Source organism: Pecten maximus, chromosome 13, assembly GCF_902652985.1.
Source record: "Pecten maximus chromosome 13, xPecMax1.1, whole genome shotgun sequence".
Lineage (NCBI taxonomy): Eukaryota > Metazoa > Mollusca > Bivalvia > Pectinida > Pectinidae > Pecten > Pecten maximus.
In genome coordinates this window covers 25,618,923-25,683,614 of record NC_047027.1, presented here as the reverse complement: position 1 = coordinate 25,683,614, position 64,692 = coordinate 25,618,923, and the positions used below count along the sequence as shown (strand labels likewise).

Here is a 64,692-nt window from a genome sequence, read left to right as displayed (position 1 = left end):
ATCATACAAGTTTCCATGGTCCCTAGATATCATGCAGGTTTCCGTGGTCCCTAGATATCATACACGTTTCCATGGTCCCTAGATATCATGCAGGTTTCCGTGGTCCCTAGATATCATGTAGGTTTCCGTGGTCCCTAGATATCATACAGGTTTCCATGGTCCCTAGATATCATGTAGGTTTCCGTGGTCCCTAGATATCATGCAGGTTTCCGTGGTCCCTAGATATCATGCAGGTTTTCGTGGTCCCTAGATATCATACAAGTTTCCATGGTCCCTAGATATCATAAAAGTTTCCATGGTCCCTAGATATCATGCAGGTTTCCGTGGTCCCTAGATATCATGCAGGTTTTCGTGGTCCCTAGATATCATACAAGTTTCCATGGTCCCTAGATATCATAAAAGTTTCCATGGTCCCTAGATCATGCAGGTTTCCATGGTCCCTAGATATCATGCAGGTTTCTGTGGTCCTAGATATGCCTATTCAATTCTGAGTTTAATTTTGACTGTTGAAGTTTATTGTTGTTATTTCTTGAGAAGTACTTGTCAAGACTAGGTTACATGGTACCCGGGGGCTAAAACTGAACGCAATGACCGACACACATCATACTTAATAAACATTTAATTTCAAAACAAAATATATTCTATGAATTAATGATATATAAATATTGAATGTGTTGATACTTTATGTCACTAATTTAATACAGCAATAGAATTAATTTCTCTCTTTATACTACAATGTGGTTACACATGCACACACAATGGTGTAAAAGTGAACAGGAATTCAATGTGAATCTGTTTAAACAAGACCTTCCCTGTTGTTTAGTACAGAACAAGAGTTTGGGTACTGCCTTCCCTGTTGTTTAGTACAGAACAAGAGTTTGGGTACTGCCTTCCCTGTTGTTTAGTACAGAACAAGAGTTTGGGTACTGCCTTCCCTGTTGTTTAGTACAGAACAAGAGTTTGGGTACTGCCTTCCCTGTTGTTTAGTACAGAACAAGAGTTTGGGTACCGCCTTCCCTGTTGTTTAGTACAGAACAATAGTTTGGGTACTGCCTTCCCTGTTGTTTAGTACAGCACAAGAGTTTGGGTACTGCCTTCCCTGTTGTTTAGTACAGAACAAGAGTTTGGGTACTGGCTTCCCTGTTGTTTAGTACAGAACAAGAGTTTGGGTACTGCCCTCCCCATTGTTTAGTACAGAACAAGAGTTTGGGTACTGCCTTCCCTGTTGTTTAGTACAGAACAAGAGTTTGGGTACTGCCTTCCCTGTTGTTTAGTACAGAACAAGAGTTTGGGTACTGCCTTCCCTGTTGTTTAGTACAGAACAAGAGTTTGGGTACTGCCTTCCCTGTTGTTTAGTACAGAACAAGAGTTTGGGTACTGCCTTCCCTGTTGTTTAGTACAGAACAAGAGTTTGGGTACTGCCTTCCCTGTTGTTTAGTACAGAACAAGAGTTTGGGTACTGGCTTCCCCGTTGTTTAGTACAGAACAAGAGTTTGGGTACTGCCTTCCCTGTTGTTTAGTACAGAACAAGAGTTTGGGTACTGCCTTCCCTGTTGTTTAGTACAGAACAAGAGTTTGGGTACTGCCCTTCCCTGTTGTTTAGTACAGAACAAGAGTTTGGGTACTGCCTTCCCTGTTGTTTAGTACAGAACAAGAGTTTGGGTACTGCCTTCCCTGTTGTTTAGTACAGAACAAGAGTTTGGGTACTGCCCTCCCCGTTGTTTAGTACAGAACAAGAGTTTGGGTACTGCCTTCCCCGTTGTTTAGTACAGAACAAGAGTTTGGGTACTGCCTTCCCTGTTGTTTAGTACAGAACAAGAGTTTGGGTACCGCCTTCCCCTGTTGTTTAGTACAGAACAAGAGTTTGGGTACTGCCCTCCCCTGTTGTTTAGTACAGAACAAGAGTTTGGGTACTGCCTTCCCTGTTGTTTAGTACAGAACAAGAGTTTGGGTACTGCCTTCCCTGTTGTTTAGTACAGAACAAGAGTTTGGGTACTGCCTTCCCGTTGTTTAGTACAGAACAAGAGTTTGGGTACTGCCTTCCCTGTTGTTTAGTACAGAACAAGAGTTTGGGTACTGCCTTCCCTGTTGTTTAGTACAGAACAAGAGTTTGGGTACTGCCTTCCCTGTTGTTTAGTACAGAACAAGAGTTTGGGTACTGCCTTCCCTGTTGTTTAGTACAGAACAAGAGTTTGGGTACTGCCTTCCCTGTTGTTTAGTACAGAACAAGAGTTTGGGTACTGCCTTCCCTGTTGTTTAGTACACAACAAGAGTTTGGGTACTGCCTTCCCTGTTGTTTAGTACAGAACAAGAGTTTGGGTACTGCCTTCCCTGTTGTTTAGTACAGAACAAGAGTTTGGGTACTGCCTTCCCTGTTGTTTAGTACAGAACAAGAGTTTGGATACTGCCTTCCCTGTTGTTTAGTACAGAACAAGAGTTTGGGTACTGCCTTCCTTGTTGTTTAGTACAGAACAAGAGTTTGGGTACTGCCTTCCCTGTTGTTTAGTACAGAACAAGAGTTTGGGTACTGCCTTCCCTGTTGTTTAGTACAGAACAAGAGTTTGGGTACCGCCTTCCCTGTTGTTTAGTACAGAACAAGAGCTTTGGGTACTGGCTTCCCTGTTGTTTAGTACAGAACAAGAGTTTGGGTACTGCCTTCCCTGTTGTTTAGTACAGAACAAGAGTTTGGGTACCGCCTTCCCTGTTGTTTAGTACAGAACAAGAGTTTGGGTACTGCCTTCCCTGTTGTTTAGTACAGAACAAGAGTTTGGGTACTGCCCTCCCCGTTGTTTAGTACAGAACAAGAGTTTGGGTACTGCCCTCCCTGTTGTTTAGTACAGAACAAGAGTTTGGGTACTGCCTTCCCTGTTGTTTAGTACAGAACAAGAGTTTGGGTACTGCCTTCCCTGTTGTTTAGTACAGAACAAGAGTTTGGGTACTGCCTTCCCTGTTGTTTAGTACAGAACAAGAGTTTGGGTACCGCCTTCCCTGTTGTTTAGTACAGAACAAGAGTTTGGGTACCGCCTTCCCCGTTGTTTAGTACAGAACAAGAGTTTAGGTACTGCCTTCCCTGTTGTTTAGTACAGAACAAGAGTTTGGGTACTGGCTTCCCTGTTGTTTAGTACAGAACAAGAGTTTGGGTACTGCCTTCCCTGTTGTTTAGTACAGAACAAGAGTTTGGGTACTGCCTTCCCTGTTGTTTAGTACAGAACAAGAGTTTGGGTACTGCCCTCCCCGTTGTTTAGTACAGAACAAGAGTTTGGGTACTGCCCTCCCCGTTGTTTAGTACAGAACAAGAGTTTGGGTACTGCCTTCCCTGTTGTTTAGTACAAAACAAGAGTTTGGGTACTGCCTTCCCTGTTGTTTAGTACACAACAAAAGTTTGGGTACTGCCTTCCCTGTTGTTTAGTACACAAGAGTTTGGGTACTGCCTTCCCTGTTGTTTAGTACAGACAAGAGTTTGGGTACTGCCTTCCCTGTTGTTTAGTACAGAACAAGAGTTTGGGTAATGCCCTCCCGTTGTTTAGTACAGAACAAGAGTTTTGGGTACTGCCCTCCCCTGTTGTTTAGTACAGAACAAGAGTTTGGGGTACTGCCTCTCCCTGTTGTTTAGTACAGAACAAGAGTTTGGGTACTGCCTTCCCTGTTGTTTAGTACAGAACAAGAGTGTGGGTACTGCCTTCCCTGTTGTTTAGTACAGAACAAGAGTTTGGGTACTGCCTTCCCTGTTGTTTAGTACAGAACAAGAGTTTGGGTACTGCCCTCCCCTGTTGTTAGTACAGAACAAGAGTTTGGGTACTGCGCCTTCCCTGTTGTTTAGTACAGAACAAGAGTTTGGGTACTGGCTTCCCTGTTGTTTAGTACAGAACAAGAGTTTGGGTACTGCCTTCCCTGTTGTTTAGTACAGAACAAGAGTTTGGGTACTGCCTTCCCTGTTGTTTAGTACAGAACAAGAGTTTGGGTACTGCCTTCCCTGTTGTTTAGTACAGAACAAGAGTTTGGGTACTGCCCTCCCCGTTGTTTAGTACAGAACAAGAGTTTGGGTACTGCCCTCCCTGTTGTTTAGTACAGAACAAGAGTTTGGGTACTGCCTTCCCTGTTGTTTAGTACAGAACAAGAGTTTGGGTACTGCCTTCCCTGTTGTTTAGTACAGAACAAGAGTTTGGGTACCGCCTTCCCTGTTGTTTAGTACAGAACAAGAGCTTGGGTACTGGCTTCCCTGTTGTTTAGTACAGAACAAGAGTTTGGGTACTGCCTTCCCTGTTGTTTAGTACAGAACAAGAGTTTGGGTACCGCCTTCCCTGTTGTTTAGTACAGAACAAGAGTTTGGGTACTGCCTTCCCTGTTGTTTAGTACAGAACAAGAGTTTGGGTACTGCCCTCCCCGTTGTTTAGTACAGAACAAGAGTTTGGGTACTGCCCTCCCTGTTGTTTAGTACAGAACAAGAGTTTGGGTACTGCCTTCCCTGTTGTTTAGTACAGAACAAGAGTTTGGGTACTGCCTTCCCTGTTGTTTAGTACAGAACAAGAGTTTGGGTACTGCCTTCCCTGTTGTTTAGTACAGAACAAGAGTTTGGGTACTGCCTTCCCTGTTGTTTAGTACAGAACAAGAGTTTGGGTACTGCCTTCCCTGTTGTTTAGTACAGAACAAGAGTTTGGGTACTGCCTTCCCTTTTGTTTAGTACAGAACAAGAGTTTGGGTACTGCCTTCCCTGTTGTTTAGTACAGAACAAGAGTTTGGGTACCACCTTCCCTGTTGTTTAGTACAGAACAAGAGTTTGGGTACTGCCTTCCCTGTTGTTTAGTACAGAACAAGAGTTTGGGTACTGCCTTCCCTGTTGTTTAGTACAGAACAAGAGTTTGGGTACTGCCTTCCCTGTTGTTTAGTACAGAACAAGAGTTTGGGTACCGCCTTCCCTGTTGTTTAGTACAGAACAAGAGTTTGGGTACCGCCTTCCCTGTTGTTTAGTACAGAACAAGAGTTTGGGTACCGCCTTCCCTGTTGTTTAGTACAGAACAAGAGTTTGGGTACTGCCTTCCCTGTTGTTTAGTACAGAACAAGAGTTTGGGTACTGTTTTTCCGTACTCCCATGTAATCATACTTAAATTATTTGGTTGGAAGCAACAGTAGCTTATCAGGGTTAAACTTTCTTTCTTACTGTTGAACATATAGTAAATACTGGATAAGGGATGATTGTTTTGTGATGTAAGCTAATGGGGGAATAAACTATTTATTAAAACATATAGCAATACATTATATAAAGTTAAAATAGTAGAGCATTACTATATCAATTATGGTCCTGTCTCTCAAGACAGTCATGAAAATGTTTGGATGTATATATTCAAAATATATCACTTTAAAGAGAAGGTGGTATTTAAAAGTCAATGTTTCTGTCAGGTAGAAACCCATGTCAGTGGTAATGCACAAACAAAAATCAAGTCCACTCATCTGATTTTCACCCTGTACACTCTCCCAACCCCCATTTATTGCAGAGTAGAAACATCACCAATTTCTGATATTCAATAGTATGCATTGCCATGGTCTAGGTAGCAGGTAGCGGCTGTCTCCCTTGGGATACTATTTCGCCTTGCCTCTGCCAACTGGGCCTTTTCAGTAAGTCCCATTTGTCTTAGTATCGTGACCAGTTTTGAAAATGCTGATCTAGTGTTAACTATCTCACACAAGGTTTCGAACTCCGGTAAGAGGTCCTGGAATATCCACAGCTGGTTCAGACGGTTGTATACGATATACAGCTGGTTGAAAACCCTGACAGCGTTTTCGTCTGTGAAATCGTCCTCCTCCTCGCTAGTCAATGCTTGCATATTTTCATAGTACTGTTGCTGACCATGATTGTTTACCAGTGCAAGTCTCTGTTGTTTCTCACGGTATCGGTCCAGATTGAAGAGGAGAAACGGTAGACATTTCTGCGTGTGGTAGTTTTGGAAGAGATGAACCGCCATGTCTGAACAGAACCGACACAGTTTACGTGCCATAACGGCAGGAATGAGTGTACCGACAAAGTTTTGGGCCACATCCTTACCGACCAACTCTTCTAAAGCCACAGGCTGCATGGCCATGCTGAGATCAGCGCACAGTGTCGTGTGAAGCTGCTGGTCCACGTTGAGAAAGAACCACCACTGATGTTCTATAAAACATCCGTCTGTAGCTTGTGTGAGGAAAGCGGTGAAAGGGAGAGCGTCCTCACATGTACTAATGGCTAAACGCTCCTCATATGCCTCTTGTAGCTGTTCCAGCGCCTGTTTGTAGGCACCTGTCTGTATGTTGTATTTGGCAATATCGATGGAAATCGGCACTAGAGCTTCTAGTACGGACCTCCTTGCACTGTGGTGCTCGTGGAACACCTCAATATCACTATTGACAAGGCAAAGTATTCGATGAGCGTTGTAAATATGGTTTTTCTGACCAATCTTCAATAAATTAGTCATTGGGTCATTTCTCAGAGTCATGATCTTCTGCAGGATTCGTTTGTGCTGATCCTCATCGAAATGATCGATCAGGTTATTGGCCGGCAAGAAGTAATCCGGAACATTTCTATCCTGAATACAAACGAACAGGGCCTCAAGCAGGTAAAATATACAGGAACCCGGTCGAGACAGCCAGACGTCACCAGGCACCTGTTCACAAGCGTAAAAGAAGATGCTTTTGAGATGAGCTGATGTGATAAGTTCATCTTCCGTGAACTCTTGACTGCAGAGGGCTTTGAACACAAGAAAGATATAGCGTTGCTCTCGGCTTAATGCCTCCTGTGCAAGCATTTTCTCAGCGACACCAAAACATGCATGAAACTCTATATCTGGATTTTTACTCTTAGGGTGTGGGTTGCACTCAAAATGATATCCTCCAGAAATGATGTTGTCGATGATCTTCTGCGGTGGCCAATTCGCTTTTCGTTGTCTTGTCTTCCATTCTGCGGCAGCCACTGGCCAAAAGGGTGCCACTATTGCCATGGAGATTTCGTTGAAAAATGAAACGAGACTTGGATTCTGGCTGGCACTGTAGTCCTTTTGCTCTTTGCTCATGTTGAACGCTTTCTTAAAGTTCGAATGGTGACTAGGAAGATAGCAGGTTACTGTCCCGGGTCCAGATGCTGGCATACCCCATTGACTTGGATACCGAGTCAGGAGTCGGGCGTATCCAGGATGGGTATCCTTAGTCTCTATCAATGCGTTCGTCTCACCCACATCACTGTGATCTTTCGGGTAAGCAATACACATGTTTGGCATCACAAGCCCCGTTACATCCACCCATTCCGATCCTTTATCGTACTCAGTTCTCTCCCTTTCATTGAGATATGGAGCATATAGTCCCTGTGCAGCATCCCCAATCAGTACTACTGACGAAGAAGCGCTGATTCCATACTGCTTCCTGATGGCGCTCATCTGCCCTTCCTCCGTCATTATTTCTACATTGGTTACCATGGAGTCGGCACTCTGTAAAGTGGTAGTGATGGGAACAAACTTCTTCAGTATGTAGGATAGATGGACGACTGGTATCTCACTCCAAGGGTCAAAATAATTCTCCTCAAACATCTCTTGTTTCGCGGGATCTGTAAAAAATGCAAAGTTCATTGACAAGTGTTGTTTTTTACTTGGGAGGGAAAAAAAAGTAAATTTCTCAAAATTAATTGGTTTTAGATTATTTTGTTTAACATCCTATTAACAACCAGGATTATTTAAGGACGTGCCAGGTTTGGAGGTGGAGGAAAGCTGGAGTACCCAGAGAAAAACCACCAGCCTACGGTCAGTTCCTGGAAACTGCCCCACATGGGTTTCGAGCTCACAACCCAGAGGTGGAAGGCTAGTGATAAAGTGTCAGGACACCTTAACCACTCGGCCACCGCGGTCCCACAAAATTAAAATATATAATTAATAGAAATAAATCTTGGGGATATTGCAAATTTTGTTTAAAGAAGAACATTATTTTCAATCATCCATCAATTTAAGATTTCTTTATTATGCAATAAAAGAGCGACAAAAGTATTTGAGTAATAACATAGTTGGTAATCATTTAGCGATTTCCGCATCACAATAAGTGTGTGGCATTAACATTAACTTCAGGTTTAATAAAATGTATTATTCATTTTATCTATTTATATTTAAACTTTTTTACCTAATAAAATTAATTCTGTGACATTCTGTGTTTATTTTTTCTGTGATATTTGTTTGTTACGACAAAAATGGATCTATGATTGCTGTACGAAATAAGGGTCATCATAATTATAATATACATGTAAGTATAGACAGTATTTTAAATAAAAGTAAATTGCATGCAAAAAACAAGAGGCCCATGGGGCCTGTATCGCTCACCTGGTTGGATTTGACCAAATGTCAAAATAATGTTCATGTTCAATTTATTCATACACATACTCTCTAAGGGACTGAAAGACCCTATGGATTATTTTTACAACCTAATTGTGTTTGAAGAAACTAAGTTCCTTAGGGTGGGGAAAGACCCCTTGGGCCTCTTAGACTCCGCCCCTCAGGCCCCTGGGTGTTCAGAGTAAAATTTATACAAACTCTGTTCCCCTCCCCCCAAGGATGTTCCTGACCAAATATGGTTCTAATTCATTCATAACTTTATGACTTGTAGCAATTTAAAGACTAATCTCTATTCCCCTATTTGGACCCACCCCTCAGGCCCCTGGGGGTTCAGAGTAAAAATTTATACAAACTCTGTTCCCCCTTCTCCCAAGGATGTTCCTGTTCAAATTCATCCATAACTTTATGACTAGTAGCGATTTAAATGATTAACCCTATTTCCTCTATTTGGCCCCGCCCCTCAGGCCCCTGGGGATTCAGAGTAAAAATTTATACAAACTCTGTTCCCCTTCTCCCAATGATGTTCCTGATCAAATTTGGCTCAAATTCATTCATAACTTTATGACTAGTAGCGATTTAAAGGATTAACCCTATTTCCCCTATTTGGCCCCGCCCCTCAGGCCCCTGAGGGTTCAGAGTAAAAATTCATACAAACTCGGTTCCCCTTCCCCCAAGGATGTTCCTGACCAAATCTAATTAAAATCCATGAAAAATGTTATGACCAGTAGCGATTTAAAGACTAATCTCCATTTCCCATATTTGGCTCCGCCCCTCAGGCCCCTGGGGGTTCAGAGTAAAAATGTACACAAACTCTGTTCCCCTTCTCCCAAGGATGTTTCTGACCAAATTTGGTTCTAATTCATTCATAACTTTATGACTAGCAGTGATTTCATACAAACTCTGTTCACCTTCCCCCAAGGATGTTCCTGACCAAATCTAGTTAAAATCCATTAAAAATTTTTATGACTAGTAGCGATTTAAAGACTAATATCTATTTCCCCTATTTGGCTCCGCCCCTTAGGCCCCTGGGGGTTCAGAGTAAAAATGTATACAAACTCTGTTCCCCTTCTCCCAAGAATGTTACTGACCAAATTTGGTTCAAATTCATTTATAACTTTATGACTAGTAGCGATTTAAAGGATTAACCCTATTTCCCCTATTGGGCCCCACCCCTAAGGCCCCTGGGGGCCAGACCAACTGTTTATACAAAATTGGTTTCCCTTCACCCAAGGATGTTTCAGACCAAATATGGATCAAATCCCTTTATTCCTACGGAAGAAGAAGGATTTCAAAGAATTTGCTATATTTCCCCTATTGGGCCCCACCCCTAAGGCCCCTGGGAGGCCGACCCACCGTTTATACAAAATTGGTTCCCCTTCACCCAAGGATGCTTCAGACCAAACATGGATCAAATCCCTTTATTCCTGCAGAAGAAGAAGGATTTTAAAGAATATGCTATATTCCCCTATTGGGCCCCACCCCCCCAGGCCCCTGGGAGGCCAGACCCACCGTTGATACAAAATTGGTTCCCCTTCACCCAAGGATGCTTCAGACCAAACATGGATCAAATCCCTTTATTCCTGCAGAAGAAGAAGGATTTTAAAAAATATGCTATATTCCCCTATTGGGCCCCACCCCCCAGGTCCCTGGGAGGCTAGACCCACCGTTTATACAAAATTGGTTCCCCTTCACCCAAGGATGCTTCAGACCAAACATGGATCAAATCCTTTTATTCCTGCAGGAGAAGAAGGATTTTAAAGAATATGCAATATTCCCCTATTGGGCCCCACCCCCCAGGCCCCTGGAGGGGCCAGACCCACCGTTTATACAAAATTGGTTCCCCTTCACCCAAGGATGTTTCAGACCAAATATGGATCAAATCCCTTTATTCCTACAGAAGTAGAAGGATTTTAAAGAATTTGCTATATTTCCCCTATTGGGTCCCGCCCCTCAGGCCCCTGGGAGGCCAGACCCACCGTTTATACAAAATTGGTTCCCCTTCACCCAAGGATGCTTCAGACCAAACATGGATCAAATCCCTTTATTCCTGCAGAAGAAAAGGATTTTAAAGAATTTGCTATATTTCCCCTATTGGGCCCCACCCCTACGGCCCCTGGGGGGCCAGACCCATCCGTTTATACAAAATTGGTTCCCCTTCACCCAAGGATGTTTCAGACCAAATATGGATCAAATCCCTTTATTCCTACAGAAGAAGAAGGATTTCAAAGAATTTGCTATATTTCCCCTATTGGGCCCCACCCCTACGGCCCCTGGGGGGCCAGACCCACCGTTTATACAAAATTGGTTCCCCTTCACCCAAGGATGCTTCAGACCAAACATGGATCAAATCCCTTTATTCCTGCAGAAGAAGAAGGATTTTAAAGAATATACAATATTCCCCTATTAGGCCCCACCCCCCAGGCCCCTGGGGGGCCAGACCATCCGTTTATACAAAATTGGTTTCCCTTCAACCAAGGATGCTTCAAACCAAATATGAATCAAATCCCTTCATTTCTACAGAAGATGATGGATTTTAAAGAATTTGCTATATTTCTCCTATCGGGCCCCGCCCCTAAGGCCCCTGGGGGGCCAGACCCACTGTTTATACAAAGTTGGTTCCCCTTCACCCAAGGATGCTTCAGACCAAACATGGATCAAATCCCTTTATTCCTGCAGAAGAAGAAGGATTTTAAAGAATATACAATATTCCCCTATTGGGCCCCACCCCCCAGGCCCCTGGGGGGCCAGACCCACCGTTTATACAAAATTGGTTCCCCTTCACCCAAGGATGCTTCAGACCAAATATGAATCAAATCCCTTCATTTCTACAGAAGTAGAAGGATTTTAAAGAATTTGCTATATTTCTCCTATCGGGCCCCGCCCCTAAGGCCCCTGGGGGGCCAGACCCACTGTTTATACAAAATTGGTTCCCCTTCACCCAAGGAGGCTTCAGACCAAATATGAATCAAATCCCTTCATTTCTACAGAAGAAGAAGGATTTTAAAGAATTTGCTATATTTTCCCTATTGGGCCCCGCCCCTAAGGCCCCTGGGGGGCCAGACCCACCGTTTATACAAAATTGGTTCCCCTTCACCCAAGGATGCTTCAGACCAAATATGAATCAAATCCCTTCATTTCTACAGAAGAAGAAGGATTTTAAAGAATTTGCTATATTTCCCCTATTGGGCCCCGCCCCTAAGACCCCTGGGGGGCCAGACCCACCGTTTATACAAAATTGGTTCCCCTTCACCCAAGGATGCTTCAGACCAAATATGAATCAAATCCCTTCATTTCTACAGAAGAAGAAGGATTTTAAAGAATTTGCTATATTTCCCCTATTGGGCCCCGCCCCTAAGGCCCCTGGGGGGCCAGACCCACCGTTTATACAAAATTGGTTCCCCTTCACCCAAGGATGCTTCAGACCAAATATGAATCAAATCCCTTCATTTCTACAGAAGAAGAAGGATTTTAAAGAATTTGCTATATTTCCCCTATTGGGCCCCGCCCCTAAGACCCCTGGGGGGCCAGACCCACTGTTTATACAAAATTGGTTCCCCTTCACCCAAGGATGCTTCAGACCAAATATGAATCAAATCCCTTCATTTCTACAGAAGAAGAAGGATTTTAAAGAATTTGCTATATTTCCCCTATTGGGCCCCGCCCCTAAGGCCCCTGGGGGGCCAGACCCACCGTTTATACAAAATTGGTTCCCCTTCATCCAAGGATGCTTCAGACCAAATTTGGTCAAAATCCACTGAGTAGTTTAGGACTAGTAGCGATTTAAAGGAAAAGTTGACGGACGGACGACGGACGACGGACGGACGGCGGACGACGGACGCTGCGCCATGCCATAAGCTCACCGGCCCTTCGGGCCAGGTGAGCTAAAAAATGGTTTATAGAAGATTCATTTACATTACAAGTGCTATGAAAGTAGAAAACTCAATTTTTTTTTTCAAAGTGACTAAAAGCTTGAATGACCTTCAAAACTGGGTAGATTTTGTAAGGACGGAAAGACATCTAAAGACTTGAAATCCTCTTCATCACTGTCATCCTCTGCAACACATCAAACACAAGTACATGTACATGGTATATGGAAACAAAATTAATAGAACCCTAGCTAGCTACCATAAAAGTTTCTTCTAACATATATATATATATGTAATAGGAAAGGGAAAATTGCAAAGACCACCAGACCAGGACTCGAACCCGAACCTCCCAACTCTAGACGGAAATTGTAACCATTTGAGCTGCCTGGCCACAGCGTACAGCCCAGTCACCCTAGAGACCCTATGCCACCTTTGTGGGTGTTTAGTGGGGCGTGATATGTAACAAGAGAGGGGAAAATGTAAAGACCAGACAGGGACTCGAACTTGGGACCATCAAACTCTAGACGGACCCTGTAACCATTTGAACTACCTAGCCACCAGCGATCAGCCTAATCCAGTACATATACACAGCATCTTACCCCTTACATGACATACATTTGTATACATTTCTATCACACAATCAGCCTGTTATCCTGTGAATTCGTCTGTGTAATATTTTTGTTTATAACACTAGTGTAATTTCCCCTAGAGTGATTTTCATTGACTGCAGAAAAATATTGTGATGTCAAAATATGGACAAATGACATGATATAATGAATTGTGAATTCAAACGGAACAGCAAAATGGCTGTCATAGCTCCATAATTTGACTTTAAACCCTGTCAGAAATCATGCTTTCTGTCAATTCTGAGTTATGTGATAAAAAATAATCCTAAATTTGTTTTTATTTCATGTGAGATTTCATAAAACTCATTTTGAAGTTTTAATTTTTTGATCGCCAAGTAAAATTTGCAAAGATCCTGTATGTTGGGGCAGGCAAAAGAACAATAACAGTCACTTTATAGAAAGCAATATTTGACAGGAAATGGTTCTCTTTAGCATTTTTCTCAAAATCTATAGCTGTTCAGGGGGAATAACTCTGACAAACTACCCTGGTACTCAAATGAATAGGTCTATGTTCAGACAAAAATCTTTTCTTGGGAGATTATATTTCAAGAGTGTATCATGTCACATTAAGATGTTTTGACCTCTGATGAAGAAGATCTGCAAGTAATGAATGTTCAAACACAGATAATTTTAAACGGTACATACATATACATGTATATGTTTTAGATAAACATTTTTTTTATGAATAAAAATTAATTTTGATAAGCAATTTTGATAACTGTACATATACCGGGGAACTTTTTGCCACTTTTAACTTCTGCCATTTTCACAGATTTCACACTGACATCTGTACCTCTAATGTACTGATTTCACACTGAACAACATGGCAGACAGACAGATTTTACAGTGAAATCAATATTTCCGAGGAAAGTTTATACACTGAAGTTAGCATTGCTGACAGATTTCATACTGAATGAACATTGCTGATGGACAGATTTCACTTTGAAATCAATATTTCTGACAGACAGATTTCACCTTGAAATCAACATTGCTGACAGACAGATTTCACAGTGAAATGAATATTTCTGACAGATAGATTTCACACTGAAGTCAACATTGCTGACAGACATATTTCTGACAGATAGATTTCATACTAACTATTATGTAGCTGCTTTGCCAGGTCAGATGGCCTCAGACTGACGTAGTGGAACTCTCCTACATGTCCGAGGAACAGACAATCTGATTTGTCCGATTTGTCCAATGGGGTCAGTTTATACTCGATGACCGTCCAGTCTCGTTCGGCATCATGATGGATCACTTGTATATGTTTCTTTGTCACCTGAAAATTATTCAAACATATTCAAGTGTTATCGAAGCATTTAAATTTTTCTATAAAGAAAATTCAGATACATTAACACTTATGAAGGGCTTTTTCTGGGTTTTTTTTTGACCACTTTCCTGATTGAAACTACATGTATTTCATCTTTAAATCAAATTCCCATACCAGTAAGTTTACTCCTGAAAAATCTTTCCCAATTCACATATTTCCTTTCCAACATGATTCCAAAAGTCTCCATCCCAAACCAGTGAGAAAAAGCCTTGTAACAGGATTTCATGGTTGAAAATAAAATTGCTTGATTTCAATACAGTTTCAGATATTATAATGCTGACAATATTTTAAGAAGTCATTAGAAAGAGCTCTTAAAAGGTACAGAACGGTTGAAAATTTTCCACCTTGTGCAGAATACCCCTTTAAGCATTATCAGAATGGAATCAATATTTCATCCACCAAAACATGTCCATGTAATACCAATAAACAGTATACATGTATTAGGCATGATAAGATGTTCCTCAATTCTCATTGGCTAAGGCATGTCACATGCAGGTCATTAATTTAAGATACTGGTCACTCTGATGTTTCTAATTTTAGAAACACTGAGTCAATATTGTATTTATCATATCATTATCATTATGAAATCCACATCACAATGCCCAAATATAAATTTCCTATTATCAAAATTAATCAAAGTGGTTTCAAACACAACATAGCCAATTGGAAGTGTCACCAGTAAGTATGTTTATTGACCAAGGCTTCAACAGGACCTATTATCAAGATATAAATATAAAGTAATTCATGTAATTCAATCCTTTTGCAAACAAGTTTCATACTAATATAACATGCAGTCTGAAAGCACTGCTAAAGCAATACATGTCACCTACCAGCCTCCGTTACGAATAGTAACAGTGACCTTGACCTTGACCAATAACCCCTGAAACTCTAACTTGATCTGAAGCTATTCATACTGAAGTTATGTACCAAGTACATGTGGTGTATCACCAACATACAGGTACATTGAAGTCATTGGCTGAGAAAAGTGCAGGAAACTGAGTGGATGGACTGACAGATGGACAGACAGATGGCTGAGAAAAGTGCACGAAACTGAGTGGATGGACTGACAGATTGACAGACAGACGGACGGACAGATGGACGGACAGATGGACAGACAGATGGCTGAGAAAAGTGCAGGAAACTGAGTGGATGGACTGACAGATGGACAGACAGATGGCTGAGAAAAGTGCACGAAACTGAGTGGATGGACTGACAGATTGACAGACAGACGGACGGACAGATGGACAGACAGATGGCTGAGAAAAGTGCAGGAAACTGAGTGGATGGACTGACAGATGGACAGACAGATGGCTGAGAAAAGTGCAGGAAACTGAGTGGATGGACAGACAGACGGCCAGAAAGATGGACGGACAGATGGGCAGACAGATGGACAGACAGATGGACAGACAGACAGACGGGGATGAAACCTACATTGTATTATCCCCCCGGTTTCACCAACTAAAAACTAGGGACCTTTTGATTCGGTCAATATGGTGTTTTACTAACCTGGCAGAATCTAAAAGGTCCATGTTTGATAGTTATTATTATGTTACACTATTGATCTTTATCTTCGATACAATGATTTACCTGGGATACTGCTTGCAGCATCATGTGATCACCCCACTCGCCATCTTGACTCATTCTCGTGAGATACTCTTCCCAGGTTTCCGCATCTAAAAATAGTGCATACGGAGTTCCATCTTCACTTTCTGGATTTTCCCGAAGATAATTAAGGCACTCAAATCGTATAGATTTCGGACTAAATGTGAAGTCTTTTTTCAGTTCCAGCTGATCCACAATCGCAGCAAACATACAGTTTCCATCCGGTATCACATTTCGGATTTCAAAACCTGCGTTGCCTGCGGTGACAATCATTTCTCTGAGAAGTTTCATGAAATTTCCTTCACAATCTCTCCGGCCACACCCTGTAAAATAATTGTTTAACTTGAAAATGGAGACACAATATAGTGTTTATATAGTTTGGCAGAGAAACATCAAAATAACTTTGTGGTTGTGAGCAAACTGATATAATTTATTTGAACCTCATTTTAAAAGTATTCAAGTTTACATACTCTGAAATTTTTTTAAATGAAAGATGAAATCCTGAAAATGAAATACATCCCACTATAGAAAAGTTGAAAAGAAAGACATAGCTCCATATCTAAAATATTTCAAAACTTTCAAAAAGGTAAAAACTTAATGCTTACATGTAACTGCTTTAAAATATACACACCAGGTCCAATTTTTATGAATTAAAAAAATTACTGGCAGAATCAAAGGAAAATGTTCTTACAATCACTAACAATTTTGTCCTTCAAGTAGCGCTTTGCTGTGGAAAAATTTAAGGTAAGAAATTTTTATTTTGTTATGTTTCTGAAACAGACTTGGAAAGTTTTAGCTTCAATTGATCAATGTGTAGTTTAAAGTCAATAATTTAACAAAAAGATTTTGCTTTTTTATTAAGACTTACCTGAGCAAGCGTGGGCAAACCCTTGTCTATTTCGTTTTTTTACATGTTTTGGTGTTGCCATGGAGGAGTTGGATCTTCTCCCTGCCGTAGAACCAGAATCTGGCAATTCTGGATCTGTCGAGTTAGGAGTCAAAGGTACAACAGTGTCACCTTATAAAGAAATATAAAGAGGATTTAGGGCTATTCCAGAATTATCTTTGTGGGAGGGGTTGAAGAGAATTTTGGGCTATTCCAGAATTAATTGTTTGGGAGTGGTGGAAGAGGATTTAGGACTATTCAAGAATTATCTATGTTGGGAGGGTGGGAGAGAATTTAGGGCTATTCCAGAATTATCTTTTTGGGAGGAGTGGGAGGGTGGAAGGGTGGGAGAGAATTTCCAGAGAGGCAATTCCAGAATTAATTGTTTGGGAGTGGTGGAAGAGGATTTAGGACTATTCAAGAATTATCTTTGTGAGAGACTTGAGATGTGACTGAGAATTAACGGCTATTCCAGAATAATATGTGTGGAGGGGTGGGATGGATTAAGTAAAACAGATGGATAATTCTCCCTGAAATGCCATTTTAGCTGGAATGTGCTGGCTATAAGTATATTGGACCTAGGATACAGATAAAATAGAAATAGAAATAATACAGTCAAACCTGTCATATGTGACCTTCCATAGAATAAAAAGGTCAAATATGACAGACCTTGACCCAAAATCTCTGAAACTTGAACTTGGTCTGTAGCTACTCATACTGAAGTTACATACCAACTTTCACGAATAGACATTGGAGCATGGCTGAGAGCAGTGCAGAAAACTGAGTGGAAGGACTGACAGATGGAGAGGAAACCGATAGTCCCCAAGTTTCACCAGCAGGGAACAAATAATATTAGGAGGGGAAAAATATGGTCAAATATGGAGGGAGGCGCTTAATTTAGGAGGTCACTAATTAAAGTTTGACTGTATTAAAAATATAAGTCAAGACTTCTCTAGAATGATTCTTTGACAAAGCATATACCTTAACTGGTCACTAAAAACAGGGGATCAGTTTACACAGTATGTGACACACTGTCTAGGCACCACAGATTTAAATGACTAAAATTGTTGATAAAATTATGACACGTTTTTGTCTTACCTCGGAAACTGTCAGACCCAGCACTCTGAAAATTGTCGGATATTCCTGGTCGGGCCTTACTGCTTCCTACATTGTGTTTATCTGGACTAACCCCACGATGGGAAGAACAGTTATCACGGGAATGCAAAATGCTGGAGAATTCCCCACTACTGTAACCTTCTGGTAGTCCTGTAGGAAATCGGCTGGCTTGGGAAGCACCGGGGTTACTCCCTTGAACACTCTGATTAGAAAGTCTAAATGTCTGAAAGTTAGAATCATCCGGATCTTTATTTAAGTTGGATATGCTCTCCTGAGGGGTGTAAGTATCCACCGAAGACACAGGTGATTTAGCTGAAGAACGATCTACACTGTCGACTGGTACGATCAGGATGTTTCTATAGTGATACTGTTGGGTTACTCGTTCTCTACCAAACTCATCCTGCTGTTTGGTTATCTTGCCAGGTTTTTGCATTGTCAGAAAGGCCATCTTTATTCCTGGTTTGCGAGCATGATGCCTGGAGTTAGACTGTTGTGATTGTCCAAGTCCCAATAATCCACCAAATAATGTATCCATCAAAAGGCCACTTTGTTCACTGTATTCTAAAAAAAAAACAATGATTAACACCTTACATTCAGTAAGCCTATCTGGATACTAAAAGAAATAAATCCAGCATGCCTGTCCGGATACTAAAACAGTAAATCCAGCACGCCTGTCTGGATACTAAAACAATAAATATTAAAAATTATGTCTGGATACTAAAACAGTTTAAATCCAGAAAGCAGAATTGAAATAAAAGTATGTGTATACTGTTTCCGAATATTTTACAAAATACATTTTGAAATTCAATGAGCTAAGATAAGACTTCTCAAAAATTAGCCAATCCTTTCTTGTTTTGCATCATAAATATAAACTATACATGTACACAATTAGCACATTAACAACTTTACATAAGGAAACCTCACAAAAATAAATTTTAACACAAAATTATAAATATTTACACCAGTGTCATTTTGTTTAAATATCAACACTGCCTCCTTACCTTTCAATTTTAAGTTATCGTACTCCACTTCTTCCAGATCATCATCAAGGCCATCTTCATCATCCATGAAATTCATCATGCCATAAGGACTGTCGTCTGCTGCTGAGACTTCAGACAAGACTCTGGATGACTCTGATTGTGAGACAGTTGAGACTTCAGACAAGACTCTGGATGACTCTGATTGTGAGACAGTTGAGACTTCAGACAAGACTCTGGATGACCCTGATTGTGAGACAGAATCACCCAACTCTGATATTTCCTTATTAAGTGATTGGACATGTTGTTTTAATTTTCCTTCCAACATTTTGTCATCCTTAAAAGTTGTGCTCTCTGTTTTGTCAGAGCTGATAACTGACTCACCCTTTTGGGAATGTTTGATCTCAAATTTATTAGCAGCATTCTGAACATGTTTATCATCATTAGAATTCTTTTCTTCCCGAGATAAAGAAGTATCAGACTTGCCCAATGTTTCTTTCCTTTCTGAGCCAGTATCATCCTGATTTAGCACATTGTGGTTTGTTACAGAGACCTCAGTATGAGGGTCTACCTGCATTTGAGTCTCATACTCCAGTTTTTCCGAGCGTTGCCCTGTTATAGAGGTAAACTCTGATTTATCATTTTCACCTCTGTCTAGTGATTTTGTTACACCGTCACCTTGAACTTTGGTCATTGTCTCTCCCTTATCACCTTGACCTTTGGTCATTGTCTCTCCCTTATCACCTTGACCTTTGGTAACTTTCCACTCCTTATCATCTTGACCTTTGGCAATTGTCCCTTTATTATCACCTTGACCTTCAGTCGTTGTCTTGCCCTTATCACCTTGACCTTTGGTAACTGTCCTATCCTTATCACCTTGACCTTTGGTCATTGTCTCTCCCTTATCACCTTGACCTTTGGTCATTGTCTCTCCCTTATCACCTTGACCTTTGGTCATTTTCCCTATCTTGTCATTTTGACCTCTTTCTAGATTGGTCTTTAACTTTTCTTCATGTGTTTTTACAACAGTGTCCCTTTGACCATTGTCTTTTATTGTTTTCTGGTTGTGACCTTGACCTTTGGTGAATATTGTCCCCTGCTGATGACCTTGAGTCATGGCACTTTTCTCATCAATTTTAACTCTATTCGGACGTGTTTCTTGCTGATCTCCTTGGCCATTTTCTTGATTTGTTTTAGCAGAGTCAATAATTGTCATATCTACCCTCTTTATATGTGATGAACTAGAACCAGAACTGACAGGGTTATCTGCCCCTTTTGAAACTGTCACTTTATCCAACACTGGAGGCAGTCCTGCAGTTTCAGTTTCAGATGAATGTTCGATATCATCATGATTTTGATACGGAATGGAGGCTTTTCCATCAATTGGACTGGAATTTTCTCCACTGTCTGCAAAAACAGAAGTTGAAATACAAATTAAAGGTCAAATTTAATATTATCATACAGATTGTACTGTACTATATCATTAGTTCTATGGTTTGCTTTTGACCTGCTATGGAACTATGGGGCCAGTAAAATTCCTAGGGGGTGAGGCCGAAGGCCAAACCTCTATGAATTCTACTGTTCCACTATGGTTCCATAGTCATCAATAGCCAACGATATAACAGAGTTATCTCACCGAGGACTTTTTTATATCCGCTTTTGATACACTTGGGACCTTGTCCTGTTCCATAACTCTTCCCAACATCCAAGTAGAAGTACAAAAGAGCTTCAACTAATCTACTGAAAGTAATCCTGGTAATACTACGTAGCCCCAATATACTGCTCGGCTAGAGAGATTTTCTCTTTAGCTCGATCGGTTGACGGTAAGACTAGTAAGCCAGCGGTCCCGGGTTCGGGGTAGCGGAGGCAGTGATTTAGATTTAATTATTCTCACATACTTCACAGGGTTATCCAGCAGTTGCTAGGGAAAAGATAAATCATTCTCACACGGGGGTAAACACAGCTGACACTCGCTATACGATGCTGCTCACAATAACATAACGTCATCATTTTACGTTGAGTTACCAAGTCGTAAATGATGACATCATAAATTTTGACTCACATTCCAAGGAGCATTGAAGATGGCACGATGAAAAAATTTCATAAAAACTTATGTTTGGTTGCAAGTATGTGAGAAAAATATTCAAACATGGGTCTGTTCCGCGATCAAGGATATCTCAACCCTCGTGTAAGAGTTTGGCTGGCCAGTACTCGGCAAGCCTCGTGCTGACTGATCAAACTCTTACACTCGGGTTGAGATATCCCTGTCCACGGAACAGACCCATGATAGATTCTATTATTCTCCCATACTTCACAGGGTTATCCGGCGTTTGCTAGGGAAAAGATAATTCAATCTTACACAGGGTGTGTAAAGACAGCCGGCACGTGCCAGCCTCGTGCTGACTGGCCAAACTCTTACACTCGAGTTAAGATATCCCTGTCCACGGAACAGACCCATGATAGATTCTATTAATCATGCGCTCTGTTACATGAAGTTCTAAAACTCACACCTTTTACCTTTTTGACTAACAAATTTGCAGATTAACTGTTACAGTTTATAATCTTCTCTATGTGAATCTTCTTCCCTTTTTCGTCAATGTCTACTCTTGGGTCATCTGCTGAAATCATGCAATATTTGTCTACCAGATGGGTCACTGAGACAATTTCAAATAATACCCGACATCTCGTCATGTGGGAAGTCAACTATTTTCAACCAATGTAGGGGAGTCAACTCTTATAACTGTCTTTAAATGTGATAAGGGATATTAGGGAATATATGTTTTAGTTTTTATTTGTGTTAATTTTGAAATGACAGACATGGGCCACCATATTTAGGGGTGCGGAGCCTGAATTTTATCAGAAATATGGCATCTGTTAACAATCTTAAATGACGCACGTAAACAATTTATCATTTTAAATATTTCATATACATGGCAGCTTTCATACATGTACATGTATTTTTAAATAAAGATCATTTTCATAACAAAAAGTTTCAATATAAGGACATTTTCTCGAAATGTTATCAGTGAAACCCAATCCCTCTCGATTCTGTTGACAAACAAACCAACTTCAAGAGATGAAACAAATGCATATTTTGACATCTGAACAAATTAGTTTTTTTGTTATTTTGCCTGAAAAGTGAACCATTTCAATACCTGACCTTGTTACAATTAATGTACATTGTATTCTTGAGCAATCTACACTTGCTGATTGACACATCACAAAGGTAACAGTTGTCTCCCCTGGTTTACCTAACACTTACTCCTTAACACATCACAAAGGTAACAGTTGTCTCCCCTGTTTTACCCAACACTTACTCCTTAACACATCATAAAGGTAACAGTTTTCTAGCCCCCTGTTTTTTTATGTACTTGTATACTTACTGAGATTATGCAATAGGTCACACAGAGGGCAGTTAGCTCCCTTGGACTTTTTTGTATCGTTCCTCATAAATAGCAGTTTTTCCTGCATTTCTGAACAGCAAACACACAACACCTACAACAAAATCATATATTTTTTTACATCAACTGTATTTACTAATATTTACACATTTTGTAATCAAAATGCATTGTCTTCTATTTTGTAATCAAAATGCATTGTTTTTTGGAAGTATTTATTGAGTTTTTAACATGATTTAATATCAATTGATATTACAATATTTACAATTACATAATACTTCTGGTGGGTTTCATTAAAATGTCCTTTGAATCTAAATTTAGCTAAATTGTTTGTTGGCATTTTCCCAAATGATTGTCCAGTAGAATTTCAAATTGGTTTACATCTGTAGTATTTATAACATGTTGTGGCAAGTTGTTTCAGGCATCAACAACGCGGAATCTAAAAAAAGTTTGTCTAGATGTCGATGTTACATCTCTTTTTGAATAATTTTACTGAATGTTCTGTTTTTTGTTTTGTGAATTTATTCATGATTAAAATTGCATCAATAATTGATATAAATTATAACTAGGAAGAGATCATTTGTCATGTACTTTACAGCAAATCACACTTTTCAATATCAATTCAGTCCTCAGTTTCATCAATGCGCTTAAGTTAAGGAAATTCCTTAACTTAAAATTTTCCAGGAAAGCATTAGAGAATTTAATGCAAAAGTCTTATTTAAGAAACCTTCCTTGAATTCTGTAATGTTTTCCTATGAAAATTTCAAGTTCAGGAATTTCCTTAAAGGGCATTCGTTTGTTTGAATAAATCTAAGTTCGTCAAAATTAAACTTACGTACTTGTAAATGTGTATTTTTTCCTAATAGTAAAAGTTATAATCTTTACATTAATACGGTAGTTTTACTCTCAAGATAAACCAAAGTCCTTCAAATATAAAGTCCTATAAATTATTAATTCCACCCGAAGTATCACGAATTACCGCAAAGACATATACAGTATTTGTCTACAATAACCCTTTTCCTGTACATTTCGGTGTTTATTTCATTACATGTAGGCACAAACACTCATATAATCCTTGTTCGGACATAGATTTCATCCATACAAATTAAGCATGCTTCTGATGTCCGAACGAATGGAAGGAATGCCCTTTAAGTTAAGGAATTTTGATGAAACTAGGTCCATAGCCTACAGTGTATGGCATGCAGCTTCAAAGGGTATAGAGCAGTAATATATCATCAATAACAAATAGTTAACTCATTCAAATGTTTACAAATCCTACTCTTAAAACATGTAACTGTAAATATCTTTACCTTGTTACACACGCGACAGGACCGTCGATCTCCGAGGAGAGTTGCACCGCAAATCTCACATAATGACTTAGTTAAGTGAGCGTCCAGCTGTAGGTCAGAAGCCAGTGACCTCTGTGATGTCTGTGACCCCTGAAGGGTCGGAGAACAGGCCATCCTCAAACAAGCTTACTCCTATGATTAGAAAAGAGAAAAGGAAAACAAATAATCACACGTATAATTTTTCGCTAAAATTCACATTATTACAATTAAGTATTAATCAACAGGATAAAAAAAAAGAATGTGATAACTTGCCACCAAAAATTGACAAAATGTTTCTTATAAAATAACATATAGTTTCCATTACTGGAAGATAGCAGCAAGTACTACATACATATTGCAGCTGATCCCAGTAACTTGATTTATAGTCATATGTTGTTAACCAAAACCATTATAAAGAGAGAAAAAATGATAAGACCAGAGTCAGTGGGTCTTGAACCCAGGACCTACTAACTTTAAACGTATACCTGGTCACCGTTGTTCAGCCTAGTCTAGTTCCGCTACATTCCATCCTCCGTCAAAAAAATGTCAGACCCTGAAAGCACATAGTATGGGTCTTTAATTGTGTGTCAAATGAAACAGGAGATGAAAAATGCAACAACCAGACCTGAACTTGAACCCAGCACCTCTGAACTCTAGACAGACATTAACCATTTGAGTAACCTGGTGATCAGCATTCATTTTATTCCTGTTCCACTAAATTCTTCTCAAAGTTTTTTTATCTCTAAGACACAGGAAACCATATACTGCCTTGTGTGGGTATTTGGTTGAGCATCAAATGTAACTGAAGAGGGGGAGATGCAACAACCAGACCTATACGCATGTATACATTATTTTTCCTTTTCCCATTGAACCATAAATAGGCCAAAATACAAATATTGGAAAATAATTTTCATAACAAATGATTTCCATCTTACTAGAAACTTATCATAATATAAGCTTTACATAAAATGTCTCAGGTAAAAACTTTGTAATTTTAAAATTTCACAGTTTAAAACTCAAATTACTAAATAAAGCTAGCGCTGTGTAGATTCGATCTAGAATGAAAAGATAAAAAAAAAACTTCCATAACAGTATTTTTTGTGCGTTTGACAGATCTACATACCTTGATTGAGAATTTACATTGCATCTATAAGCGATATTTCCGGTTAATTTTGAAGAAAAATGATTAAATTTTAAAATCTAAATTTACTAATCTACACTTTAAAATGAAACCGAAAGTAGGATTATGATAGGGAAATTTTCAATGGCAACAGGGATTTTGTTTCGTCCATTATTTTCAAGAAAGATATGCAATAAAACGGTTCCTCATCAGTTACAATGCAAATCAAGCATTTTGTGTTCAAGTGTAAGAAAAAATTCTGATCATTACATGTAGGCTACAGATCACCGACTCCGTAGACCTACTTTCTGTATATTTCCCTCTCGTTGGACTATGTCCATCGGTTCTTGTTCTGGTCAAGTCGATTCCTGCCTACGATTGCTGACAGTCAATGAGATGTACAGACGACGAACACAAAACGTGATCCTACATGGTTGTTATCCGTGTTCGTGTCGTGAAAATCGGCGTAAATCAAGTAGGTCTACAATTCATGTTGAAGTTCCTTGTAGGAAAACCTATTCAAGGGACGTAACTCGAACTGTTTGTTTTTTCCATGGGGGTCGTCTCAAAACCAAATTTACTTGAGCCCATGCACATTACACAGGGACTTGACACACACGGACCATGTACGGACCCGAGGTTGGCAACTGATTCCAAATCCCTGTGCAAAAATTACATGGACAAATTAGAACATTATAGAACTCATCATCTGCCAAATCCTGGCTAAATACATCATATACTAGATCTTATAAAATATAACGATATCTCGATCCAATTTGGGAATGAACATGACGACACCTGTATATGTAATTGCGCGAAGCAAGCGGCAATATCACTAAAACCATTGCACGTATACAGGACCGTCATGTTCATTAAAGCGGTCTCCTGTTTGGAGTCTTTCGCTGAAAAACACAAACGCCAGTCTAAGTGACTTACATGAGAAATCCTTCCTGACTTAGAAACATAGTTGACTGAAAAAAAAAAAAAAAAATAGAACAAAACTTGACATGTGAACCCGAAAGTGGAATCTCATTATTTGAGAAGTTGAGGGGGCCCCTGAAGTTAAAGCCTAGAGTTTCAGAGAATATGGTACTGAACTATATGATTGATTCCGTTGGTTTAGACATGGAAAGGGTAGCATTGTTACTTCTGACAGCTGTTCATTGACGAACAATTACTTGGGATCCAACCCATATCTTCGTTCACAGCAGCATTTGGTGCGTACTTTCCCAGGCCCTAAAAAGTACCGGCATACCCTGTTCTTTACAGCACTAATACAACTATACTGACGAGTACCCCATAGTGCCATTCCATAGTTAACAGGCCACACAGCATCGTCATACAGTTTGGTACATGTTTTATAGGGTAGGCCACCGAATGTCTTACTCTTCGCTTTAAGTAGAAGTAAAGATATTGTCTCGGAGAAAATCATATTTATCAATGTTTCCTGTCAAGATGAATGGGAAACTTCTTCTCGTTTTGCAGAAACACAATCCAATGAACCGTGTCGTTGTTAGGATGTTGACAGAGCTCTAACATATGGTGGCTGATTTCTGCCATTTCGTTGTTTCGTTCTGGCGCCCCGACAGAACGATAATCTTCGTCTTTTCGCCCCCGATAATTAGCGTTATGGCGCCGCGCCATAACGAAAAGACGCCACAACTCAACGCGAAATAACGAAAACGTGAAGCCGCTAATCAGCGGGGCGAGTTAATTCGCCCCGCTAATCAGCGTCTTTTCGCCCCGCCATAACGCTGTTTATCGTTATGGCGCCCCGATAAACAGCGTCTTTTCGCCCCGACAAGACGATAATTATCGTCTTTTCGCCCCGCTGTTTATCGTTATGGCGCCCCGCTAAACATCGTCTTTTCGCCCCGCCATAACGCTGGTTATCGTTATGGCGCCCCGCTAATCATCGCCTTTTCGCCCCGCCATAACGCTGTTTATCGTTATGGCGCCCCGCTAAACATCGTCTTTTCGCCCCGCCATAACGCTGTTTATCGTTATGGCGCCCCGCTAATCATCGTCTTTTCGCCCCGCCATAACGCTGTTTATCGTTATGGCGCCCCGCTAAACATCGTCTTTTCGCCACGCCATAACGCTGTTTATCGTTATGGCGCCCCGCTAAACATCGTCTTTTCGCCTCGCCATAACGCTGTTTATCGTTATGGCGCCTTCCGGCTAGTCATGCGCTGAGCAATCTTTCATAGAAGATGGCGGAGCAAAGCAGTTACACCAGCCTTTTGAACGGAGACAATACCACTAGTATCCTTTTTATTTAGCTTTAATAACCTTTTAGGTGAGTTTTAAAATGGTTTGGTACACATTGTACCGCTTATGTTCACTTGTGCTGTTATCTATATGTTCGAATATACGGTTAAGTTGCTTTTTCAATTTTACATTTTGAAATCATAATTTATATTCAGTAAAAATGTGTAACATGTTGTTAAATACAATTTCTGATAATTTTCCTTAAACATTGTCAGAACAGGATCTAATTAGAGAATATCATTTTGCTGACTACACGTACTCCGAGATTATTCTTATTCTTTTCTACCGACATCACGTATCTATAAGGTTTGTATGTTTGTTTTTCAGACTATTTGGACAACGCTTTAAATATTTGTTTTTTTACCACATCATTGATTCCCTCTTTATGAGGATGTTATATCTTTAATGTATTTTGAATGAAAGTTGAGAAGACATGTTTGCGAGAAAAAGCATTGCATGTTATATATAGTGAGTTTACAAAGCCACGTTTATATTTATGTAATATTAATTATAAGCTGTTATTTCAGCTGTAGACAACTACATCGGTACTCAGATCACTAGGTCTTCGGCGTCAGCATGCGGTAACGGATGAAGTAGTTCAAGCTATACAGGTAAGTGTATCCTCCTTATTTGGTAAAATACATACATGGTGAAAAGTGTCATTTTATTCAGTTCATATACTCACTTCGGATAAGTTATTCCAGTATGATTTATAATGAAGCCCTGATAGGAATGTATAAAACGCAGATGCATTTATAATTGTTATCGCATTTGTCGCATATTCGTTAATAAAAAAAACAATAATTGCGGCCATTTGTGATGAGCAACCAATTTTCCGCCATTCGCATATGTCGTATGTATTGTTGATCGAGTTTCTATTTAAAAAAAATAAGCAAACAAGGCTTCACAGTATGGATATTTGCATCACTTAAAACTATGTACACACACATATATCCATGAAAAGGGTCAGCAATGATATAGAGGATATCTAACAGTGTCTTCAGTAATACCAAATATATTTCACGAGTGGGGCTAATATTTTGATATTTTTCACGAGTGCGCAGCACGGGTGAAAAATATCAAAATATTAGCCACACGAGTGAAATATATTTGATATTACTGAAGACACTGTTAGATATTCTGTTTATAACATGTTTTATCAACGAAAACGAAAAACCTACCCCGTATGCTAACTAGGCCTACAGCGAAAGTTTGCATACAAAAAAAAGTAGTTCTCCCTGTTCAGGTGCTGACATATATGTCGGGCTTTCTGATTGGTAAATTATTTTGGTATTTTCTAATCATTAATTTGATTGGTCAAATCAGCAAAAGTGATATTTTTCACTAAATATGATATTTTTCACTAGTGAAAAATATCACTTTTATAGAATGAATAATTTTTGATATTTCACTAGTAAAAATGTAATAAATATATGTAGGTGACATGTGTACCTGGTATACGTGTAGGTGACATGTGTACCCAGTATACGTGTAGGTGACATGTGTACCCGGTATACGTGTAGGTGACATGTGTACCCAGTATACGTGTAGGTGACATGTGTACCCGGTATACATGTATGTATGTGACATGTGTATCCGTTATACATATATGTAGGTGACATGTGTACCCGCACTACCCGGTATACGTGTAGGTGACATGTGTACCCGGTATACGTGTAGGTGACATGTGTACCCGGTATACGTGTAGGTGACATGTGTACCCGTTATACATATATGTAGGTGACATGTGTACCCGGTATACGTGTATGTAGGTGACATGTGTACCCGGTATACGTGTATGTAGGTCCCGGTATACGTGTATGTAGGTGACATGTGTACCCGGTATACGTGTATGTGACATGTGTATCCGGTATACGTGTATGTGTGTGACATGTGTATCCGGTATACGTGTATGTAGGTGACATGTGTATCCGGTATACGTGTACTCGTCATTTAAAAAATTATAGTTAATACTCATACGCGATATCCCTGTTTCATTTCGATTGACGTCGTCTATAAATTGTAATTAAGTGACTAAAACTTTATTTACCAGTATCGATCCCAATATGAAGTGTTTGTGCCTTTTGGTTATAGGGAAAGTTATATAAATGCTTCAGCATATTCGAAGCATGTGCACTTGAATTAAGACCAAGGTCAATGCACAGATATACATTTGGTAGTTATTATACAATACCGCAATTGATGTTAAATATCAAGTATGTTTGTGAAATATTAAAGAAGCTGAAACATCCCTAACTTTGGCGTGAAAATTTACATTTTTAACACTACACAGTGACCTTGAAATATATGAAAAACATAAAGGCACTGAAACGGATCAAATGGATCAAAATGCCATTATCCAAGTGCTATATCGTCGCCATCTTGACCTTGAAATTCTGCATTATACCTTAGTTGAATCATGCTGAGAGAGAGATTGCAAATGAAATAACATGTTAAATATATCAGACATTTCATGTACAATAGAGATGTTTAATTCGATGAAATACGTGATTAACATTGAACACTACTTAACTAAATGTTGAGTTGGCTTGCTTTTTTCACTTCAGGAGCAATGTGTTGACTCTTCAGCGCGAACTGGACCCGGACGGTGTTCGTAGCAGACAGATGTACCGAAGGGCCGAATTACCTTATACATGTCGATGGCTATGACAAACTGAAACGATTTGGTTTTGCCATTCACCGTGCAATATGCGGGTATTTTTTTCACATCAAAGCTTATTTTTCATTTCTATCTGAAGTACAGTATGTAAATAGGTATGGAATATGTGCGATATTATTTTGAGGTCGAGGTCAATATACATTGTACGTAGCGGTAGATTAAGTTTCTTGATTAAAACAATATTGGGAAAAAGTCTAGTTTTCTTTCATATCAGCTTCACATATGTAAGTATTAATGAAATTATTGGTACAAACTTCCAATTTCGTTTCTTTTTTCGAAATAGTCGTGTCTGTTTACAACGACATTCGAGCGACATCACACGTGTTTTGACGGTATGCACAAAGTGATTTTAATGTCACCATGCTATTTAACAATTAAATGATTGGTAGATTGTATTTATAGTCAAGGTGAATGCAATCCGGGTGACAAGGAAATATAATGTTACATTAACACACGTAAAGTTTTTCTTTTTCTAAATCCGTAGTTAATGCTCAGCCATTCCCCTAGTATATGTTCATTAAAAACAACGGCAAACATAAAATCCATTAACCTCCTGTGATTGATTTGCATTCAAACTGACACAGCCATATTTCAAAGAATCGCCGTGGTGATGGTAGACAAAACGCCAAAATGAAAATTACGCGATGGTTCTAATGACAAATCCTTGCTACGTTTGATTTACCCCCAACGCATCGCAAAGAATTCTGTGACGTAAATAATACAGTGTACCTTGTACATATTTGCTTTATGATATCAATTATAATATAATGACATGACAGAACAGGTCATTTATGAGATAAAATAATGTTTTGTGAGACTCATGAAGGACACCAAAGACCAAAAGAATCTTCATGGTTGAGAATTGAGAATTGAATACAGTCAAGCCATATGGTAAAATAAACTGCAACACACAACTTGTTTCTTATTGCAAACATATAGGAGGCGCCAGACGAAACCAATTTTTAAAAATCAAATAAGTCATGAACATGTATAACTTAATGAACTGTACATATTTATTTGTCGCTTTGATTGTTGTAGGCACAGTTGATTACAAGATACTGGTGGGTAATGAAGACATCGAAGGAGTGAAAGAACTCTGTACTTTTGTTCAAGTTAATTCTGAAGTAGTCACTGTATTATAACAGGATATGGGTGAGAAGAGGCTTAGAAAGCCATCCACATATAGGGAAGCTCTGGAACTGCGGAGAACTAGTTCACTACTGGTACTAAAATAATCTACAGATAGCCTACACAATGGCATAGTAGAGCAAAATTTGAGTGTGCTTTTTTCTGTCTCACTATCAGGTCTACGTACAGAAAGCGTATAAAGGATAATATTTACAGTAATCAAAATATTTGAAGAGAAATACTAATAGGTTTTGAAGGCAAAAGTGAATTTCAGTTCGAAATTCTTATAGTTAGCCTGAACTCATATGTATACCAACATTTCTTGTATTTTACATGCAACTACACTTCTTTAAGAAAAATATCGTAATGTATACATTTGTATATCCAATGTAACTTTGGTAATTAAAGCAACATGCATTACCTTGCTGGGAAAAATCTAGTTCCACTTGATGTATTTTGTTTACGAAATATATTCCCGAATTAACAGATGTATTGATAATTATTGATTTTTATTTTTGGAAATATTTATAAAACACTGATATCCCATCCGTATTTCACATGCAAAAAAAAAAGTAATAAAAATTTTGCAAAGTAATTATAACCTACCTGGCATCATGCAAATGATTGAAAAAATGTCATTATTACCACAAACATAAATGCTCAGAAACCATAAAATATCAACTTTGAAAATATTTGGGTGATAAAATTCTTCGGGCAATTTTAAGGAAAGTCCGAGTTATTATTGCGATAAAAACCAGTTAAGCCTGGTGTCATCATATCTAACAACTAGTAGGATTGTTAAAGCATTATTCGTTTGTGGTATGTCCATTTATATATTGAACATTTCGTTCGCACTATTTGTGCGAAAGGTGAGTTTATTCTGTAATGAGGTACCATATTCAAAGTAAAATGGAGTGAGCTGTTAGAATTTGATGAATTAAATTCGGTTCTTTGCAGTTTTACATTGATGCGAAAAACATGAACCATGGTTGTGTACGACAAACATTCAGCTTCAACAGCCGTTCTTATTTCTTCACAATTGGTTTAGTCAATAAAAGGACATGTTGCTCATAGTAGCCTTCACTCATAGTCTGCCCTTAATTCATTGTTATTGTTATTTCTCGTCACGTACTTTAGGGTATGGAGTACGGCGTTTACATTTAAAAGTGTACAAAGAAAAAATAGTTTCAGTCTGTTACGAAATGATAGCTGAATTTATACTATATTGATTGATCGAAAGCTATTATAGTTTGCACATATGTTGGAAAATAGGGAGTTTGAAAGGAAGATTCCTTATAATATTATCAAATAACCTTTTTTGTACAATTGTACAGTTTCAATTATTCACTTTAGCTATGTTAAGTTTCAAAAAAATGTAATCGAGTACAGTACTACATGAATAACATTATCGTCAAAAAAGGGTGTTAACGACTGAACGTAATGTAAATTGTCAAATTTAAAGTATGTTTTTCCGATAATCGTAACCATTGACAAGCTCAAAAGAATTTGTTAATAATTTCTGAACCATTTTTATTATCTTTTTTTCTGTGATTGTTCTATCTTGTAACAAATGTTCTTATATATATGAATTATATTGGTGATTATTGCACATGAAATACGTACCATTTTCCAGTGACATTTAAGAAATGAATACTCACTCGTTGGGTTGTTACTATCATAAATCATTACTTATCATTAATGCAATGAAAACAAGTACTGCAACATTTAAAGCAATGAACATTTGGAGTTTAAAGCAATAGATTGGTCAAAGATTGTATAGGGGAGGGACCATACAATAAAATTTGACTAATATATAATAATCTGAAATCTGATAACAAAGGGAAAATATGGTAATTTTAAAAGAATTTAAAAGGATATTACAATTTAGGATTGAAATAGCTTGCAAACAATTCACTTTTCAAACATGTCTCATATGTTTTGCAAAATTGTCAAATGGCTGACAATTCATTTGCAATTTAAGATAACGCATGCTACATCCGTGTTATTATCTATAGGACTAAGGAACACTATAAATGGGACGGACAGGCGAATGGAGAAGTCCTAGTCTTCCCTCATATTTCACAATTTGGTAAATCATAAAACTATAAAGTATAAGCGATTTTTAAGCCGTAAAATCAAACAGGTACTGGCATATCATTTTAAATGACAATCATGTATTTGCTCTTTCTTATAATGCCGATGGAACACAAACATTTTAAACACAAGAACATAATCATGCAAATCATATTCCGTGCGTAGGTTGCAAGGTTGACAATTATTGTTAACAAGAATTGTTTACGGAAGGACGGACGAGCCACGGGTCACGGACGAATGGCGAGTTGAATAGCCAACCAAACCGAACCATCACATTTTAAAATCAAAATTACTATTTGTTTTGTAAGCTTAATAATATCATGATTTTTTCAGAAAAGTCACTGCACAAATATCATCTTTTGATCTCAAAGTCTACGCAAGATGGAAACCGCAACACCACTGAATAGCTTTCACCATGTCATTGCAAAAGACATCTGGATTCGAGTACCCCCACCAAATGCACAACACTAGACCACATGTGTATGCGATGGGGAACTGTTGAGTACTTCCGAAGCTTATTTCTAGCTTTTTAGAGAATCATAAGGCGGTACAGTGGAGGCACCAGTCCAAAAGGCCAGTACGTCCTCCAACCTAACGCCAGTGGTCCCTCATATATAATAAACACGATGAATACATTCAACACCTGGTGACTATGCATACGAAATAATGCAAGTTAACACTTCTTTGAAAGCTCAATATTGACAAAATATTTTATAATGCAGTATGATATTGTATTAATCCCGACAGTAATTTTTCAGATATGATATAGTTATGAAGACACGCATTTTTCAATAGTACATAATGCCAAGTAAGCAACCCGACAACTAGACAATATGAGGATTTTACCACGACAATATAATACTCTATGCCCGCTATTAAGCGTGTTCATAATGTCGTGTTGTCTAGTTGTCCGGTTTCTATAAGTTTGTAAAGTTATTGATGGAGTATATTATTTATGGATTTCTAAACCCTGTAGCACGTTCTTAAATATAATACCTTCACAGTCAGCAAGGAATGCTTCAAGACAGTACATTGCCTGGTTATCAAGGCTCCGTTTGTTTGAGCCCTCAAAACTAAACTGAACCTTGTACATTTTGCTTGAGGTTTCTAAATGATAGTGGTTTGTTCCCAAGTTTACAGAAAAGAGTCTTGAAATCATCCGGTGCGAGCATGACTGCATCAAGCAACCTCCCGACTCTGATGAGTCCCTTTCGGAATTGGTCAATCTCTGTATACGTACATTATTATTTATTTATAACTGAAACAAGAATTTGAATCGGCTTAAAATCGATGCTGTCATGCCATATACATGGTATAAAAATGACGACGACGTTTGTGCGTTGATTTTGATTGACTAATACAGAAAACAAAAAGTGTTTTCGTTATGATGGGTATATCTTATTTTTATGATACATTTTTGATAAATGTTACCTTTGACGAAAGTTTCCAAGAGTGATATTTGCAGTGGCTTAAAGTACATGAAATTTGAAAAGAAATGTTCTAATATGTGGACTTTCAGTCAAATGACTGGGTGAAACATATTATTAGATAATATCAGATGACTCAACTAACTTGCTTAGTTAAAAATGTAATCCTGTATAACAAAAAATGTACGCTGTGTAAAAAAATGTTCGTTGTAGTCGTGGTTGCTGTGGAACAATGGATATAAGAATAAATACATTTGGTGTAAGCAATATTAATAGTTTCAATGTTAACCATGCATTTCTGTACTAATTTCAAAATAAGCTCCAAACCATGGAAGAAAGTACCAAAGAAGAGTTCATGTTATACAATACTAATTTTTGGTATCTACAATAATGATTATATCTTAATATTGTTTCATTCTTCAATAAAGCTTGTATAAGCCTTTCCCTGTCCGCTATATTTCTGTATGGCAAGGTGGAAAGCCCGCGGTGACAGCACCAGTCCGATATATCACTAAGAGCTTGTCGGTAGTGTTCTTCTGTCCCTGCTTGTTCTATCTAGGACGGGGAAATAGGCAAATGACACAATCTTATTTGCATTTTATTCATTTTGCATTAAATTACGGGTCATCATTTATGGAAAATATTTTCTCCTATCCGAGCATTGCTTCAAATCCATTCGATACTTTATGACTAGCAACGATTTAAAGGAATGGTATTTCATGACTAGTAGCAATAAATAATAATTAAAAAAAAACAATCTGTAAAGTTAAATGATCCTGCTCATGGACAGGACACGCGACATGCACATACAGTGTATTTTTTGTAGACTAGCTTGGGTGAAACAACCCAATGGTTTCACTTGGTTTGGTTTTATTTTGCTTTACGTCCTGTTAACAGCCAGGGTTATTTAATTATGTTTCCTGATTTTGAAGTGTAGGAAAGTCGGAGTACCCGCCAAAAATCTCCAGCCTGCGACATGTACCTTATAACAGTCCCACATGGTTCTCGAATTAATGACCAAGAGTTGGAGGGATAGTTGGTCGAGACACCTTAACTACTTGGCCACCATGGCTCCTAAATAAATGGTTCTATTCTCCTGATATTTTTTTCATGGGTCTCCTTGCAAATCTATATTTAAATTGTTAATATATTGTCCTTGTTTCATCGATTTTAAGTTTGGATTATGTTTTCCTTGTGCTGTCGGTATTACTTATTTGAAATTGAATGGGGGCGTTTCTGATAAACATTGGGTTATGCGTTCCTCTTTGATATGCATATATATCAATTTGAATAAAGAATAGAAGACAAATTAATTACTGAGTACCTGTGTTTTCTTGTTGAGATTTGATGTGACTCACTTCTATTTATCACCCATTTGTATTTTATCTACACCATTTATAAACTAATAAGTCTACACAAAACATACACAATGAAATGTATGCCATAACAACAAACAATTTAATGTATGATGTATGCTATAAAAACACAAAACTCTGATACGTACCTTTCCCTTCATATCTCGTAACATGTTTAATACACCACAGCAAGCATGGGCATATCATGCATACCGGAAGGCGAAAAGACGATGTTTAGCGGGGCGCCATAACGGTAAACAGCGTTATGGCGGGGCGAAAAGACGCTGTTTAGCGGGGCGCCATAACGATAAACAGCGTTATGGCGAGGCGAAAAGACGATGATTAGCGGGGAGCCATAACGATAAACAGCGTTATGGCGGGGCGAAAAGACGATGTTTAGCGGGGCGCCATAACGGTAAACAGCGTTATGGCGGGGCGAAAAGACGATGAATAGCGGGGAGCCATAACGATAAACAGCGTTATGGCGGGGCGAAAAGACGATGATTAGCGGGGCGCCATAACGATAAACAGCGTTATGGCGGGGCGAAAAGACGATGATTAGCGGGGCGCCATAACGATAAACAGCGTTATGGCGGGGCGAAAAGACGATGATTAGCGGGGCGCCATAACGATAAACAGCGGGGCGAAAAGACGATAATTATCGTCTTGTCGGGGCGAAAAGACGCTGTTTATCGGGGCGCCAAAACGATAAACAGCGTTATGGCGGGGCGAAAAGACGCTGATTAGCGGGGCGAATTAACTCGCCCCGCTGATTAGCGGCTTCACGTTTTCGTTATTTCGCGTTGAGTTGTGGCGTCTTTTCGTTATGGCGCGGCGCCATAACGTTAATTATCGGGGGCGAAAAGACGAAGATTATCGTTCTGTCGGGGCGCCAGAACGAAACAACGAAATGGCAAAAATCAGCCACCATACTAACAGGTACGTGTGCAGACACACACACAAAAATATGGTACGAATTTCTCAGAATCTATGTAGTTTATCAATTTTGAAGAAACCTCCTCTGAATTATTCAAGGAATATGTAGATACCTTAGAAATTGACACGGGTAGCTAGTGGGGTGGCCAGGAGATTGTGTGACTGAAGAGGAAAGGGAGGCTTATGTCAGAGGCTATTTTGAACATGATGGTATTCAGTTGACTAAGGTAAAGTGGAAGCCTGGACTAAGGATGGCTTGTAAAGTCTTACTCATTTTGTTCGTGGGCATTTTTACACAGAGACAACAATTTTAACAGAGTATTTTCGTTACCGCTAGGGACCTTGCCCGTTTTTTCTACAGTTTCATTACTAATCCCACGACAGAAATTGGTAGACATATCATCTACACGCAATACATGGTCAAGCAACCATACCTGACAATTTCACAAACATATTCATAGTATAATTTACGACTGCTGGGGCTTCAATCAGATAGATTTCTTGAAAGAAGATGTTTTGTATACAGTTACAGATAGCATGATATACTTCACAAGGAAGTGGGAACCTGCACAAATTGCTCTTGGGCAACATTTGGAGGAACTTACAAATGAACTTGAGAATGGTGAATACATTGTAGAATACAATGGGATGGAACACAAATATTACGGTTTCATATCAAACAGCGCCAGAGAGGTTTTTAAAAATTTCCGGAATTCAGTCTTACCTATACCAACAGTTACAGCTGTTTGAAAAATTATAATTGTGTGTATGATAAAAGATTCATTAACTTATAAATCTGTCATGATGTATCTTAATGGATTTTGAAAGAAAATATGTTTTGCTGTACGGATCCTTATTTTCCATGACGTATCATCTGTAACAATACCCAATCAAAATCAAAATGTTATGACATAGATTCACGTTAGAAAGAAGTTTGGATGATAAAGAAATGTACACTTTGTAACTATTATGTATGTACACGGTGTGAAAATGTTATTTAATGTATATTATTTCCATGTAATGATACTGTACAAGTAGAACAGGAAAAACGATGATGTTCTGATATTTACATCCTTTTTTCAGAGGTAGAATTGAAACAATGTCCATCCCAGAAAAAAAACTAATGATACATGTATACATTTAACACACACACACACGCATACACTAAACAATGAATAAAAAAAAAAAAAAAAAAAAGAGGAAAAACAGAAAGGACACCTAAAAAATGCAGACAGAAATAACACTTACAAAAGAAAAAAACGTTTACATTTATGTACAGAAACAAAAAGAAAACACAGACATATAATACACTTAAACAAAACAACACGACAATATCTAAATAGGAACATACACAATGTAATCCTAGATCAGCAATATTTTATTTTAATGCATTTAGCTGTTGGAGGAATATATTTAATCGGAATATACGAAAGAAAAATGAAACGAAATTGTTAGTAAAAGGCAAAGCAGAATTTTACTATAAATATAAGGTTCTTGCATGGGGATAGTGTTAGACTTGTAACCATTGTAATATCTGTGTGGTTATCTGTACTTTATTTTTGTCTTCACCATTTAAATTAGTGATAATATATACTTTTAATTCAAATTTAACACGATTTTCCAGGCTATAATGATTAAGTTCTAATCCTAAACATTTATTTCTGTAAACGTATTGCTTTATACTCAGTAATATCAATTTAGCTGTGTTCAATTTCGCGTATTTTTGTATGTGTTAACCTTATAAGAATTCTTGTTTATCAGATATCAAAGTTTGTTTTTTTCTTTGTAGAGTTTCTAAGTAAGGTTTTCTATCAGATTAGATACGTTATCAAAGTCCCATAAAATGTGTGTAGTTGTTTCAGGTTTTTGTTTTTCGTTTTTTGTTTCTGTTTTGCAAAATTAGATTCTTATTTGGTTCTACAATTTTGTAGAACAGTTGAAAGTGCAGTTGTGTTGGGGGAAGGGTTATATACGTCTTTCAAAAGGAAAGATCACACTATTAAACAAGACATACCTGATGTCATTGATTTTACAAAATTTCTATGTATTCCAGTGTTCTTGATGTATTTAATATTTCAATAATGTTTATATTTTTCATTCTTTATCGTAAAATAAAGAATGTCGGATAAAAAAGAATAAAACCTGGATGTTGTAATTGCCGGGGTCTTTCTTCAGATGTAGTAAAACATAGAGACTTTTTTTTAAATATTGTAGGCAGAATTATGAAATTACAGTTCTTATAGACCTTATATGGTCCAAATGAGGTCTCTTTTTGCAAACTTAGCAAGCAAAGTTGAATCTTTGGTAAATAATCCGGTAATCATTTACTGTGATTGGAATGTTCCAATAAATTGTGGATACCTATAACTATAAACATTTTAACAATAAAAAAGTTATTTAGAAATCAAACAACTCTTTGAAAATCTTGACTTAGATGATGTTTGGAGAGAACAAAATCCATATAAAAAAAATGTTTCTCGTGGAGGGGGCCTCAGGTAAGCAGGCTTTTTTTGTTTTTTTAGTTTTTAGCGATATTGCCAATTTTGTAGATAATACTGATATAGGTGTAGTCTACAGAATTTATCATTCTCAAATATCTATTCTTTTTCCCATCAATCACGAGGATCAGCTACCTGGAAATTCAATAACACTCTTGCGTCTGATCCGAAATATGTTGATTCTATTACAGAATGTATCACTGAAATGTTAAACCTGTATAAAAATGATAATGCGGATGCTGAACATGTTGAATACATAATAAATTACCAACTTATGTGGGGAACAATTAAACTGATGATAAGAGGTAAAACTATATTGTACTGTTCTTATACGAAAAAAAGAAAGACAAGCACAAGAACATGAAAAAGAAAAAAAAAACTAGCTTACCTCTGCACCAAAAACTATAGTGAAAGTAGATATAGGGATATCGAAATGTTGGAAATTGATCTCAAAAATGTTAAGGGAAGATCACACAAGGAATAATTCTTCGTGCAAAATCAAATTGGAAAGTAGAAGCAGAAAAAAGTTCGATTTGTTGTTGTTGTTGTTGTAATTTAGAAAAAAAACCACCATAGGGATGAAAAGATGTCTAAATTATTGTCTAATAACAATATGGAATTAACTAATATTCATGAAATATTGAAGGAGCAGATACATTTTGATAAAACATAGTATGCAAGTAGAGATTCACATATTCACAAATTATATTTAGTTAATTCTTTTAATAAAACATATCAAGTTGGCGAACTTTCCGTTACTAAGAACAAGGTATGATCACGTGTATACAGGAAAATCAAAATCATATGTAAATAAAAAAGGCGACTAATCACTCTTCTTAACATCGAAAATAAAATAGCATTAGCAGCTAAAGCGAATTGCATAAAACTCTTTTTTTTACCAAAATCGATAAGTCATTCACAAAAAGCTTTAAATAAAGAAAAATATATTGGTGAATGCTTTATATTAATCTTAGATTTAATTAAAAGACAGAAGATGACATACAACAAAACATTGTACCTGCTCTAGACTTTGGTTATCTAGAATTGTGTTTCATTGAAAAGACTACGTTTCTTTGGTTTTGGTAGAAATTTAATATTCTAGATCAATTTAAAAAAAATAATATAACCAGTTGTATTATCAATAACGGTCACATTATATATATATATATATATATTTAATATAGAGAGAGGAGTTCGTCAAGGCGACACACTCTCGTCTTATATATTTATTCTGACAGTAGAACTTTTTAAGCGAGGCTTTGACAAATGAAGATGATGTTGTTGATATAAAAAAATAAAACGATGAATATTTAATTAAGTAAGTAGGCAGACGATAATAGTCTAACTCTTACTGAGGAACCTGAATCTTTAAAACACTGCTTTTGGTGATTTAGATAAATTTGGAGATTGTTCTGGATTAGACAAAACAGGCTATATGGTTAGGGGCAAAACGGGGTTGTGGTGAAGATATGTTACCTGAGAGAAAGTTACGATGGAATCATGAAGGGAAGTTAAAACTTCTCGGCATAAAATACAATTTTCAGAAAAGTGATATCACTTGAGATAACTACGAAGAAAAAATTGTTGCTGCCAAAAAAAGTCCCAACAATGTTGATCGTTTAGAAAATTAACAAAAATAGTAAGATACGTGTAATCAAATCGTCAGTCCTACGCGTTGTTTATTTAATTATTCAAAGTATTGTGTGATCCATCAGATGTTTTTCTCCATAAACTACAAAAACTATTGTTTGATTTTGTAAGGAATGAAAAGGGCGACAAAATTAAAAAAGAAATGCTATGATTAATACTTATGAGATTCGGGGACTGAGAATGCCACATGTACAACTTTTTGTCAGTCTCTGAAAATATCGTGGGTTGAAAAAATTATTAATCGTAAATTTGTTTCTGACTGGAAACCACTTTTATTGGACAAGTTGGTGAACTTTGGTGGCGTTATTTTTTATGTCAAAATTTGGAATACAACATACAAGCTAGTTTTTTTAATACTTTTTAGAAAAATATTCTAAATGTTTTGAGTAATTTTACAAGAGGAGATTACTACAATGCCAGGAATGCTAACACTGGCCAACATTTTATCACAGTCAATATGGAACAATGATAACACTAAGATAAATATTTTTCATACAAACATTAGGTAAAACATGACGTATTCTTTGTAAATGATTTATTAAATGAATAAGGGTGTTTCCTTACTAATGCAGATTTCCAAGCAAAGTATAACTTACAAGTTCAGGTAATTAGATATTACAGTATTATACACGCCATTCCATAAAGATGGAAACGTATTGTAAGGTTGAATCATAGAAAGTTATCAAGCATAGAAAATAAATCACATTTCTTATTTGAAGAAAAAACGGAACAAGTTGCTAAATTCTTCAAATTTTTATTGCTTATAAAGCATATCGCATTTCCTGACAACTTAGAATATGAAACACAAACTACATTTAACTATACAAAAGTCACGTTGACAACTTTTCTTTACACTACCCTTCTCTGTTACTGATGACACCAACTTACTGTGTTTTCAGTTTGACTTGATACACAGAATAATTTCCAATAATAAATTGCTAATGAAAATTAATATTGCTGAAACTGAATTATGTACTTTCTGTAACGAAAACAGAGAAACTATGGAACTTCTATTCTGGGACTGTGTACACGTAAAAAAACCTTTGGTTGTATTTTCGTAAAGCTATTTTTGAAAGAAATAATATTGATATACCATGGCCCCCAATTACGTTTCTGTTTGGTTTACAAAATATGTCAGGGAATGGAGGAAATTATTTGATTATTCTAATTATAAAACAAAACATTTATAAACGCAAGTGTATTTGTAAAGTTCCACCACGTACAGGAGCATTGGTAAAAATACAACACTATGAACAATTTGGAATAGCAATGTCTCTATATGTATACCCCCCAAAAAGCAGCTAAAATAAAATTAAAATGGGGAGATTAATCAAGAGCGCTGGACCTGTATTACAAGTTCCCATGGATATGCTAAGGTCTTTATATTACCATGGGAAAAGTTTTTCTTTTTTTTTTCTCGACAAAAAAGAAATGTCTTTAGATATGTTTCATTTGCTGTGTTGTATTTTCATAATTTTAAACTTGACGAAACGATGTTTGTGTTGGTCTATACTAAGATTTTCACCCCAGTTACTACATATATATATATATATATACATGTATATATGGGGCAAAGAAGTAATTCAAACAGTGTAAACAATAAGGTTTGTTAAATTTTCGAGGCAATCCGCCCCTTTATCAAAACACAAAAAATCACAAATACAAACACATAATATATATAAGAAGTACTGGAAATACAATAAAATACAATATATATACATATGTTAAAAATATTAACAAATCTGTTTTACTGTCGACGCGGGATTACCTCGAAAAGCAAACGTGCATTACTACCCCGACAGACGAAGTTCCGTTGATCACGACAGCCGGTTATTGAATGGGTGAATGGGAGAATAGTACGCGCGAGGCGATTGGACAAGTCTTGCTTCATAAGCCCCGCCTCCACAAACAATGTTACAAACTGTAGTTGACTTTGACATGACCTTGCTCCCTATTGTACATAATGTACGAGAACCCATGTTTACAAACATACAATAACTTGCTATTTGGAAGTTTACAATGCTTTACTTTACCAAAATTTACATATAACCACAATTTGAGAACAAAACATAGAACATGTTACATATCTAAATTATTAAAAAAAAATCTAGTTTGAATTCATGATTTAAGTGTGTATATGGTAACATCATCCGATACTATGCATATATATATATATATATATATATTACCAAAAGTTTTCTTATTTTGTACCAATTGTTTTTTCACCAATAAACAAAAATGTTGATATGTTGTGTTATCTTTATTTCTTATCATGCATGCTGATACCACCTTATTTAAAAAAAATTAAGTACTTGTCAATTATATTGGAATTATAACCGATGTGGGGCTGGAACCCATGACAATCGGGTTATTAGTACGATTCTCTAACCAACTGGAATTCAGATTTAATGCTTATAAAAATTGTAGTTTTCTATATTTTATCTTTTTATTCATTTTTCTTTACTTTCAGAACCCTAGGCCAGTTTTCCTCATAATCCAACAATCATCTTATTTCACGGTGCGGGTAATTTTACGTTCAAACTAGGAAGTGTGTCCGTCAACTTCCGCTGTCTTTTCCTAATCCCCTACCCCCTACGTCAAAAGTAGGTACCCTATGGCTAATCTTCTTACCCCAAACACGGACATGGTACCCTAAAAGTTAATCCTCTTACCAGCATCCACCTGGCCGTCAAAAGTAGGAACCGTCGAAAGTGTACTACATACTACTGCAAAGCTCTATAGTAGACCTAACAATATAGTACTATCATTTCGTAACTCATTTGCAAACATGATTTTATAATAATTTCAATATCTTAAATCAGTGTTTTGACACAGAAAACAATAATTTGACCCATAATTTTTGCATGCCGCTCGTCAATTTGATACGTTTGAAATCGAGTAATCGTTGAATGCCAAGTTTTTGTGTAGTTTATATTTTGACTCATGTTTTTATTTTGACTCTCAGGATTTCACAGCCGAGAGTCACTGACTCAATCCTACTGGAGTCCCTGTTAGATCATTAAACCTTGCAAGCCTGTACGCACCTACTTTGTTTACATATAATCCGCATATAAAAACCACTCGGGCCTTTCTGGTGATGAAACAAAAACAAAGGAACATGTACTTTGTCAGTTACATCAGCTGCAAGAGTTATCTGAAATATTAATGATATCTTAACTCCAACCAACACGCTCTTTAAGGGTTTGAAATGGATGCATATTCTTGGTTTTTATAATTGTAGGAAATGTGCAATAACCTACACAATTTTTAATGATGAGGCTCATGGTTATCTAAAGCAAAATCAATTTACCTGGCAACCTAACCAATGATACACGAAATGCTACAAGCATTCTGTCGTTTTAAAGCTGCATCTCAGTAACCAATATAAATCAATAACTTAGTATTTTAAATTAAAAGCTTACTTGTGATTTATTGTCTTAAAACCAATTTAATTTTTGTGTTTAGTTAAGGTTATCCTTATAATTAGTTATTATAAAGAAATTTGTTTATAGTGATTAGACTATATGCCATGCATCACGGCCAGAGAGTTTGGTAGGTAGGGGCTATCCAATCACCTGTTCTCTGGTCTGTATCGTGTGATATATATTAGCATAACATCTGTTCCAAATCATTCACATATATATATTATACATTTTAATTGTACTTAATTTTGCCTAATTTATTTTCTACAGCCAGACAGCTTGTTGGGTAGGGGCTGCCAAATCACTTACTCTCCGTGTCATGTGATATTGTTTTTTATCAAACTATGTTTATATAATGCACATTATTATTTAAATCATTATTATGAAGAGCTGTATTATCATATTTAAAACATCCATATATTTATAAATTACAGCCGGATAGCATGTTAGGGAGGGGCTTCCCAGTCACCTGCCTCCTGGTTGGTATTCTAATTGCGATATTACTTTTTACATTATTTTTCTTGTTATTGATATATTTGTTCTCAATTTTTATAAAGATAATTATAATGTACTAGTCATGTCGATTATAGACAGGTCATTGATGTATCTTATTTCTATGTAAGTATTGTCTTGTAAAGTGTGGTGTTGTACCTTGTATATGTGTCTTTCACAGGGCCGTATTGGAAAATAGAAGTCAAAATATGTAACCCTGTCTAAATAAAAGAATTTATTACATTTTTACCAGTGAAATATCAAAAAATATTCATTCTATAAAAGTGATTTTTTCACTAGGGAAAAATATCATATTTATCACTAGGGGAAAATATCATATTTATCACTAGTGAAAAATATCACTTTTGCTGATTTGACCAATCAAATTAATGATTAGAAAATACCAAAATAATTGACCAATTAGAAAGCCCGACATATATCTCAGCACCTTGACAGGGGGAACTACATTTTTTGTTTACAAATTATTGCTGTAGGCCTAGTTAGCATACGGGGTAGGTTTTTCGTTGATAAAAAATGTAATAAACAGAATATCTAACAGTGTCTTCAGTAATACCAAATATATTTCACTTGTGTGGCTAATATTTAGATATTTTTCACTCGTGCTGCGCACTCGTGAAAAATATCAAAATATTACCCCACTCGTGAAATATATTTGGTATTACTGAAAACACTGTTAGATATCCTCTATTTATTATTATTTAATTGTTACATAAAATAGAGCATATAGAAGACATATAAGGATGAAATCGCTTAATAACTTCAGTAGTTTAGATCAATGTGTCATGGTATTGGATGATATAAATTCAGCATCACATTTTGAATTATATAAAATCTAGACAGCGCTCCATTGTGGTAGCATCATGTTGTGTGTTACTCTATAAAATATGATTTATAGTTATATGTGAATAACGGGACGTATACATAAAAGTCAAACTTCATATTAATTAAATGACATAGAAAATACAACAGAATGTATAACAGAATAGATTTATTTTCGTGTGGTATTACCTGTCGACAGAAATCCCACCTGTTGACAGACATCCCACAGACATCCCACCTGTCGTACTATTTGATTCGGGGTCAATTCTATTTTTATTCTAAATTTTGAAGGAATCTGCTAATTTCACGGGGGACACCGGCGGAAGATTTCCCTGGGTACACTACTGATATTGGGATATTGGTGGCTATTTTAAGGGATATTGGTGGCTATTTTCAGGGGATATTAGTGGCTATTTTAAAGGATATTGGTGACTATTTCAGGGGACATCTGTGGCTATTTTCAAAGGATATTGGTGGCTATTTTCATGGGATATTGGTGGCTATTTTCAAAGGATATTGGTGGTTATTTTCAGAGGATATTGGTGGCTATTTTCAGGGGATATTGGTGGCTATTTTCAGAGGATATTGGTGGCTATTTTCAGGGGATATTGGTGGCTATTTTCAGAGGATATTGGTGGCTATTTTCAGGGGATATTAGTGGCTATTTTAAAGGATATTGGTGACTATTTCAGGGGACATCTGTGGCTATTTTCAAAGGATATTGGTGGCTATTTTCAGGGGATATTGGTGGCTATTTTCAAAGGATATTGGTGGCTATTTTCAGAGGATATTGGTGGCTATTTTCAGGGGATATTGGTGGCTATTTTCAGAGGATATTGGTGGCTATTTTCAGGGGATATTGGTGGCTATTTTCAGAGGATATTGGTGGCTATTTTCAGGGGATATTGGTGGCCGATTCCTGATTGACACTGACCATGGCGTTGGCTGATATCCGGGAAGTACAGCAAATTATCTATTTTTCCTCTTCCTGGAAATAATACGAATAGACAACGTATCCCACATTATACTAGTTCGCAGATAAAGTTCATATCACTGCTGCACCCTACATCATCGTACAACCATTTGTATATTGCCAGACAGTTCTGAGAGCCCCTATTATCCGGTTGGGTACCGTGCCACAGGAAAGATTGTCTCGACACTACACTTCCGGTACTCCAAACGAACGTGTCTTCGACTGCCACATCGGTCGCACCAAGATGGTAGTAGTTGTCATCTGCAAATAAAAGGAGCATTCATAATATATTAAGCTTATTGTTGACACATTTCCGTCATTTTTTAAGGTGTAATAGTTTCATCCCCAAACATATATTGTTACATACTGGTTGTGTATTGATTAATTAGCTTTTCCAATAATTATTTCACAATAATAATATTACACCTGGTTTATGATGTTATATATGTACATATAAACATTTTGAACTTTTATACTGTGACTAAAAAAGTTCGTCCTGTAATAAAGTAGATAAAATGTCGATAAAAAGCAAATGTGAGAGTTATATATTTGGAGGGCTTATAACATTACATTATTACTTTGTTATTTCAAAGCTATTTGGTTTGTTCATTGAGCTATGGTTCCATTAACCTGTTGACTGTCTAAAACAATACGTACACAGCACCTCTGGTAGTCCGGTAATATACGTGTGCTTAGCAACGGTATCCAAAACAACCAACCGTCCACCATCCGCCGCGCAGTCGCTCTCGGCATCCCAGTGTGAATTCCATTGGTCGGCAACAACTTTTATATACCAGCCAAGTTGACTGTTGTATAAATATCCTTCAATGTGACCTGTGGGATAGATATGGACCCATTGTTCTCTCAATTGTTTATAAACGTTTTCTACTGGACAATACACATATTAATTATGATAAGCTATGCAGTCCCTGACAAGATATTATATTTAAGTGTCGTACGGGGATTAAATAAATAATGTACTCGGGTGTTCTTCCATTTCAACAGATTCAATGTACAAGACAAAGACCTGTAATACAAAAACAACACGTTACTCAAATATAGACTTACGTACACACTCTCCGACTTCGTACCCATACACAAGAATACGCCAAATCGAGCACACCCTCACTCCCATTCGCACCAACACTATGCTTACCAGGCTTCCCGATCCCCATTTATGTCATTTTCCCCCAAGTTTCATTGGGGTATAAAAAAAATGTTTGCAAACTGGATGAATCCGCATAGTGGATTCTTACACAAAAGTTTGTTAACAAATTTGTTTTCATACCCCTGGGTAGAATCGGAGGTTCCGACTTTGGGATGACAGCACCTTCTGATCGGGAATCTCTACTTTGGTAGGATTGTACCCTCTGATCGGAGGTTCCTACTTTGGGCGGATTACACCCTCTGATCGGATGTCTCTACTTTGGGCGGATTACACCCTCTGATCGGATGTCTCTACTTTGGGCGGATTACACCCTCTGATCGGAGGTTCCTACTTTGGTAGGATTACACCCTCTGATCGGATGTCTCTACTTTGGGCGGATTACACCCTCTGATCGGATGTCTCTACTTTGGTAGGATTTCACCCTTTGGTCGGAGGTTCCTACTTTGGTAGGATTACATCCTCTGATCGGAGTCCCTACTTTGGTAGGATTACACCGTCTGGTCGGAGGTTCCTACTTTGGTAGGATTGCACCCTCTGATGGGAGGTCTGTACTTTAGTAGGATCGCACTCTCTGATCGGAGGTCCTACTTTGGTAGGACTGCACCCTCTGATCGGGGATCCCTATGTTGGTAGGATTGCACCCTCTTATCGGAGGTTCCCACTTTGGGAGGACAGCCCCCTCTGATAGGAGGTTCCTACTTTGGTAGTATTGCACCCTCTGATAGGAGGTTCCTACTTTGGTAGTATTGCACCCTCTGATTGGAGGTTCCTACTTTGGTAGGATTGCACCCTCTGATCGGAGTTCCCTACTTTGGTAGGATTACACCCTCTGATCGGAGGTTCCTACTTTGGTAGGATTTCATCCTCTGAACGGAGGTTCCTACTTTGGTAGGATTACACCTTCTGATCGGAGGTTCCTACTTTTGTAGGATTACACCCTCTGATCGGAGGTTCCTAGTTTTGTAGGATTACACCCTCTGATCGGAGGTTCCTACTTTTGTAGGATTACACCCTCTGATCGGAGGTTCCTAGTTTAGGAATGAATGAGTATGTGAGTGAGTCTATTAAATGTAATAGTCATGACTTTGAAATGTCACGGTCGAGTTGTGATATGATTCATTGACACATGACACATCACCAATATATCTGAAGCTGCAGTTGAAGGATTTAAAATACTACCATATACAGCAATAGACCATTGTTACTCGATCTTTAAGAAGAAATGTGGTGTGTTTACCGGTATTGTATAGAATGGAAAATCAAATATATGGCAGGGACATATCAGGATGTGTTAATAAAAATAGTTTCTTTTCACATTGAAGAATATATTGGAGACTGATTGAACTTATAGGACAGGAAATGATAAGAAAAAACTGTCCTTACGCGTCCAAAGTCGATTTCCGTTCACTGACGTCGAAGTGGTTAGACTGTCGTAACAATCACAGGTACTGGTCAAGGTGTTATAGGTAGAGGCCTTAGATGTTTTCTCTCTGACACAGGTAGCCAGACAGATGACCAGAGTCGCGACAGTCGTGGTCAGTACGGAGGAACTGTATGATCGATCAACGTTGGAGACGTCCTCCAGCCAGCTAGATCCTTCAATTATCACCATCTCTTCGGTAAAATTGATTTACCTAAAATACAAATTGATATATCGACTATTGAAATAGACTTAATTAAGACTCAATATTTTATTTGAACACACATGGAAATGTGTTACAGGAGAAACAAAACAATTTATTAACTTATTTTACTAATCTAAAATACAAATTGATTGATCGACTGTCGAAATAGTCTTCTTTATGAAAACAAGATATTAAGTGGATGCCAAAGATCAAGATTGGTAAAACAGAAGAAATGTACACCATGATCAAACCTGTAAGTGACATTATTAGAAGGGTGCAATTCAGTTCAAGGTCTATACATCAATTTATCATTATGATAAATCATTAAAATTTTATTTCGTGCATCAAAACATTGGTATGATATATCGTCAATGTAAATATTACTTACTTGGTTACATGGCAAGATTATCTTTATGTCAATGGCAAACGACAAATAGGGATTTATCATATACAAATTGTAAATTGTCATCTTTTTTTGTAATTCAGTAGAGTTTGTGAATGACGTCATTCGGTAAAATACAATGTAGGTAGGCCAATCAGACAGTTCTTTTCAAAAACATGTTTGAAAATAAAACTTTTGATTAATTATTTTACCGATAAAGTGTGACATTTCGATTATAATTACCAAGACATTTCGTCCAACGATCGCGATGGTGTTAGAATAAACGTAAAATTAGCACATTATGGGGTGATTTTGTCATATCTATCATGCATGAATACCGACATGTAAACGGACATTTGGTAACACGAAAACCTTGGTACATCAAGATGGTTGTAAAACATTCTTTAGCTCACCCACTAAAATAGACTGTATCCTCCAAGCTTCCTTTTCAATTTCAAACCGGAACAGAAATTCATGTTGATATAGAAGTATGTGTAGGGGGGGGGGGGGGGGGGTGATATTTTTTTCTCTGTAAATATTTACCAGAAACAGACACCTGTGCTCGTTATTACAGGTTCTATGTGCTGTGTACTTCGACCTCGATGAATTTCAGTTTCGTTTTGTTTTTATCGATTACTCGTTCAAAAAATATCGCATTCCGTTCAGTTTTAGTACGAATGCGGCGATTTTGTTCCTTTTCGTTCCAAATGTCGGAAATAAATCTCGTTCTTTTTCGTCTAGGCCAAGTTCGTTTCGCTTCAAAATAATTCCGACTTCTTTTTCATTCCATCCCGTTTGTTAACTAAAACACTGACACCCCTGTGTTAAAAGGATTGGATACTTATCTACATTGTACTAGCAATTGATGAAAATAATGATATCATAATCTGTGAGATAACCTTTAGGTACAGACATTAGGAAAAACTTAAGTGATAGAATTAATGAGTATGTCTACCAACGCCACAGTTGAAATACTTATGTTAGGCCTATCACCTGTTTGAACACTTACCGTCAATTCTCCTCTGTTAGTATTCCTACATTGAACATATTCCCGTTATGTATGATGTCGTGGTACAAACCGCTGTTACCGAGATCGAGGACTTAACCAATAACAAGATGTATAGCTGGTAGAATTGTTTACCGACCGCTTTACAAATAACCACCGTGTCTAAGCTCCAAACTGGGGTCTCTAAACTGTGAACACGGGGGTCTCAATTCTGCAGCGGTAGAAAGTAAGTCAGCTAAGGAAAGCTTGACATAGCCGTATAATATTCGTTTGGCCCCGGATATGAAGCAACAGGTGGCGGTACTGGTCAAGATGGAGTATGTGATTGGTCAATGTAGCGGTAAATGCAAAATGCAGATATGCAGTTAAAAACGAAACAATGTACATGTATTTAGATTGAATGCAAGCTGAATAAGTGGATGTATCCTTTCAAATGACACATCAATAAAATTATATTCCTGATTCAAATGCAGTCTGATTATCACCAAAAATGATTCAAACTGATATAATTTTGTTATTCGTGCTGAAACGCATTAATTAGTTTAAGTTATTTTAACAGCAGTTTTACATTATAACCACTAGCATTAAAACTATGCCGTTTATCTTTTTTAAAGATATTTCTTGTTATTATAGCACACGGACAGCGGCGAAATTTCAGTGATCTTTTACGCCCATGAATGTGGCTGAATACTGCAAGGTTATTTTAAACACCTCTGCACAGTTTGGCCAGTCAGAACAAATGTTCACATCGCCTTCTCTCTATTACAAAGCAAATTTCTTCGGCAACTTATGTTGTACACATCGACTTTTGTAAGTGAAAAGTAGCAGATTGTGTGTCGTGTTTCTTGTGGCTGTAGCATTTCAGAATTAGGAATGTTTATTATCTACTTTTCATGTTGACATTGGGTCTCTTAACATGTGAACCACGGGGTCTCTTTAACAAATTACAATTTCAGCTTCTCTTCGCCGATATTGCCAAATAGCCCCATTCTGTGTGTGATCAAGATGAAGAAACTTCTTTTAACTAAATCTAAGTCGTTCAAATTTGATGTAACAAATAATTAAATAGATAGATATGTAAACACAGGCAAATGATCATCTCTTAAAAATAAAAACAGAAAAAACTCCTCAGCATATAAACAATTTTTGTCTCGAACATTTACATCATGATGATTTTGTCCCAAACGTGGTTTTAACCTTACTATTCCCGTTAAAATTGATACCTAATTAGAAGATTTTGTCTTATACATTTATCAATAAGGGAACAGGGAGGCATGCTCCTTGTACAATGCCCTCTTATCACAAATAACGAACTAGAATTTCTTTTGTTTGTTATTGGATTTTCAAATTCTAATCAAATATAGTCTGCTTGGAAATCCTACCTTAAACAGAAAAAAATATTGACAATTAGATATTTAATCAGTCTCAATATTCCAGCGTCAATATGGCCGGGACTGTCACAAAGAAATTACCTCTTGGCGAGTTCTTTAACTAATTTTACGTTTGGAGTTATCGATAATTTATTGTTTTTTAAATACCTAGAAATACATTGACCACTTTGATCAGACACATGCTTTAAGGTATAAATGATTTTTTTTACGCCAGCCTCTAGCCGCCATCTTTACTTAAAGATTTACCTATATGGTTGAATCGCTAATTACTCAGCATTGAAATGCGTCAAAATATCGATTTTCCGATCGTTAGCTTCCCTACAATAACCTGAACACGTCCCTACATCGTTTTCGTGTTTACACCGTTTATATCAATTATCATGACACGGGAGATGTGGAACACTGATGTAAAATATACAAATTCGTGCCATGAAGCTTGACGAAGGACAAAACAGGATCGTCGGCTTCATTATTATAGGAAATGTATCGATGACCGTAAGCGTAATAACATGGTTATCACTTTGAGAACCTGACAATGTCATCATGATTTAGTGTCGTAACCCTGGTTCTCACTTTGAGGACCTGACAATGTCATCATGATTTAGTGTCGTAACCCTGGTTATCACTTTGAGGACCTGACAATGCCATCATGATTTAGTGTCGTAACCTCGTTATCACTTTGAGAACCTGACAATGCCATCATGATTTAGTGTCGTAACCCTGGTTCTCACTTTGAGAACCTGACAATGCCATCAGGATTTAGTGTCGTAACCCTGGTTATCATTTTGAGAATCTGACAATGCCATCATGATTTAGTGTTGCAACCCTGGTTATCACTTTAGAAACCTGACAATGCCGTCATGATTTAGTGTCGTAACCTCGGTTATCACTTTGAGAACCTGAAATTGCCATCATGATTTAGTGTCGTAACCTCGGTTATCATTTTGAGGACCTGACAATGCCATCATGATTTAGTGTCGTAACCTCGGTTATCACTTTGAGGACCTGACATTTCCATCATGATTTAGTGTCGTAACCTCGGTTATCACTTTGAGAACCTGACATTGCCATCATGATTTAGTGTCGTAACCTCGGTTATCACTTTGAGGACCTGACAATACCATCATGATTTAGTGTCGTAACCTCGGTTATCACTTTTAGCACCTGACAATGCCATCATGATTTAGTGTCGTAACATCGGTTATCACTTCGAGAACCTGACAATGCCATCATGATTTAGTGTCGTAACCTCGGTTATCTCTTTGAGAACCTGGCATTACCATCATGATTTAGTGTCGTAACCCAAAGCCCGCAGAGCACAGAATAACAGAGTTCTTTCTGTGTTGACTTAGAAAACCAGCTACACTTGTACCAGTGTTCCCCTTTACATAATTATGTATGTATTTCACGCTAAAAAATGAAGCTGTGCACAAATAAAATGCCATGTGAATATATAGATATAATTTGTGTAAAGAAATTTCTGAATAAAAAAGGTCCATAGGGCCTGAAATGCACACCTGGAATTTTCAGTATTGACTTATGCGTAGGGGACATACCAAATGAAATACCCCGGTTATATAGGGTTAAGGGGAACACTGCTTGTACATTCCTCATTTTGTGATTTACTGTTGAATTTGTTGAACAGTTTGTGTTATTCGACAGAAGAGCTCTGTTGCTTCATCCACAGTATTTGGGGGATACTGCAGAGCATACTGTTCGATGATGTGAAAACCAAGAGTTTCGAAATCAGGTCCTACTCCATTCGGAAGAGGAGATGAGCAGTACTCCTCTTCAAGTGCATCCAGCTGCTCAACAGCAGGCAGTGGGAGTTTTTGATCTCTTGCTCCAAAGATTTCTGACTGAAAATACAGGACATCTGGTTTTCCAAAAGGTCCTTGAGCATTTCTGCTGGATCTAATTCTATGCTGATTCCAGTGCTGAGCTACTCTCCCTAGTTCAGTGTTGATAAGCTTCATGAAACAAAATCGTATGCATTCTGTGTGAATGAAATCAGCTGTGTCCAACATACCTACATCTGACATTCCCTTAAAAAGATCCATAAAGGTTTGACCACACATGCAACGAAGGTTTCTCCAAAATCGTTCAATTCTGGTGTTTCTGGTGGAACTCCCATACTGAAAACTTGACAAGCCTTGGAATGGATCATTATGATGCCATCTCATTACACATTGGATATCTCTAACTATTGAGTTCTCTGTACCCCTGTCGGCATATATCATCACTGGTATACCATTCATATCCCTGATAGCATCCATGTAGAACTTTGCTATGTACTGAGGATTTTTGTTTGAATCGCAGGCTTGTATCCATAGTACTCTCCGTGAAAAGCCATCAACAGATGCATGCACAGAAATTCCAAATGGCTTGAGCTTATCCCACCCATCAATATGAATGGCAAAGTTTGGTCCACTGTTAGAGTAGGTTTATCTACCTATTCTGTGGTGTCTACGCATCAATATTCCTTCTCGGTCAAGAATATGCAATGCCAATCGTACAGTTTCCATAGTTGTTGTAATATTGTGATTTGTAAGCAGTCGTCTGTACATGGACCGATATCCAATATTTTGACCTGTTCCACCAAGTTCTTCCATAATAGCTGTCACTACATCTTCTAGATTTGCATGATTTTCCCTTCTTTGCAAATTCATTCCTCTGAGGATTCTATGTATTTGTCTCTCACTGATCACTGTTTCATGTTGAATTGCCAAAAATCCCATGATTTCTCTCACTGCATATCCTGCCAAATAATAAATTCCTATCAGCTGGTCCCTTCCAAACACTTCCTCATTGAGCTGAAGACCCCTCAAAATTGCTGGTGTATATCTTTGTTGTGATGCCATATTACCAGTAGACTACTGCACCTGGAAAAACAGTCAACAAGAGGTATTCAGGTGACTTATATGATTATGATAAGCTAAAATTAAACAAGTTCGACATAGAACAGGGCTTTTTTGGGGGCCGATTCGGCCCGATTCCCCACTGCAAAATTAGATATTTTTCCCAATCCGACCAGATAAAATTCCCAATCGAATGTATGTCTTTCAAAATCCAGATGGGGCCGTCCCGTCTACGTTTTATTGGTTATTCTGGCCTGATAAAGGGAGATAATGCTCTAGAGTCTAAATAAATATAGCATAGATCCATATTTGTGTCTACTTGTTTTTTTTTCCATTATGTCCATTTTCCCCAATTTACCTGTTGCTGCACATTTTTTCCCAATCCCAAAGCCATAGACCCCATTCCCAAAGTAGTGAAAAAAGCCTTGTAGTATTGCTTTAAATACATTGGAACATCTGACAGAAACAAACATATCATTGTATTATTTGAATTGCACATTTTTCATTTGTATTTAATTGAACAGTGAACTTGACTTTTACCTTGCTGAGTCAGGACCTCAGGAACATGGAACTATTTTTTCTGTATTATCATAGGTGCCTGACTCGTTTTATAAAATAATAACATATAGAGTACATATATTTATATGTACTCTATATGTTATTATTGTATAAAAGGAGTCGGGCCCCTGTGGTATTATAGATAGGTGCTGGCCAATATGTACCAGTGTGTTGCTTACACAGTATAGATCTAGCCTAACGTACTTTGAACCGAACACAATGGTCATTTTTATAAGGCGCTGCTTTAAGGTATTTCTTGATCTAAGAAATTGTCAAAAAATAAATTATTGATATCAGAAATTGAATTGATATAAGGCCTACGAGGATCTGCAGATCGTTTCTGGTCCCTGTGTGTTGGACGAGTTGAGTCTAGACCCAATAGCTATACTGGAGCCTAACGAAAACGAGATGAATAAGTTACTGTACACATTAAAATGAATACAAAGTACCATCGATAATCGTAACATTTGCCATAGGTATCTAGCATAGTTTACCTGTTTTTGTAGGTGTTGGGCCGTTCCCTGTCCAAGCCTCGTGTGCACTGGCGCGCTGAACTTCCGAATGGAGGTCACGTGACCTTGACAAGAAAATCCATGTCAGTATATAGCATCTTATGCAGCGAGATGTCGAGATAGCGACTTCATAAACGCATTGAATTATCTCGCTATGTCGGTTGTTTTATCTCGCTATGTCGTTTTATTATCTCGCTATGTGGTATATTTATCTCGCTATGTTGACAAAATTATCTCGTTATGTGATGGCAGATCCATGCCACCATAGGAAGTAGATCGCGGAGTCACGGCTAGTGTGGAGGAAACTGGAGTACCGGGGAAAACCCACGTGGTCTGACAGGTGACCCCATACCATTTTGCATTCGATCGGGGAATCGAACACCGATCGCCTAGGTGAAAGGCAAGAGTAGTACCACAGTGCCACCGACCACGCAACATTCTTGACCAGTAACTAATAGTTTAGCTTTTATTCCCGACAAAGACCACTAGCACCGACACGGACTTCGACGTTTGGGGGATAGCTCAAGATATAAACTCAGCAAATCTTGATTATAATCAAATTATATTAATATACAGGTTTTGATGTTCGAAAACATTGTGTTCTTACATTTTAGCACAGAGACTTGACACTAAATCACAATCCATATATGCCGGTAATTATGTGTGCACGTATTATGATACATATGTAAGATTCCATTAGCACTTTTACACCATGGCGGCATTTTGATATAGGTACATTGTACATATTTTATATGTGACAGCCATTTATCTTTCTTTGCTTTTTTAAACTCTTCTAACAAAACCATGGGGTAGAAAAGCACTTTACTGTGTATTTTTTTTTATGACGTCATGTTGGTGTGCTTGAGACAACAGTGACCATTCTAACCATTGTTTTAGCCCCAGACTGATGTGTATGCATGAAGTGCAGGGATGCGAGATCTGGGATTTTGTTGAGTTTAATGTGTAATCCGCTTTTCTCCCACCCACCGACGCCACAACTTCCCCACCGTCAAATTAATGCATGTATCTTTTGTCATTTCAGGCACAAAGGACAAGCCCCACACAAGTAAAGCGAGGAGCGACTCGCTGAATTTTTCTAGGAATCTTATACATTTTTTTTAAATACTTGATATAAAAAGAGACATATGGAATTGTGCTATGTAAGCATGATACACTATAGGGGCTGTGCTTTTATGTCATCGCAACACAGATCCAAGCGTTTCCTGATTGGTCAACTTCGGACTTTTAAGCCTGTGATAAGTCCTACAAACCAGGAAACAGCTAACCAGGCTTCAACTTGTTTGATTGGTCATTTATAACCACGATGGATAAATAAAATCAGCCAAATCTCACTACTTTATCATCAATGTCTGTCCCTCCAGGATGTAGCCCACCCAGGCTATTTACTCCGAGGTTAAGACTGTCTCTGTGAAATGTTGTCTACTTGTAGCCGTCAGCTGTGTTTACACTCCAATGAATGACATTGGCATTGAAAACATTTCTCTGTTATTTAATAAACATGAAAGAGTGACTTCATTGTATATGAACATGAATATATGTGATAACATGTATTAGATATTAATTTATCATAATGTGTTGGTGTTTGTTATTGGTTTTAAAGCTCAATGCAAATATCAGGATCTCCTTACATTTTGAAGAAGAAGAAAAGGCTATTATAAAGTCTCCGCTGATTTGTTTATACCAGTTTCAGTAAATACAATATTTAAGGATCAAATTGGATTTGGACATAAATCGGATATAGAAACAAGCTTTAGGCTTATACTAACCCGCTAATTAGCATCTTCAATATTGACAAAGATCAAAATAGAATTGAATTGAATATGAAAACCTTTCGTATCAGACTCGGAGAAAAAAAGTATCAAGAGATTTAATCGATTGTCGATCAAGAGAAAACTTTAATTTCCTTATGAAGATCCTTGTGGAACACCGACTGATATATTTCGCCAATTTGACATTGTACCATTTAGAACAGCTCTATGTGTACATTTGAAAATTAGTACTGTTTAAACCATTTCAATAAATGTCAAATAATGCCAAAACTGCCTAATTCCAAAGCTAAACCACAGTGCCAAACTCTATCAAAAAGTTTGCTGATCGCAGAAGACCATACGAATATCTTTACCTATATCTAAAGCTGATGTCAGTCACATCATGAACAACGGAGAGAAGTCCTAAAACTCTAGAATTATAATATACCGAATAATGATGATGATGATGATGATGATGATGATGATGATGATGATGATTTCCACTTTGGCTTGCCATATATATAAACTATAGTAAAGTTTAACAACCCCCACCCGCACCCCTAGCCCGAGTTTTCTCTGGCCCTGTCACCATGGTGGCTACCCCACCCCAACCCCAAGGGCAAACGTGATACCCCAGGGTCATGCAATTCACAATTTTGGTAAAGGATGTTAAAGACCTAATGCATGTAGTTCCATGTATGAAGAGTATTTGATTCTACCTTATTTAGGTCTTGAGAAGAAGATTTCAGTCAAATTGACCCTTTTTGGCCCTTAGTCCCCTGGGGGATGGGGACCATATAATTCACAATTTTGGTTGAACTTACATTGGCCATGAAACAATGAACTTTGGTCCAAAAAAGATCTGCAAAATTTCATTAAAATTGGTTCAGGGGTTTCGGAGAAGTCGAAGATATGAATTGTTTATGAAGGACGACAGGAGACGCCAGACAAAAGGCTATCGCAATATAGGTTAGAGACTTCGCCTCATGTGACCTAAAAAGGCAACAATCCAATTGATTCTGGAACGGGGACCTCTGGAAGGATTCTCCAACTATTTGAGCTACATGTACATGTACAAGACCTAGTGTACCTGGCCAATGGCGTAAATGCGTGGTGTTCAGCTCAGTTCTGTCACACGACACACAATAAATAATCTATATGATTTTCTGGATTGCATGTGATATTTCCGACAGTGATACATTTGTACATAGTCATCTTTACTAGTGAGCTGACACCTGAAGGATGTCACAGAAAGAATGAAGCGTAGTGAGGGGCGATAACTCTGTTTCAGCTGTTTTCATCAAAACTGCTAAATGTCTAAGCCTCGACCAATAAAAAGACTGTGTGGTTCTTAAGACAAAAAAAAACCCATACAGTTGAACCTGAAGTCCCCTAATGCCTCCTTTTACCAAATTAAATGGAAATCGAACTATATCTAAATTTCCACCAATCAGAGGCAAGAAATTGGCGGCCATTTTGTTTAAAGCGTGAAAGTGAGGCTACGACAGGAGCCAGTGTCCATTGATGTACTTACATCAGAGACTTGTATATCAGGTATATACATCTCTGACTTGCATATCAAATTTCATCAAATTCGGGCGATATCTAAATCCGAACCAATCAGATGTCAGGAAATAGCAGCCATTTTGTTTAAATGTGAAGGTGAGGTTACAAGATCTAGAGTGACCGGTGTCCAATCATGTACCTACATATCTAATTTCATCAAGATCGGAAAATATCTAAATTTGAACCAATCAGAGCTCAGTTGATGCATGGTGGCCATTTTGTTAAAGCGTGAAATTGAGGTTACGAGAGGGACCTGTGTCCATGATGTACCTAGATATCGAATTTCATTACAATCTGACAATACTTTAATTTGGACCAATCAGAGGTCAGAAAATGGCGACCATTTTGTTAAAATATGAAAATCAGGCTACGAAAGTGACTGGTTTCCCATGATGTACACCAATCAGAGGCCAGTAATTGGCGACCATTTTATTAAAATGTGAATTAAGGTGACAAGAGTTAAGCGTGTCCTTTGAAGGACCTACAAACCAAATGTCATTAAAATCGGACACTATCTTAATTTAGACCAATCAGAGGTCAGAAAATGGCGACCATTTTGTTAAAATATGAAAATCAGGCTACGAAAGTGACTGGTTTCCCATGATGTACATACAAATCAAATGTCATTAAAATAGAACAATATATTAATTAGGAACAATCAAAGTGTGGACATTGTGACCACTTTGTTTAAATCAAAGTACTGAAAGTACTGCAGGAGGCGTTAGTCAGATGTAAAAGGTGATATTTGAAATAAAGCAAGAATAGAAATTAAACTGATATCAACATGATGAAACATTTCTACTTAAGTGTGTCAAACCAACTGGACAAAATGGTTTTCACAGTCCTGATGAATGTAATGGTTTAGACTGTTCCGATGTACGTAATGATTTTTACCATCTTCAAGTTTCAAACCAACTTCTACTTTACCAGCAAGATGTAGACACTAGCCGATTAGATACTGTATATAAATATACAGTGTTTTACATGCAAAAGATTGAAGAAAACTTTCATATTTGAAACCAATTCAATATGATTGTGTTTAAAGAAACTGTAGGTCCCTTGGGGTGGGGAAAGAACACAGGGCCTATTTTTACATCAGGATTGTGTTCATCTCTTGATGCCAAGCAAGGCTATGTATGAAAAGTAATCAGTTTTCAATGGTGGGAAAAGCTTTACCAATTTCGAATCCCTAGCTAGGATGATAATAATCAAATATGATAGAAATCCGCCGCCTTCTTCCAGACAATTAATTGTTTGCATCAATTTAGCCAAATTGACCCCTTTTGGTCCCGCCCCTCAGCCCCTGGTGTCAGCCCCACCATTTGTACAATTTTGATTCCCTACCCCATAACAATGTTACCAGAAAACTATGAGAGATATCCCTTGCTTAGTTTCAGAGAAGAAGTTGTTTACATCAATTTAGCAAAACTGACCCCTTTTGGTCACGCCCCTCAGGCCCCTAGGTGGTAAGCCCCACCATTTGTACAATTTTATATGCATACCCCATAAGACTGCTACGAGTCAAATATAAGTGATATACATTGCTTAGTTTCGGGAAAGGAGTCGTTTTATTTAATTAAGCCAAATTGACCCGTTTTGGCCTCATTATCTGGCCCCCGGGAGATCAGCCCAATCATTTGTACAATTTTGAATCCCTACCCCACAGGGATGCTACCAGATAAATATGAGCGATATCCAATGCTTAGTTCCAGAGAAGTTGTTTATATCAATTAAGCCATATTGACCCTTTTTGACCGGCCCCTCAGCCCCCAGGGGGTCAGCCCCACCATTTGTATAATGTATAGTCCCCATCCCATAATGATCCTACCAGTCAAATTTTGTTCAATTCCCATCAGCAGTTCCTTTGGACCAGGTGAGCTAACAATTGAATAGCAATTTATGGATAATTTTGAATTTTGGCAGGAAAACATTCTTTAAAGGGCCATATCTACATCATTTTTGATAATTTGCCTTTGAAACTAAGCACACACCTTCATAAGTGCAGGTTCTTTAAAATGTGAATGAAGGTCAAGGTCAAAGATAAAAATACTATTTGTAGCCAGTCACACATGTACATGCTACTTGTATCTGTATGCCAAAAATCCAGCCTTCATGTATATGTGCAGTTTTGGGTGATTTTTGAATATTGGCAGGAATTTCATTTTCAAAGTGCCATCATATCTGCGTCATTTTGATTATTTGACCTCGATACGTTGCACACCTTAAAAAAAGCAGATTCTTTAAAGTGTGACCCAAATCAATAATTTTAAAAGAACTTTGATTTAAAATAGCTAATTATTTTTCTTCTCCAAGTGTCATATCTCGGTCATTTTTCATCTGATGACAATAAAATATGCACATTCTGTTTCAGTGAACTTGGTATGTTCTTTCATATGAAATGAAAAAAAATGCTCAATTTGATATTTTTATTTTTGACCTTCTTTCGACCCCAAAACAAGTTGTTGACCCCGACATTCTCTGATATGTCATTGAGAAAATTTAGCCCTGACCACATGCTAACCAATTTCTAATGAAAATGAAACAAATTGTGCTAAAATATGTGGGATGAGTTTCCTTACAGTAGTAAAATTTATCCCCTTCCGAGGGGGAAAGCGACACATTTTGATAAAACAGCTTAAGAACCTTTTGTACCCCATTCAGCTATATCTGGGTCTTGAGAAGAAGACCGACGCACGACGACAGATCAAATTATAATTATGATGGTGTATATTATGAGCTGAATGTCAAAGGATTGTAAATTCTGTACATACTGTATTATAATTATATTATCAGGCAGTCAGCATAAATGTATGTTTCATATCTATAATATTAGAAGTTTGACGTTTTTGTACGTTATATATACTTAATTTTGACACAAACATTAAAGGAGTTAGTTACTTTCATAAATGCAGATGCTGTTCTAGAGCTGACTAAAATATATTTGTCAATTGTTAACAATGCTATATCTTTTCAGTCTAGGCGCCGCTGACATTGTTAATATCAGTTGATATCTCCCAGACAATGAAACACAATGTCCATACAAACCGCCATGATTTTTTTTTCATCACCAGGCCGGAACAATAAAATATGATATGAGCAATCTGAATAGTCAATATTAGAATTGATAGCATGCCTCTCGTCGGTCAACCACTCGCTTAGCTTCTTTTTGTAGGAGTCAATAATATATGTAAGTGAATTAAACTCTCGCGATGTCTGTTGCACATAATTAATTAGTGCAAAGAAATACCTTGTCACTTAAGCCGAAAAAAAAAATCACACTCAAGTAGCAATATAACACATAATAGTCAAAAACCCTATTATATGTGATCCGTGATAAGAAACAGTACTTAAGCATTTTTGGTAATTTAACCTGAAACGGTCTTCCATATTTGACATCCCGCAGATTGTTGCTTGTATATATATAGTTTTAACAGATTTGAAGGTCAATATTTGAAAATACCCAAATGGTTACACATTTATCCATATTACAAATGAAATTATTGACAAAAAGAATTTCATTTTTCCACACTTGCTGGAGACGACCAATAAGGAGATTGGTGATTATTTTAAGGGATTTATAATGTTTGCGACATGAAATCCAACATGAATATTGATATTTGAGAAAGTTTTATAGGCCTATTATATGGATTAATCATATAACATGAAAACAGTATAAAACAACAAAAAGTTGTATTAATAGGGTAAAAGCAATTTGTATACATTTTGTTAATCTACAATTACTTTGTATTGTTTAAATAGCCTATGTAATACAAACATTTCACAGCTTTGTGCATATTACATGAAACCATTTGAACAGGTTGAATAGTTGAATATATAAATAAGACAAGCTGGTTCAATTTTGTATGAAGCTATACCTGGCTACTGCAGTAAATCTTATCACAAAAATCTAGATTCTATATATTGTCTCTTTTGGGGAAGGGACAGTACAAAATTACCACTACGACATATGTGCCAGTTTTCTAAGTTTTAAAAACTAAACGATCGAATTCCATCACGCCATCACGTACTGATTCATGGATAAATTTGAAACACATGAACTTCGATCAGTTATATCGCAGTAGAATATTGTGGACTGGCGAGGCTTTAATAACATATCGTAAACAGTTTCGTCCTAAATAAACCAACACATATTTCAGAGGGTCAACAAACATATTTAAACTTTGTAAGTAACTTGCCTTTAATGCATGTTGATAGATATTAATTTCTAGTGACAGACATCACACTTTGATGCTTCGTGTGAAGCCCGTATCCAACAGGTGTCATTTGGACCGTGTGCTCGCTCACTACATAGAACTCAGGCAACTATAGTCGATAAATGTAGGTTTGGAGTGGATAACATTTCGGTCCATAGTATGACATTTCGTGGCATCGTTCACGTAAACAGACGGATCAGGTGATCGCTGAATATCGGACTAAATCTCATGAAAAACTACCAAGTTGTAAACAAAGGAAAAAACCCCGGAGAAGATTATGAAAAACGAGAATTTGTTTGCGCTTGGTTGTTATCCCATCTTTATTTCTAGTAGTTAAACTAGTGTCCCCTGTAAGGTAACGTCAGAATATCGCAGTTATCTCCCTTCAAACAGTATTTTCAATATAGATTTGCAAAAATCGATGCAGGTTTAGATATTTACACGACATTATTCTTTTTGTTTATTCAAAATAGTTCCTGAAATGTTCACAATATTATCAGCATAGTTAATACATTTCTGTGCACATCATCTACTTTGAATGAAGGACTACAATGACGTGCCTCATACTTGGAACTAATTATAAGCGAATCATTACCCCTAGTTACAGAAATTACCACCAGAGGTCTCAAATACCGTACTTCCGCCGAAGAGAAATTTATACTGAATATACCTTTTTTCATGTAATAGCACTTTAGTTGTAGTCTTGATAGTTTTCATAAATGCATATATAGTTCAACTACATCATATATGAACCGAAAGAAACTACAAAATGAACTGTGAAAGGAAATATAACGAAAACGAAAGTGAGAGATTGTGACGTCACAACTCGTAGATGATTGTAATATGGCAGGCGTAAACGCCTCCATAAAAAATCCAGTTAAAGTGAAGTTACGAAAGTAACCGATGTCCCATCAGCGGTTGACACTAACTTAGTCGCCTTGACAGACCGCTGGACTGCCAGGTTTTGAAATGAGGCAGCCCGGGTGGTCAATGGTGAAACCCCTCCTAGGGGATTTGGGGGAACGTCCCTAAAATGCTGTCTAGTTCGTTCATGATACTGCCGGTGTATCATGGAGATAGGCTGTGTTCTCAGAGCTACGTGAAAATCTCCAAAATGTGATCGTTTGTGGTATTTTGGACAATGTTTGAATTGGCATAGTTGGTGATGATACAGTCATGGACTGAAGAGGCTTTGGAAAGGTGATGTTCGTAAAGCATTAAGATAGAAATTGTGAGTTATCTAGATTGCTATTGTGATATATTATATATATACACACATATATCTGAGA

The 64,692-nt window shown here is 37.5% G+C and overlaps 3 protein-coding genes and 1 long non-coding RNA gene across 4 annotated transcripts; 1 reads left to right on the top strand and 3 right to left on the bottom strand.

Moving 5' to 3' along the window:
* Positions 1 to 4,949: 4,949 nt before the first annotated feature.
* LOC117341070 lies at positions 4,950 to 25,107 on the bottom strand. Its single transcript, XM_033902900.1, has 11 exons — positions 24,894 to 25,107; positions 23,954 to 24,021; positions 23,451 to 23,621; positions 22,126 to 22,237; positions 18,767 to 20,149; positions 17,748 to 18,326; positions 16,632 to 16,781; positions 15,749 to 16,086; positions 13,930 to 14,110; positions 12,318 to 12,392; positions 4,950 to 7,567 (listed from the first exon to the last, which is right to left on the bottom strand). The coding sequence occupies exons 3-11, from the start codon at positions 23,601 to 23,603 to the stop codon at positions 5,520 to 5,522; spliced, it is 5,019 nt and encodes a 1,672-aa protein (XP_033758791.1). The 5' UTR covers positions 23,604 to 23,621; positions 23,954 to 24,021; positions 24,894 to 25,107; the 3' UTR covers positions 4,950 to 5,519.
* A 4,330-nt stretch (positions 25,108 to 29,437) lies between these two features.
* Positions 29,438 to 31,768, top strand: LOC117340166. The gene is made up of 2 exons (XR_004535376.1): positions 29,438 to 29,574; positions 30,578 to 31,768. It is a non-coding gene; the product is annotated as an uncharacterized LOC117340166 (long non-coding RNA).
* Positions 31,769 to 45,292: 13,524 nt separating this feature from the next.
* LOC117341274 (C-type lectin domain family 4 member D-like) lies at positions 45,293 to 50,654 on the bottom strand. Its single transcript, XM_033903131.1, has 4 exons — positions 50,539 to 50,654; positions 48,906 to 49,156; positions 47,012 to 47,188; positions 45,293 to 46,615 (listed from the first exon to the last, which is right to left on the bottom strand). The coding sequence occupies exons 2-4, from the start codon at positions 49,132 to 49,134 to the stop codon at positions 46,404 to 46,406; spliced, it is 618 nt and encodes a 205-aa protein (XP_033759022.1). The 5' UTR covers positions 49,135 to 49,156; positions 50,539 to 50,654; the 3' UTR covers positions 45,293 to 46,403.
* A 2,662-nt stretch (positions 50,655 to 53,316) lies between these two features.
* Positions 53,317 to 54,820, bottom strand: LOC117340172. The gene has a single exon (XM_033901933.1). The coding sequence runs from the start codon at positions 54,200 to 54,202 to the stop codon at positions 53,549 to 53,551; it is 654 nt and encodes a 217-aa protein (XP_033757824.1). The 5' UTR covers positions 54,203 to 54,820; the 3' UTR covers positions 53,317 to 53,548.
* Positions 54,821 to 64,692: the final 9,872 nt, after the last annotated feature.

Coding starts and splice junctions, on each gene's coding strand:
- LOC117341070 (XM_033902900.1), bottom strand. CDS start 23,603: ATGGCCTGTTCTCCGACCCTTCAGGGGTCACAGACATCACAGAGGTCA. Junction 20,150..22,125: donor TGACCTATTGCATAATCTCA/GTAAGTATACAA, acceptor CTGTTTTTGCAG/ACAGTGGAGAAAATTCCAGT. Junction 16,087..16,631: donor GTTTGCCCACGCTTGCTCAG/GTAAGTCTTAAT, acceptor ATTATTTTACAG/GGTGTGGCCGGAGAGATTGT.
- LOC117341274 (XM_033903131.1), bottom strand. CDS start 49,134: ATGGTGATAATTGAAGGATCTAGCTGGCTGGAGGACGTCTCCAACGTT. Junction 47,189..48,905: donor CGGAAATCGACTTTGGACGC/GTAAGGACAGTT, acceptor TCTATCCCACAG/GTCACATTGAAGGATATTTA. Junction 46,616..47,011: donor CGGACTACCAGAGGTGCTGT/GTACGTATTGTT, acceptor TTTTATTTGCAG/ATGACAACTACTACCATCTT.
- LOC117340172 (XM_033901933.1), bottom strand. CDS start 54,202: ATGGATGCTATCAGGGATATGAATGGTATACCAGTGATGATATATGCC.